This window comes from Diceros bicornis, chromosome 28, assembly GCF_020826845.1.
Source record: "Diceros bicornis minor isolate mBicDic1 chromosome 28, mDicBic1.mat.cur, whole genome shotgun sequence".
NCBI lineage: Eukaryota > Metazoa > Chordata > Mammalia > Perissodactyla > Rhinocerotidae > Diceros > Diceros bicornis.
Genome location: NC_080767.1, coordinates 22,744,301 through 22,816,389, shown reverse-complemented (window position 1 = coordinate 22,816,389; position 72,089 = coordinate 22,744,301). Strand labels below are relative to the sequence as shown.

The window sequence follows — 72,089 nt, the reverse complement described above, 5'->3', positions numbered from 1 at the left end:
CAAGAGAAGTGACTTAATATGGATTACATTTTTCAAATAGATCCCACATGATTTACTACTGACTTGGATGTGGGAGGTGAGAGGAAGAAAGAAGTCAAGGTTAACACCTAGTTTTCTGGGCTTTAGCATCTGGGTGGCTGTTGTTGCCATTCAGATGGAGGGATGGTCATGGGTGTATGAACAATCCAGAGTTATACTTTGGCTATGTAAGTTTTGTGATGTCTTTTCAATAGCCGGGTGGAGATGTCAGACAAGCAACGGGCAATATGAATCTACAGTCCCAGGGAGATGTCAACACTAGTCAATATGTTTGGAAGCCATCAGCACAAAGATATTTTTTAAGCCATGGGGCTACATGAAGTCACCTAAAGAGATTGTATAGATATAGGTGGGGAAAGAAGCCCAAGACCATTCTGAGACATCCCAAGATTTAGAGGTTGAGTAAAAGAGAAGGCAAAGGAAATAGAAACGTCAGCCAGTGAGGTAGGGAAAAAGCCAGAAGAGTGGGAAGTCATAGAAGTCAAAAGAAAAGAGTGTTTCAGAAAGAATGCTGCTGGGACATCAGACAAAGTAAGACTCAAGAAGTGCCTACAGGTTTTGACAGTATGAACACCATTGGCACACTTGATAAGCAGAGTCTTAATGTGTTAGTGGGGATCTCTTTCAGTTATCTGTTAGGGAGTAACAAATTACCAAGTGTTAAATGCTTGAGAAGAGCAATTTATTATTTCTCACAATTCTGTGGGTTGACTGGCAGTTCCTCTGCTGCACGTGGTGTTGCATAGTGCATTGGGATGGTTACGGTCATCTGGAATCAATCAGGCTGGAATATCCAGCATGCCTCACTCAATGGCTAGAATTTAATGTTGGCTGTTGGCTGGGAGCTCCATTTGGGCTATGGACCAGCGTGGCTACACGTGGCCTCTTCGTGTAACTTGGGCTTCTTACGACATCTCAGTTCCGAGAAGGAGTGTCCCAAGAGGGAACAATCTGTGAGACCCACCCAGGCAGAAGCTGCAGGGATTCTTATGAGCTAGCCTCAGAAGTCATAGAGCCCTGCTTCTACCATTTCTATTCTATTGATCAAAACCCAGAATCAAGAGGAGGGGAAATAGACTTCCCCTATCAATAGGAGATTAGCAAAGAATGTGTAGCCATCTTTAATCTTCCACAAGACCACAGCCCACTGAAAGTGAGTTGAGAGGAGAAGTTAGGGTGGGGAAGAAACCTCAAACAACTGACAATTGCATGCACTCAAGCACACAAACTTGGGTAAAAAATATCAAACCAAAACAAAACAAAGCTCTCAGTCTGATCCTACTAGTAATTCTTCTAAGCTCAACTTCCAATTTACAACCTACCAAAACTGAAAAATAGGAAATTAGGGAGGAATAAAAAATAAAACAGTAAAAGTACTAGAAGAAAATATGGATAAAATAGTTATGAATATAAAGGAGATCTTCCTAAGAACTCTGACAGCAGAAGCCATACAGTAAAAGATATTTGGACTAGATGAATATTTTAAATTTCTATGAATCAAAAACTAAGATTTAAAAAGTAAACCAAAAACTAGGAAACATTAATCAAATTACTATTTAAAGAATTCTCACAAATCAAGAGGAAAAACAACACTCCAATGGAAGATGGGCAAAGGATATATAGACAAAAGAATAAAACAAAACAGCCAAGAAACAGATAATAAAACATTTAAACTTCACTGGCAATCAAAGAATTCAAAAGAAACTCCTCCCCTTCTCACTGGTAAAGGCCATCAAGTTTGCTCAGCCTCTTGAGCCTGGGGACACATGAGAAAATCTTTCTCCAAGAATTAGACCTTCTTTAAACTAGATCTGGAGGAATCTAATATCTTAACACGGTGCTAGCTCTACTGCAAACCCAGTACTACCTGGTTATCTCCAATGACATGAAAATATGCTGTTTCAGACCAATCTGTTTTATTCAGAGAGAGAAAACAAGTGCCGAGCACAGTGTTAGTGCATGCAGCTAACACCAGTAGTTATTGTCTTTGTCTTGGCCGGGACTCTTACAGAAAACATGCTATGTGTTGTTAAATTCACTTCAATTCAATCTAACAATTAGCAGTAAAGACCTTATATGCCCCCAGATACAGGGCTAGCTATTATCTCAAGGAGCTTATTCCTAATGCAGGAGATAACAGGGAACCAGATGGTTACAGGAAAGGAAGGAATGAAGGGGGCATCACAGGCAAGTTCCCCAGCAGAAGGGACAGCTGAGCTACTCCTCCCAGGCTGAATAAGAGTTAGCCTGGTGACCAGATTTAAGTAGAGGAGAGTCCAGGCAAAGGCCTGGAGGGACAAGGCAGGCTGGTGTGTTTGGGGAACTAGAGAGCATGCAGTAATGACTGAAAGAAGAGGGTAGGGGTGAGAGGGGAGATGGAGGGGCACAAGGAGAGACGAGGCTGAAGAGGTAGATGGAGCCTGTAGGCCATGTTAATGATTTGGGGCTTTCTCTAGAGGGTCTTGGGGAGCCATGAAACAAGGGAAGAACCTGATACCATTTCCAACTTGGAAAGATTATTCTGGCCACACTCAGGAGAAAGAATTGGAGACAGTGAGATCTGTTGAGAGGCTGTTGCTGTCATCAAAGGAAGAGGTGACAGTGGCCTGGACTAAAGTATTGTCAGAGAGGAGGAGAGGTGAATGAAGAGCAGAGATATTAAGAAGGCGTATTCATCTGTATATCTTCTTTGGAAAAATGTCTGTTCATATCCTCTGCCCATTTTTTGATTGAGTTATTCTTTTTGTATTGTTGAGTAGTATGAGTTCTTTATATACTTTGGAAATTAATCCCTTATCAGATATATGATTTGCAAATATTTTCTCACAGTTGATAGACAATGAAAACCACTCAGCCATAACAAAAGACGAAATCGTGCCATCTGCGACAACACGGATGGACCTTGAGTGTATTATGCTAAGCAAAATAAGTCAGACAGGGAAAAACAAATACTGCATAATTTCACTCCTACGTGGAAGATAAACAAACACATGGATAAGGAGAACAGATTGGTGGTTACCAGAGGGGAAAGGGGTGGAGGGAGGGCGTAAGGGGTAAAGGGGCACATGTGTGTGGTGACTGATGGTAACTAGACCTTGGTGGTGAACACGATGCAGTCTATACAGAAGCCAAAATATAATGACGTACACCTGAAATTTACATAATGTTATAAACCGATGTGACCTCAATAAAATAAAAAAATTTTAAACAGAATGAAACAAAAGAAGGCATATTTAGCAGCCCTTGACAGTTGACAGAATGTAGTGGTTGAAAGAGGAGGAAGTGTAAGTATGATGCCCAGGTTTCTGGTTTGAGCAACTAAATGCATGCTAGTGCTGCTCTTGAAGCTAGATGACCCTGGGGGAACAGATTAGGCTCAGGGGATAGGAAGGTGGTGTATTTAATATTGTGCGTTATTTACACACCGTTCGCAACAATCCTGTACGATTGATAATGCTCTTCCCATCTCATAAATGGGGACACTAACAGTCTACGAGATGAAAGATCTTTAAAGTCAGGAAGAAGTGGAGCTGGGACAGGACTCCTCTTGACTACAGGGGCCCCTAGGAACAAGGGAACCCCAACGGGCCAAATTCTAGAGACCAGCTTGGAGCTGATCGTCGTTAACATCACCCTGGAAGCCCGCACTTCCTGTTGAGGGGGACAAAGGAAGAAAATCCAAGAGATAACACCCATAGTCATTTCTGTCTATCTCATATTCCCCACCAGACAGGGTTGGGACCTAGACTTCCTTTATCTCCACCCCACAATTTGCCAGCCCTTCACCCAGGCTTAAAATGGTCCCTGTACGTAGGGAGGTAACATCAGGCAAAAGGCAGCATTTCCTCTTGTGGTAGAATTGTCCCCACCTACTCCCTAGCCTCACCTCGCACACCCATGGTTCCCTGGCCACTGTGGTCTTGGTGTCACAGCAATGTCCACTCCCCTCGCTTCTTTAAGCAATCAGGCAAAAAGGAAGTAACATGCCACCAACAGTAACTAAACCACTTCTCTCTGCTCAGAGCTGGGCTAGGTCAGTCCATGTTCACTGACGTCTTTTGAAGTATGCAGTCCTTAACCTTCTCCTCTTCTCAGCGAACGCCAACAATCAACCACCAGATTTATACCAAACACCTACCATCTGCCAGTCGTCATGCCTGACATCGCACTCTCCATCAATGGAACGTTCCGTGATGAGGAAGACTCATTACAAGCCAGGGTGGTTTTGTGTATAAGACCCAAATGAAAGTCCTCAATTCAAAAGATGGGGAAACTAAATATTTTTGAGCATCGACTATATGCCAGGTACCATATTAGTGCTTTCCACATGGCATTTCATTAAATCCTCACAACAAGCCATGAGATGGAAATGATTTTCCACATTTTATAGACAGTGGGAGAAAAAACTCAATGTAGCAAAGACTGGTAAACCTTGAATAAACTCATTTCTCTTCATCCTGTTCAAATGCATAGACTACATTTCTCAAACTCCCTTGTTATGAGTATGAGTCCTGACTGATAGAAGTTACGTGTGCTCCTTCCAGAGCTGGCCCATAAAAATTCAGTGTGATATGTCATTTTCTTTTTTCTCTATGTCATACCTAGGAGAGTCCCGGAAGTCACATGTTGAAGATGACAGAGACTATTTTTGTCTGATTCTTTGAATCATTGTATGGAGCAGAGTGACCCCTCATTAGACTTTAAGTGAGTGAGAAATAAAATTTTATTGGGATAAACCACCAGAGTTTAGGGATTTATTCATCATTGTAGCTAACATTCATTAATGAATACAACAGGCTTCAAAGACATCAAATTACCTGCACAAAGTCAATGAACTATTTAGTGGCAGAGAACAGATCTGAATTTAGGTTTACCTTATTCCAAAGCCACTATACCACATTTTGCCTATAGGTTTGGGTGGTCTGGAGAGGTTTCCTGAAATATAACTTCATCACGGCTATATAGCAAATAAAGAAGATTTAAAAAGACAGAAAGAAGGTGGCAGTGTAAAGGGTCAGAGAAAGGAAGATATAAAGTAATCTTAAGGAATCTGAATGGAGTAAGGGTTCTATGCTGGAGAATTACAGGAGAGAAAATTGGAAATGTAGACTGAGCTGTAACAGTCAGGACAAGTTAGGTTACACTGCGCTAACACACAGAATCAAAATCTCAATGGCTTAACACAACCAGAGTTTATTTCTGGCTCACACTATGTGTTCGGTGTGGATCCCCAAGAGTCTGACACACAACACTTCTGGCCATATTTCTTTGGTCAAAGTAAGGAATGTCACCACACTTAAACTCAAAGGTAGTACAATTCTACCATACACCCAGAAAGCAAAGATCTGGAAATATTTGATAAGCAGCACTAATGGCTCCTATAGGGTCAAAATGGGAGGGTCCTAGGTATCAAAGTGAAGAAATATATGTTCCTTTGGGAAATATTTTTATTAGAGGATTAACCCTCTAATTCTTATCAAAAGCAGGAATTCTTGGGGCTGGCCCTGTGGCATAGTGGTTAAGTCCGGCATGCTCCACTTTGGCAGCCCAGGTTCACAGGTTCAGATCCCGGGTGCAGACCTACACCACTCGTCAGCCATGCTGTGGTGGCAACCCACATGCAAAATACAGGGATATCGGCATGGATTTTAGCTCAGGGCTAATCCTCCTCAAGCGAAAAAAGAGGAAGATTGTCAACAGATGTTAGCTCAGGGCCAGTCTTCCTTAGCAAAGAAAAAAAAAACAGGAATTCTTACTTTTGCCAGATATGGAGCAGATTTACAGATTGAAAGACCATCTAGAACTTTTGGAAAGGCAGTTTGGATACATATCAGGAATTTTAGGAACATGCATATCTTTTGCTCCTCAAATTCCTTTTTTTTTTAAGGGGAAGATTGGCCCTGAGCTAACATCTGTTGCCAATATTCCCCCTTTTTTCCTTTTTCTCCCCAAAGCCCCAATAGATAGTTGCATGTCATAGTTGTACATCCTTCTAGTTGCTCTAGATGGGATGCCGCCTCAACATGGCTTGATGAGCAGTGGCTAGGTCCACGCCCACGATCTGAACTGGCAAACCCTGGGCCGTGGAAGTGAAGCGTGCAAACTTAACCACTATGCCACTGGGCCGGCCCCTCAAATTCCTTTTATATACAACAATTGCATAATATTTACGCTCTTTGGTCACGGAGTCAGGCATGTCTGAAATTCAAATCCAGACTCTGCCACCCACCAAGTGTGTGATATTGAACAAGCTGTCTAGCCTATCTTAGACTTTTTCATCTGTATAGTGAGAATGACAGCAGCAGCTACCTCATAAATTTGTTTAAGGGTTATACGATTTAACATATGTAGAAGCCCTTAGTAAATTCTTTAAAAAATATTAGCTGCGGCTAAACACCCAAGAATTCACAAAGGTACACACATTTTTATGGCACTGTTTGTAACAGTAGAAAATTTGAAACTCTCTAAAGTTCAATCAATGTAAAAATTATTACGTGTGTGTGCAGAGAGACAGAGAGAGAGAAAGAATACCAAATAGTTATTTTTGAAAACAAGAGAGAATCATATATATTGAGCTGGAAAGATATCCTTAATCTATGGTGGAGTTACAGAATTGTGAACAGCAAGCTGCACAACACAATGCATAGGTTGATTTCAAATATGTTGTATGTAGATACATCATGAGAAGTATACTAAGTTGTGATAAGCCCTATAAAAATATTTTAAAGGGTATGTCATAGAGAGCGATTGGTTGGGGGAGGGGCTGCTATTTTAAATTGGGTGATCAGAAATGACCTCTCAGAGCTGAGCTGTGAATGACAAAACGTTATGTATAAAAAAGAAATTCCGGGGCTGGCCCCACGGCACGGTGGTTGAGTTTGGCATGCTTTGCCTCAGCGGCTCAGTTCCCGGGTTTGGATCCCGGGCGCAGACCTACACCACTCATCTCAGCCATGCTGTGGTGGCAGCTCACATACAAAATGGAGGAAGATCGGCATGGATGTTAGCTCAGGGCTAACCTTCCTCAAGCAAAAAAAAAAAAAAAAAAAGAATATTTGGCAGCGGATGTTAGCTCAGGGCCAATATTCCTCAGGGGGAAAAAAAAATTCATGACCCAGCACCCAGATGTTGGTTTGTAATACCATTCCCCAATAAAAAGAAACAGAATCCTTGGAGAAATGGCTGATCCTAGGGCTGGGGCAGGAAATATAAAAGATGAGCCTGGAGCACCTTGGAGTGCCAGAAAGTGAGAAAATGCTCAAAAAACAAAAAGACGGAGGCATGTCCGAGGGATGGGAGCTGATTCAAAGAGCTCCCAACGTTCAAAGTTGGAACAATTTGAGCAACAAAATAAATAAGGTAGTATTGGATTATACCCCAAAGCATAAAATAAATATTTGTGAGTCCATACTGATATAAATAAATGAGTGAGTAAATAAACTAATGCAGGACAATAGACAAATCTCCTATGACGAAGAATTCTAAACAATTTATGTAGATATTCTGCCCTCAAGGAAGTGGAACATAATTCCATAACTCTTTAAGTGTGGGCTGAGCAAAATGACTTCCTTCCAGAGAGGAGAGTATGGAAAAGGGGAGAAAAGGATAATTTTCTAAGAGAAAATCTGACAAACAGTATCTCAGCCAAGTGATCAAGCTTAACATCATCAGTCTTATCATCAAAGTCATGTTGATAGCATGTAGCCTTGCTATGATGTGATGAGACTGGTGTCACCTCTGTGGTCTTCCTCCCCAAAACCCATAACCCCACTCAAACCAAGAGAAAAACTTCAGACAAACCCAACTGAAGGACATTCTACAAAATGCCTGATGAGTCGTCCTCAAAGGAGGTCATCAAAAGTTAAGGTCATCAAAAACAAGGCAAGTCTGAGAAATTGTCACAGCTCAGAAGAGTCTCCCCCAAAAAAAACACAGAACCAAAAAAAAACACTAAATGCAATGTGGTGTCCTGAATGGGATCCTGGATCAACAACAGCAACAAAAAGACATGAGGGAAAATTTGAATACACATGAGGAATTTGAATACACTGTAGACTTTACACATCCATGAATGGGAGAAGAAATAAACTGTCATACAATGGAATACTATGCAACAATAAAAAGGAACAGATGGCTAATGAATGCTACAACACGGTTGTAGCTTAAGGATATTACACTGAGTGAAAGAAGCCAAACACAAAAAAGTACATACTGCATGGTTCCATTTACAGGGCGTTCTAGAATGGGCAAAAATAACCTATGGCAATAGATGTTATATCACTGGGGACTACCAATAAGGGGAGAATTGACTGGGAAGGAATGTAAGGGAATTTTCTAGGTTGGTGGAAATGTTTGGTGTCTTGATGTGCATTCATCAAAATTGATGGAATGGTACATTTAAGATCTGAATTAAAAATGTATATGAAATAACATAAAACTTAAAATATATAAAAATCAATTTAAAATATATATTAAATGGTGGAAGGAAGGAAGGAAGAGGGAGGGAGGGAGGGAGCAAAGGAGAGGTAGTCGCATGTTTTTGAGGGCTAGGACATACGGATTATAAGAAAAATTAAAGTTGTGTCTAACTCCTTCACCTGGAGAAAAGTATTCGTTTTCAACCTTCCAGACACATATATAACAAAAATGAGATTATACTACTCATGTCAGTTTTTGTCATTTTCTAAATTAACGATATATCTTGTAATTTGTCCTTCAATAACATGGCGCCTACTGGGATACAATGGCATTGTACAACACAATGGTATTTTATAACCTTGTATAGACATGGCAGAAACTGCCAGGTGTCTCACCAGCAGCCCTCAAACCAGGGATTATTCCAGGGGGTACTTGGGCAGGGACAGCTTTAAGGAAATCCATGACTAGATCATCTACGTTCATTTGGATAATTTCCCCAAACTGACCCGCCTGAGAATGCATCCTTGGTCAAGGCAAGGCTTTGGACTCACCTCTTGCCCACTTTCCCTTTCAAAGTCACTTTTTTCCCACTGTACAAAAGAAAGACACACTTTTCATTCCTCCTGAATATTATTGTTATTATCATCTTTATGTGCAGGTTGTCAAAGGGACGGTTCAAACCATTGGTGTCAATGTTGAGATCATCAGCGAAGCTAACGACTGCATACCAAATCCCTTTGTGAGTCGGGTGGCTTCCAATTCTTGTCGTCAACAAAAGGGAAGGAGTGAGTTGTCAGCTGATAGATAATTAAGAACAATATTTGATGGTGGGCCACTGTGTGATTTTTGACATGCACCTCAAAAGAGTTCAAGGAATTGAGTGTCACTGCTCTAAAATGATTCCTTCCATTTCCACTTACTTATTTATAGAACAAGCTTCCTCAGTGCTTGAATCTACAAAATAAAATCATCAATATGATTGATGGTTATGCCTATCCTTCCTAGCATTAATAGTCATCCACAGACACATAAATTAGTTTTTAAAAGCCTCATTCCTCTCATTAAGAGATACATTTTATGTTACATATTGGCAAAAAGGTATACTATGTTTATATTATTTTCATTAGTTGCATAGTATCAATAATTGTAATGACAATGCAAAGAAAATCTTTAGTACTTTAGAATCGTATAGCCACAGGAAATTAAAATTAAAAGTTCCATTTCTGTACATATTATTGTGGCTGAGAGTTATGATAAAGGGATTAACAAAAAAAGTTCAAGCAGAAAAATATATATTAGAAAAAGCTGTAGAGGATGTGGAATGAATTTCCGGCTGTTTCAGAGCTTGTTTGTTTATTTTTTTAGATGGAAGATGGTGGCTATCATATCACAATGGTATTTACATTCCACTGGGTGTATCTTAAAGGTGATACAATAGTTTTCTTTTTCGTGTCAATATTTACAATGAGCCAGAAACTGTATCCTTCACATCCACTTACACTTGTGATAAAAAATAAATAAATAAATTTCAGAGATAATCTAAAAATTACGAGGTGGTTGATAATTATTCAAAATTCTTTTAAGGGATATGTGAGCAGAAATGTTTGAAGACCATAGGCCTATCCAATACACATTCCCTCTTTCTTCCTTTTATTCTTTATACCAGAACTGCAGGCAATGTGCCCAGCTGAAAATCCCCTCTTCCTAGTCGCTTTGAAGATAGTATAGCCAAGTGACTAAGTTCTAGCTCTCTTTTGCCATTTCTCCCTTCCACATGGGGTGTGAATACAATGGCCGGAGCTCCAGCAGCCACTTTTGACCCTACACTAAGAACAGCAGTACTAAAGTAGAAGGAACCTGGGTTTCAGTTGACTTTGTCACTACTCTGTACGAGCCTCTACCTACCTACCTCCAGATTTCTTTTAGGTAGAAAGAAAAATAAACCCACATATGTTTAAATCACTATTATTTTGGGTTTTCTGTTATACATGGCCAAATCTAATCCTAACTGGTAGAGTGGCTATAGCATAGTTCGTACAATCAATCGGTTGGTTGAACATTTTTTTTTCTAGATTTTGCTATTTATTATAAACCATACTGTGATCCTTATGAAATGTATCTTCAGACACACTCATAGTCATTTTTCTACAAGACAGTCTAAGAAGTAAATTCTGGGTCAAGAAGGTTTGGATACATATTGCAAAGTGTTTTCCTTCACAATCAATGGTGGATGAGACAACAAGAATTCCACATACCTTCACCACCACTGGGCAGCCTTTTTTCTTAAATATTGCAATTTGATATAAAGGAAAAAAGAAGGCTTATTTGTACATTTTGATAACTAATAAAGTTAAACTTTTTTCCTGTTTATCTGCCATTCAGTATTCTTTATTTTTAAAAATTAAGAAAAAGAGCTCAAAATATTTTTGCTCCAGATTAAGTTAAGGTTGGAGAACTAGAGGCGGGGATACCTCTGGGGTCTCTGTTTACATAAAGTTCCATGGCAACAGTGAAGTTGTCTGTCTTACACTGTGTGCAGTGCCTGGCACATAGTAGGCACTCATGAAATGATTGTTGAATGCATGAAAGCCACTATTTTATTATATGACTTCGAGCAGTTAATTTCCTGCTCTGGGCCTCAGTTTCCCCATTAATAAACTGTCAGGATTGGGTGAGTCTAGGTCATGTTCTTTTCCAAGTACAACAACGTTTTATGCCAATGGAGCCAGATCTGAGAAATGCACATAGAGCATCAGATAGGAAATATTCCCTGCCATCGGGACTATTTCTACTTGTCAGAGGGACCAGAGGCACAAGAGGATAAAATAGAAAAGGAGAATTTAACATTTATTTTTGTCCCTCTTCTTCCACGTTACTAGGAAACAAAAACATCACAAAGGCAGTAAGAAACACCAAGAAAGTCCCTTCCTCCCGAAACTGCCCTCTGAGGACTGAGGTAGACCCTACCTCCATCCCAAAGTCCATATCCTCTTGTTCTGTTGGAGCCCAGACTTTGAAGTCGGAGAGGCCTGGGTTTAATTGAGCGAGTATCGGTAAATGAAGGATAATGATACCAATCCAGCAGGATCAATTGAGATAAGATATACGCTCAGCACATAGGAGGGGCTCAATCAACAGTAGTTCTCGTGGTGGTACCCAGTCCCAAGCATTCTAAGTGCCAGTGGTGGCAGTGTTTTTTCCTAGAAAAGCCCCCACAGTGGGATTGGCCATGGTTTCTGGCTACCTAATTTCAGATTCTCACTTTCTGGCCCTCCTGGAGATTTTGCGAGTTTCCTACCCTTTCAAAAATTCCTTTGCTACTTAAATGAGCCAGAGTGGATCCTGCTGGCTGCAACTTAGAACTCGAACCATCAGAGCTCCCATCAGCCACCACGTTTTACAGATCATTTAATTTAAATTCCAAAAGAGGAGGTTCATTGGAAAGAAGTTTTAGTCTACTTCATGCAGCTCAGCTCCTACCCTTGACTATCTAATAGGGATTCAAATTTTGCTCTAAACAACTTGTGTGTAAATTGTCTTCTCAGCCCAAAAGAAGCCCCTTAGAAACAGAGGCAGCCTGTTGAAGTCCAGTGGAAAATGGCCAGAGGAATGAGTAAGGATGAAGAAATACGGTCCTGAGTCCAACACTGGACACTGCATGGCCTGAAGCAAGTCTTTTCCATATCTTGGGCCTTGCTTCCCTGGCCTGTGAAATGGGAAGCTATCATCTGGATAGCAAGGAATTGATGTGAGATCCAAAAGACAATAGATCTGAAGACCCCTCGTCAACTGTAGACCTAAGAGACAACTTAAATAGTGTGTTTTTCATCTCCCTCTCCTGGAAGGCAGGGACTGGGTCCTGTCTTTCCTCTTCCAAGGCACTTAGCATAATGATCAGGTCTCTCAGACCAGGGGCAGGGCCAAAACACAGCGCCTATCGCCCTCTGGTGGATTTAAGTAGAAAGGGTATGGTTTTCAAATGGGTTACAAAGCTACAAAAACAGAACTCACGGCATCCTGGAATTCCAGAAGAGAAAGGGATCTTTGACACCATGAAATCTAGCATCCTCGTTTATAGATGGGACAACAATGAAAGGCCCTAGAGGGAGAACGACTTGCCTGAGGTCATACCAAGAACAAATGTCAGAGTCAGGGCCAGACCCTAGTCCCTAATGCCCAACCAGGACCGAGGTCATTCTCTCTGGCGTGAAACACAGAAACCTTCTTGGCTTGCAGTCAGTGTCCCCATGTCCCTGAACCCTTGGCACAGCTCAGCCATGCTGGCAGCAAGTAGCACTTTAGCTGAATGTTGCCCAAGATTGGGTAATTTCCCCACCCAGATATATTGTCAAAAATTTATGTTACTTCTCTTTAAAACCTACCATGTTAATGTTTTGATTTTGGTACACACAAACCCAGCTATAGCTATGGCAACTTCCTGGAAATTTAGAAAGAAAAGACTCTCACGCATGACTGGATAGTTCTAAGAGAATAGAACAACAGAATGCCTGATTTCTCCATGAGCTAGAGAAACCCTTTATTGCAGACACCAGTCATTCCCACAGGTGGTTGTCCAAGAAGATAGAACAATCCAGAGGAGGTAAAAACAACTCGCTTTCACATCAAGACAGCTGCCAACTGAGTATGATTTATGTAAGACCTCACATTCTAATGGTGCCCAATTAGCCATCTTAATAAATGTCATTAAAAGTAGGTCGTGTTGGGTCTTTGCAAAGGAGAAGAAATATTCTCTTCAAGGGAATGCCTAGAAGTCTTTGTTTTAGTTCCTAAATCTCTTTGGAACCTGAAAAGGCTACAGAGAAGATTTCATCCAAGGTAGGGCTCAAGTAAGCCACCTGAATTCTGTTCCCAGAGAATGCAGGGACCTTGAGTGACTGACTCACTTGCTCCCGCCCACCCCCCGCTTTTTCTCATAGGTAGCAAGGGGTCATGCAGGGTTCCTGAGAAGATCTAGTGGACTTTATCCCAGCATCACAGACATCACAAATGTGCAGAATTTAATCACTCACGATGGAATAATCTGGATATTCCTCTCATTTCTTGACTGAACCCTGAAGCTTAGCCTGATTCAACGCTCTATTTCTTTGTTGTTATTCCTCAACAATAACAATATCTGATTTGAGTGTTTACAGTAGCACTATTCTAAGAGGTTTGCATGGATTAACTCAATCCATACCAGAACTCTATAAAGAAGGCACTATTAATTATCCTCATTTTACAGATGGAAAAACTGATGCTCAGAGAGGTTAAGTAACATCCACGATCAAACAGCTCATAAGTGGAAAATTCAGAATTTGAAGCCAAGTCCACCTGACTTCAGAGTTCATACTCTGAAATCCAGCCCCTTTCTGAAGATTATATGTACAGATGCAGACCAACTTCTGTACTACCCCCTAGCTAAATCCCAGTGGGGGATGGGATGTCAATCAAGGATTGAAGGTCAAATTCACAAAAGGTTTTGTCTGGGTTTAAGCCCAGTGTCCTCCCAAAGGCACCTTTAAATTGAATTTTCATGCTCATTCTAAGCATTTTTGTCATCACTCTGCTTCCTTCTAGCAACCTAGGTGTATATGTGCAATCAAAGTCAGAGAGGAAGTGACACCACGTTGGGAGCACACTTGGTGCTTCCTCTCTCTGAAGGCAATATGATATTTTTAGAAAGAATAAAGGCTTTGGAGTAAGACGGACCCGGATCTGAGACCCAACTCTGCCATCTCTGCTACCTGTTTGACCTTGAATATTTATTGGCTCTGGGCCTCATTCTCCTCATCTTGGAAAATGTGGATAATAATATCAATATTATACTGTTGTTATGAGAATTGATTCAGACCCAACTATAAGCATCTGGAAGTGGCTGGCAGGCCCACTGTGAGCATTCAAGAAATGGTAGCAATTAGTAGACAATCAGCCTACCAAATGCAGAGACTTACTTTTCTCCTACGCCAATCCCAGGAGCAAGAGGCAACAGTGGACATAGAGGAGTAGGTGACAAATGCCTGTGACCCATCGCACCATGTAGTGAGATATGCATGGGCTTTGGAATGATTCCCAGTTCTGTCGTGTAATTTGGGGCAAATTGCTTAATTTTGCTGAGTCTCAGTTTCTTTTTCCATAAATGGAGGCCATATATGCTCATTATATATTATAGTTCCTCATGTTACTTACCATCCAGTCAAGAAACCAGGATAAAGACATAAAAATAAAAGAAAGATGAGAGCGTCTCAAATAAGAATTTTTAAAGATACTTCAATGATGTAAGCTACTGAGTTAAAGATTCTGAACTACCTTTATTTATTTTAAGAAATGAGATAATTACAGGAAAGGCACAAAAAAATACCAGCCTTCTGGGATGTCCCAAGACTGGGGTGCTATGGTTAAGACTTCTAGATTGTTTCAAACAAAAAAAAAAAAATCCATTTGTTTAATTCTAATCAAATAGAATAAAATTACTTTCAAGTGTATTTTACATTTCTCCACGTTCTTTAAATTTTTTTAATTATAAAAGCATCACAAGTACTTACCCAAAAGAGACCCTTGCAATGTACAATAGGAGACTTATACAAGAAAGTTTAAAACAACAGTGCTTATAACACAAAAAACTGTAAAGAAGCCAAATGTCTACCAACAAAGAAGAATAAATTACAGGACATTTATACAACGGAATATCATATAGCAGAAAAAAATGAACTTATAGCTATAAGCAATATAGATGAATCCTAGAAGCATAGCACTGAATGAAAAGAACCAACTCATGGAACATTCCACATAAGCATGATACTATTTTTATAAAATTCAAAGACAAGCAACCCGAAGTTAGATCATGTTTAGGGGTCCATGGAGAAGCAGTGAAGCCATATTTTTTAGAAACAAATGATTTCTTTTTTAATTTCAGGGTAGTGATTACTGCTGAGAGAGAGTAGAGGAATAGGATTAGGGAGCAGCACACGGATCACTTCAATAGTACTGGAAAAGTTCCCCGCTGGGTGGTGGGCTCACCTACTTCAACATGATTCTTCATGATTTACTGTATCTATGTCTATACTTATAGATACACACATGCGTATGTATATCTATTACATGAAAACACTTTTGAAACCCATGCTATTCAATGTTGGACCAGAAATCTGACTCCCTTGCTCCTGATCCTCTACTGTTAATGTCTTAAGAAGTTTTTTCTTATGCCTACTTCGTGAGTAGATTTTATAACTCAGTTACTGATTAAAAAAGATATTCACTAAGGACGTAAGACTAAGGCTATAAACTTAATTACAGGAAGAAAGCAACTCACAAAGGAAGTCTGTACCCATTCTTCCAAGGTCAAGAGATAAGAGGAGGAGATTGTCACAGCTTTGGACTCCAGGGATGACATATCAACACTCAGAGGGAGGGTTGGAGTTAACATCCTTGCCAGGGCTATCAAGACTAGTTTATCTCCACAGGCCGAGACTGGACTGAATTGGATTCCCAAAGACTTCAATGCACTCTCCTGTATTATAAGCAGATCAAAGAAGAGTCATCAAATCAGTTTGCCTAGCATGCCATAAAAAAAAAAAAATGTAGCACAAAAGTACCACAGACGGGATGGCTTAAACGACAGATATTTATTTTCTCAAAATTCTGGAGACTAGAAGTCCAAGATCAAGGTGTTGGCAGAGTTGTTTCTTCTGAAGGCCTCTCTTCTTGGCTTGCAGATGGCTGTCTTCACCATGTATCTTTACATGGTCTTCCCTTTGGGCTTATCTGTGTCCTAATCTCCTCTTCTTACAAGGACACCAGTCATATTGGATTAGGGCCCATTTCAATGTCCTAATTTAACCTTAATTACCTCTTTAAAGACCCTCTCTCCAAATACAATCGCATTTTGAGGTAGTGAGAGTCAGGACTCCAATATATGAATTTTGGGGAGACACGGTTCAACCCATAACAGTCACTAAAGGCTTCTTGGAAAATGATTGGCCTGATTAGATTTCAAATTAGGCCAGTGTTGCCCAAGAGATCATAATGATAGAAATGTTTTCTATCTGCACTGTCCAAAAAAGGGAACCTCCAGCCACATCCTCCATCCATGTTGTCCCATATGGCAAGATTTCCTCCTTTTTTAAGGTTGAATTATATTCCATTGTATGTATATACTGTATTTTCTTTATCTGTTCATCCGTTGGTGGACATTTAGATTGTTTCCATACCTTGGCTATTGTGAATAATGCTGCAATGAACATGGGGTGCAGATATCTCTTCGAGATCCTGATTTCAATTCCTTTGGATAGCTACCCAGAAGTGGGATTGCTGGATCATATGGTAGTTCTATTTTTAATTTTTTGAGGAACTTCCATACTGTTTTCCATAATACCATTTTACATTCCCTCCAACATCCTTTGTTTTTTTGATAATAGCCATCCTAACAGGTGTGAGGTGATATCTCATTGTGGTGTTGATTTGCATTTCCCTGATGACTAGTGATGTTGAGGGCCTTTTCATATACCCATTGGTCATTTGTATATCTTCTTTGGAGAAATGTCTATTCAAGTCTTTTCCCCATTTCTAATTGTTTTAATTTTTTTTTTGCTATTGAGTCACAGGAGTTCGTTATATATTGTGGATATTAACCCCTTATCTGATATAGGGTTTGCAAATATTTTCTCCCATTCTACAGTTTTCTTTTAGTTTTACAGTTTAAAGACTTACATTTAAGTCTTTAATCCATTTTGAATTGCTATTTGTGCATGGTTTAAGATAAGGGTCCAATTTTATTCTTTTGCATACAGACATCCAGTTTTCCCAACACCATTTGTTGAAGAGTCTACCCTTTCTCCATCGTGTATTCTTGGCACTCTTGTCAAAGATCAGCTCCATTGATCTATATGTCTGTCTTTACACAAATAAATGAATGGCATCCCATGTTCATGGATTGGAAGACAACATTGTTAAAAAAAAAAAAAAGCGATCTGCAGATTCAATGCTATTCTCATCAAAATCCCAATGGCATTTTTTACAGAAATAGAAGAAAAAATCCTAAAATTCATATGGGACCAAAAAAAGACTCTGAATAGCCCAAGCAATCTTGAGAAAGAAGAACAAAGCTGAAGGCGTCATACTTCCTGATTTCAAAATATATTCCAAAGTTATAGTAATTAAAACAGTATGGTACTGGCACAAGCTCTCTTGTTAGAAATTATCCTGCTAATAGCCAGGAATTGAACAACAAGGTTATCCTTATCAAGGAAGGGAGATTTGGGGCTTGGCCAACATCATCTGGATACTACTTCCTGCTGCATCTTTCCCCAATGTCCCTTGGTAACCCACGAAGATGCTTCAAAGATTCCTAGGATTGAGAAGGTGCTGGGGCTCACCTGCTGAAGATGTAACTGATCTGCAAATGCCTCCTTGGACACAGAAGCAGAGAGAAATGATAGCTCTGTGATTACATGCAGGAGCACTGGAGCCAGGATGCAAATTCTGGCTCCTCCTCAGTAGCTGTGTGACCTTTAGCAAGCTGCTTAGCCTATCTGTGCCTTAGTTCCATCAGGAGAAGGGAAAATGATAGCATCTACATCACAGAGTTGTATGATGAGCACAGAGCTTAGCACGTAGTAAGGGTCCGAGGGAAGCCAGCTTTCATTGGCAGTGTGCCGGCGTGTGAAGACTGACTCTGCTGCCATCTGAATTCATGCTTATGCTCAGTTCTTACCAGCGAGGCCCCTCTCTTTGACTTCAAGTTTCTCAAACACGGTCACAACAACCCTTGGATTTGAGGATCCTTAGCACAACTTGTAGGGGAGGAAACTGACGTTCATACAAAGGGAGTGACTGGCCCCAAATCCCACAGGCTTTCATGCAAGGCAAGGATTTGAACCAAGTTTTCTTCCTCCGACGTGCAGAGCTCTTTTCAAAGCATAGTTATCTCATAGAAAAATCTTTTTATGGGGAATGGATATCTGTGAAATGAAAAGTTTGGTTTTTTTAGAAATACACGATAGACATTTGAAGTCAAGATTGGTGAGTGAGCTAGATTTGGGAGCAGACCACGTAGAAATTTGACTTTGACAGAAAAACAGACTTTGGGATCTTGGGTAAGATTTGTTGCCAAACTGGGCCTCAGCTTCCTCTCTGTAAAATGAGTTTGTTGGACAACATGACCTTGAAGGGACCTTCAGGAAAGGTTTGAACAATAGCAACCCCAGTGACATTATGCTTGTTGCTGGAAATATGAGTTTAGCTAAATTTTGTTTAAATTATTGTTAACTTTACTGCACAGGTGTTTCTGAAACAACCAGGACACTCACTTTATTTTACAGAGAAAAAGAACAGGACCTAGAAAGGTATTAAATCTTATTGAGAAAAAAACAACCCTCGACCCTCTCCTGCCTCGTCCCCAGAGATGCTCTCCCAATTCATTTGTTCAGTGACATAATCAGTAACATCTAGAATTAGCACCCAAGCTTGTTCCCTCTCCCACTTCATCATCTCTGAGAGGTCCTATAGATTGGAGAGTTGCTTATAATGATGATGGAATGATTCATATAAAAAATCACAAACTGATAAAACAAGTTTACAGCCTTATCTTTGAATAGTTGGAGCCTAAAAGGAAAATTCTGCCTTCCACCAAAGCGAAAAAAAGCAATTATCTGAAGTGAAAATCCCCAGCCCATTACTATGCCTCTGGAAGATGAAATTCATTGATCAGAGTCAAAGTTCCAGGTCTAGGAGGAAAAAAAAAATAAGGTCTCTGCATCATTAATTTCAATAGAATCTAAAATAATGGGCTGCAGCCAGGCAAAAATACAATGAAATCTAATCTTCCATGTTCTCTGAGTCATCTGCTCACAGAGTGCAAGGGGGTAGAAGACACGCTCACATTCCCAGCTACCCAGAAACAGTTTTCAAAGCCACCGGGCTTTCTTCTCTTCTAATTATGATGTGTTTCAAACATCCAGAAAAATGCAGAGAACCATACAATAAATATACTCACACACTAACCCCGGTTAATAAATATAGACATTTGCCATATACAATTTAGGACATTTTAAGGCAGTAAAATGTCACAGATACAATTGACTCTCCTTCACCATCCATCCACCCTCCAGTTCCCTTTCCTCCCTTCCCGGAGATAACCACTCTCCTGATGGTGGTATACACGGTTCCACGCAGGCTTTTATATACACTACATATTCGTTGTTCTGTTTGTTTTTTCTTATTGTAGTAAAACACTCATAATAAAATTGACCATTTCAATCATTTTAAAGCACAGTAGTCCCCCCCTTATCTGCAGTTTCACTTTTCAAGGTTTCAGGTACCCACAGTCAACCACGGTCTGAAAATATTAAATAGAAAATTCCAGAAATAAACCATTCATAAGTTCTAAATTGCATATCGTTCTGAGTGGCGTCACAAAATCTCATGCCCCTCTCCCTCCCCCCCAGGACGTGAAACATCGCTTTCTCTCATGTAGCTACCGCCCATTAGTCACTTAGTAGCTGTCTCAGTTATCAGATCGACTGTCTCAGTATCACAGTGCTTATGTTCAAGTAACCCTTACATCACTTAATGACGGTCCCAAAGTGCAAGAGAAGTGATGCTGGGAATTCAGATATGCCAAAGAGAAGCCATAAGGTGAAAAGGCGAAAGTTCTCGACTTAATAACGAAAGAAAAAAAATCATATGCTGAGCTTGCTAAGATCTACAGTAACTTTTATTACAGTAAATTGTTACAATTGTTCTATTTTATTATTGGTTACTGTTGTTAACCTCTTACTATGCCTAATTTATAAAATGAAACTTTATCACAGGTATATATGTGTAGGAAAAAAACATAGTATATATAGGGTTTGGTACTATCCACAGTTTCTGGCATCCACTGGGGGCCTTGGAACATATCCTCCGTGGATAAGGGGGGACTACTGTATAAAACCCAGTGTCATTTAGTACATTCACGATGTTATGCAACCATCACCGCTATCCAGGTCCAGAACATCTTCATCACTGCAAAAGGAAACTCTGTACCCTTTAAGCAGTCACTCCCTCCTCTCCCCAGCCCCTAGCACTAATCTTATCTATACCTCTACAGATCGGCCTATTCTAAACCTTTCCCATAAATGGAATCATACAATGTATGGTCTTTTGAGTCTAGCTTCTTCTATTTTGCATAGCGTTTTCAAGGTTTATCCATATTGTACCATGTATCAGTACTTCATTCTTTTATATGGCTGAATAGCATTCCATTTTGTGGATATACTACATTTTTTATCCATCCAACTATTGGTGAGCATTTAGATTGTTTCCACTTTTTTGCTATTAGGAATAATGCTGCTAGAATATTCACATGCAAGTTTTTGTGTGAATAAATGTTTTCAGTTCTCTTGGGTATATACCTAGGAGTGGAATTGCTGGGTCATATGGTAACTCCATGTTTACCATTTTGAGGAATTGCCTAACTGTTTCCAAGACTTTACATGTTTTTATATTGATATCATCCTACATCTGCTTTCTCCACTCACCATTACGTTTTGGAAAGTCTTCCAATTTAATATTTAACTGTAGTTCGGTTATTTCAACGGCAGTAGAGATGCCGTTGAATGAACAAACCACTGTTCATTTGTCATTCCCCTATTGCTGGATATTTAGGTTGTTCCCAGTTTTCCACTATCATAAATAACACTGCCAAGAAGGGAGTTTCAAAGATTTCTAGTCTATGGACCAAATCTGCAGGGCAAGAGACCCTCACAGACCACTCATTGTACCTATTGTTAGTTGACAGCCCCACAAATCTCTAGGGTGATGGCTCTGGGTTGTGGGTGGAGATTTGGAGTAAACTGAGGGGATATATCAGACCATGCCCCCGAAATAACTAAAGCTCTCAGACCACAGAGTGGCCAGTGTATTATTATTCCAATTATTGGCTACCCTGCCTGGAAGAGGATTATCCATCCCCACTCATTGCTCGGCAACCTGCCATGCATCCTTGGAGGAGGGTGGTACCATCCCGGCCCTGACCCCACCCCAGACATCAGGCCTGGCCATGCAGTTGGTGCAGCCTCCATAAGTGAGCAGTAATAATGTAAGCCAGCCCCTGCCTCTTCCCACTGCCACAGGAGTGGCACACCCCAGGTGAGGGCTGCTTCCTCAGCCTGGACCCTGGAATGAAGAAAGCCCCTGGAGCAGAGCCACAATTGGCCCACAGGGACCTACAGTGTGAGCAAAGCAAACTTTTGTTGCTGTAAGCCTCTGCGATGTTGGCATTGTTCATCACGGCAGAATAACTTAGCAAAAGCTAATGCGAGGGGTCTCTTTCTTATCTTCACCTCAACTGAGCTATCTGCAGTATTGACCTGAATGTCCACTTCACTAATTTTTAAACCCTCTTAGGCATCATTCTAACTAAAACGCATTTACTGAGTTTGGACTCTGCTCATTACCCATCCCTGAGCATGAGATTGAAACACACTGCGAAAATAATAATAATAATAGCTCATGTTCATGAGTTTCTGCCTGGGCCAGGCACTGGTGCCAGCAGCGTGTCATTTGTCTTTATGTCACCCGAAGGAGGCAAACGTTGCCATCATCCACTTTTTATTGATGAAGAAATTGACTTTTCAAGGTGTTAAGTAACTGTCCTCAGGTAACACCTGATCTAGCAAGAGGCAGCTGGAGGAGCTGAGCCCGAGCACGTGCACTCCACTGGTCCCATGAGACACGCAGCCCGCCTCCAATGAGCTCACAGACGTGTGATGGAGAAAACATCCCCCTGTCACTCCACAGCTGTGTGTCTGTGCCAGGGACTTGGCAAAGGTGAGCCAGGCAGACAGACACGATACCTACCCTGGAGGAGATGATGACATAGAAAAAATATTTTTAGATACTAATTTCATTCCATGAATATAAAACATCCAGAATAGGCAAATCCATAGAGACAGAAAGCCAGGGAGTGGAGGAAGGGAGCATGGGGAGGGACTGCATAAAGTGCGTGGGGTTTCCTTTTGAGATGATGAAAATGTCTGGAACTAGACAGCAGGGATGGCTGAGCAGTATTGTGAATGCACTAAATGTCACTAACGGTAAAATGTATGTTATGGGGTTTTTACCACCAAAAAAAATAGAACTAACTGTACACTTGTGCATAATTGCAAGTAGTGCTGTAAAGAAAGACTTCAGGGAGCTATCAAGCCACAGGACAGGGAGGCCTGCCTTGGTCTGGGGGAGCAGGGATGCTTCTCAGAGGAACCTCGTTACTACACCAAGGTGTCATGATGCCTCAGCGGAGACTCAGCAGAGGTCAGGTCCCTGCACATTGTGCCCCCATGAGTGCTGTAAACCCCCCTCCCAGCAGTTCCCACAATTCGTAATTATTTACTCGTGTGCGGGACGCCTTGTTGATGACTCTTCTGCCCACCGGAAAGCAGACTTATTCATTCATTCAGTCACCAGGTATATTTCAAACGCAGAGCCCATGCAGACAAGGTGGTAAAAACAACGACAGGGTCCCTGCCCTTGGGGGGCTCAGAGCCTAGAGGGGGTACGGATGATGAGCAAGAAATCAGCTCAAGCCGATTGTGGTGTGGGAGCCAGCGAAGGAAGCAAAATGAGGCCACGAGAGAAAGAAGAGGCAGGCACTGTGGATACGGCAAGGTGCTGGCAGGGAAGATGTAAGGAAAAGGAGTCAGCCGTGCACGGAGCAGGAGAAGGGGCTCCAGCAGAGGGAACAGCAGGGACAGAGGTCCGGAGGCTGAAAAAAGTTTGGCACATTGGGGCGATGGACAGTAGGCTCCAGAGGAAGGACTGGCAGGAGCGGAAATCCATCGAGGTGGGGGGTGTCTTTTCTGCTGGAAATGGAGCATCTGGCACAGTGCCTCTCATGCAATATGTTTGTGCTGGGAGGGATGAGGGGTGGAGAAGCTGTTCCTGGGACCTGTGAGATCTAGATTCTAGTCCCTGATCTCTTCCCACTTGCATTACGACCTCAGGAAAATCCTGGCACCTCTCTGGGCCTCAGTTTTCTCATCTGTAAAATGAAGGGTGAGGGCCCAAAGATCTAGCAGGGCTGCCGTTTGTGTCATTCTGCTTCTACATTGGCGAACTCCGTGGCCTCTGCCAACAACTCGTCTACAGGGCTGTGGTTTCCTGAGAAACGGGGGACCAGCGCAGTGAACCAGAAGCCAAGCATTTCTCACAGAAGCCCACACCACCCCACTGTACAGGGAGCCCCCTGGACCCCCTCAGCCCCATTCCTGCAGCAGGAGCTCAGGAAGCTAGCAAAATACATCCTGAAGACCTCTATCCCTTACTGGGCCCCCAACCCGGCTCCTCTGTCAGACTCAAAGACTCCAGAGTTAGAAGACAGGACCATGGTGGGGTCTCTGTGCCTCTCCTAGGGAAGGAGGCTTGCCTTTTCCAGCCAACTGGCCTAGTAGAAAGTTCTTTCATCAAGCTGAAATCTGCTTAGAGTGTCCACCTTCAGCCTCAGTTCTTCCCTGAGGAGCGGCACGGAACCCTTCGCCTCTCCTGAAGAAAGCACAGACCTTGGAGTCACAGGCCTGTGTCTACAACAGACCTTGCAACCGTGAATGGCCGATTACATCTCTTCATGTAAGATGAAGATGATGCTATCGTTGCTGTTGTTATTATTATTATTTTAGATAATGCCTATTAGTGCTTACTATATGCCAGACAACATTCTAAGCTCTTGGCTGGCTTTGTTTCACTTAATTATCACAAACAACACTATAAGTTTGGTACTTTATCTTCCATTATACAGAGAAGGAAACTGAGATTCAGAAATGCTAAGTAAATGACCCAAGGTCACACAGCAAGAACATGACATAAACTGGGCCACGGCGTAATAGTGTCTGCCTCTCCGAGTCGTTGTTGGAACTAGATGAGATCAACATAGCTAACCTTTACCGAGCCCTCACTTGGCTAAGCACTTGTGGTAAGCAGAATGCTGGCCCGTCAAAGACATCCACCTCCTAATCCCTAGAACCTGTGAAAAATATTACCTTACTTGGCAAAAGGGACTGTGCAGATGTGATTCAAGTTAAGGGCTTTGAGATGGTGAGATTGTCTTGGATTCTCTGTGTCTAATGTGGATTATCAATCTAAATCACGTGTGTCGTTGAAAGCTGAGAACCTTTCCCAGCTGTGGTCAGAGGGAATGTGACGGTGGAAGAAGAGGTGCTCCATAAATGGACCCTCCCCTCCCCCTTTCCTTATAACTGCTCTTGGATTTTATGTTTAATGCTTTATCGTGTCAATCGGAAGTCATTTCTTCAGGAGGAGGCCTCACCAGCAGCCTAGGCCCCATCCACGGAGACTCTGAAGTCATTGGTCAGGGGTGCAGCTGGGACACCGAAATTGTTTAAAGCTGCCCAGGGTTCTAACAGGCAGCCAAGTTTGTGAACCACAGGTCTGCAGCAACATGCCAGGACACCGCTGTCGACTGTCATTCCAGTACTGAATAAACGCACCAAAATCAGACCCAGACAAAGGCTTCCTCCAGGATGCACTTACGAGCAAGAAGGCTGCCGGTGTCTGCTCACTTGCTCTCTCTCTCTGCCTCTGTCTCTCGCTCTGTCTCTATCTCGCTCCGTCTCTCTGTCTCTCTCTGTCTCCATCTCTCTCTCTGTCTCCATCTCTGTCTCTCTCTGTCTCTGTCTCTCTGTTTCTTTCTCTGTGTCTCTGTCTCTGTCTCTGTCTCTCTCTGTCTCTGTCTCTCTCTGTTTCTCTCTCTGTCTCTCTGTCTCTGTCTCTCTGCCTCTGTCTCTATGTTTCTGTCTCTATGTCTCTCTCTGTTTCTCTCTCTGTCTCTCTGTCTCTGTCTCTCTGCCTCTGTCTCTATGTTTCTGTCTCTATGTCTCTCTCTGTTTCTCTCTTCCTCTCTGTCTCACTCTCTGTCTCTGTCTCTCTCTGTGTCTCTATCTCTGTCTCTTTGTCTCTGTCTTTGTCTCTCTGTCTCTCTGTTTTTCTGTCTCTTTCTCTCTCTCTGTCTCTGTCTCTCTATCTCTCTCTGAGTCTCTCTCTGTCTCTCTGTCTCTCTGTCTCTCTCTGTCTCTCTAGCAGAACTACTGCAGCAACTCTGGCAGGCTCCTGGTCCTGACAGTACCCCCCGGAGCTGGCAATTCCCAAATCATTAGAAGTGTCAAATTAGTGACACCATGTCCCTAGTAAGCACCTCTGGTATCAGGACAGTGCACTTCTCCTGTCCCAGCGCCCTCCACACGAGGCTCTTTACACTCTCCTTCCCCCCTTACCCCACTGCTGGCTCAAAGCCCCCGTGTACTTTACAGACAATAAAGTCTGGACTCAGAGTGACAAAACGCCTTAGAAAAGCACACAGTGAGGTTAGAAATCAGGCCCCAACCCCACTCTGCTGACTCGTTCACTCTGCTGATCTCCCTTGAGCCAGCTTCTTACCTCTCTGAGCCTCGGTTTCCCTGTCAAACAGAGGTCTTACCGAGCGGGGAAAGCCGAGGCACAGCCAGAACTTGTGAGTAAGTGAGAACAGAGCTTGGCCTTCCTGCTCCACCCTGAAACCTAACACTTCTCAGGTGGCTTTCCCCAAAACAAACACAACAGCAGCTCCAAAGAGCAGCAAAAGATATGTACGTTTTTTACTGCAGTTGGTTCTCAGATTTGAACAGGGTCAGAATCCCCCAGAGAGCTTGCTAAAGCCCACATTGCCAGGTCCCACCCACAGAGCTTCTGATTCAGTAGGTCCAGGGTGGGGCCAGAGAATCTGCATTTCTGACAATCCCAGGGGATGCTGCTGGTCCAGGGACCACACGTTACTGAAGTCCTTTGGGGACATTGAGGAAGGAGTTTGATGGCTCCTCACACAAAAAATCCTCCTTCGACATCTCTCCCACTCTGCAGAGTTCTCTTCCCTGTGGCACCTGCTCATATCTCTGCCCTCTTTCCCACTCGTTCTCACTTTGTTCAGATTCCAGAACATTCGTCCACAGAACCTGAGAGTCACAGTCTTTTCCCTCCCCCAGCACTGGAAGCTTCTGCCCTGCTCCTCTCCACACTCCAACGAGCAACGCCAACCAAGGGTGCTCCTTGCAAAACGAAGGAGGGATAACAGGGCCAGCAGCGTTACTTCCATCATTTTTGTCCTCTCGTAAACCATTACTTCCAGGTTTATTCAGCCAATAAAAATGTGTGAGGCACATATTGTGTGTCAGGCACTCACTGTGGATCCAATAGTGGACAGAGGGCCTGTTCCCGCCCTCAGTGAACTCACAGCCTAATGGGGTGGGGAGAGGAGGGGCCAGAGATCACTACAATGAAGGAGAGGTTGCAATGCTATGGGCATTTCTGTGGTAGAATCTCTGGGGGCCCAGAAAGCAGGATGAAGTCAGGGTTCTCAGGGAAGGTAGTATTTAAGCTGACACCTGAAGGATGAATATGAGTTGGCCATACAAAGACAGGAGAAGTTTCCGAGGGAAGGGAAATGCACTTTCAAAGTCCTCGAAGGAAGAGAGAGGGGTGCAATATTCAGGTTACCCACGACCACCCACAAAGGAAGAGACGAGCTGATTGTGTGGACCAGGAGAACGTTTGTGTGAAGAGCCTGGCTTCCAAAACCCCAGGGAAGATGATCTGCAGTCATTGGACTGGGTTCTGTTGGAAGGAAGACAGTAAAAAAAACCAGGGTTGGGAGGGTGTGGTGTCTAGAAAAGGAAGGGCAAGGGAGAGTCACCCAAGACTGCCCAGAGGTGTCTGGGTCCCCTGCTCTCAGCACAGTGGGCCCCTCGATGGAGGTGCACTCTCCTCCTCCCCCCGCCTGGCACTAGAGCTGTAGACGGCTCTAGGCACACCACCCACCAGTCCCGCCAACAGCCCCAGGAGGGGGCTCTGTGAGTACCCCCTCCCGTGCTTCCCGGATGAGGAGACTGAGGCGTCAAGAGGTTACGCAACTTGCCCTAGGTCCCACAGCTGGCAAGTAAGGGAGCTGAGATTTCAGTCTATGAGGGTGGCTCCAAGGGGTGTGTTCTCTTAGCCACTGTACCTTATTGGCTCAAGAGAAGAAAACACTCGCCCACGTTTTCTCACTGTCCCTGCTCCAATTCCAGCATTACCAATCAACGTGCAGACAAGCATGGCTGCTGGGAACAAAATACAGCTCCCTGGCAGCCCTGCACAGTCCAGATCCTGGAGGGGGTGTGTCCTCATGGGAAACTGGTCCCTTGGCATCAGGTGTATAGATATAGATGATATAGATATAGATATATAGGTGTATATATGTATATACATAGACATATACATATAGGGGTGTGTGTGTGTATATATATACCTGTATACACACCTATACACCTGTATACACACCTATATATCTATATCTATATGTATTTGCCATTCTTTCTGTGTTGGTTGGTGTGACTGTGGAGCTGGGCAAAACGGGGTTCACATTCTACCGCTAGTCCCCATGAGCGGTATTATCCTGGGCAAGTCAGGGAAGCTTCCTGAGGCTCTGTGTCCCCATTTGTAAAGTGAAGAGATGGCACTGCTCCCCCTATGGGGCTACTCCGAGGTGGAAGCAAGATGGTATGTGTACAGCACCAAGTGCATTCCTGGCACGGGGCAGAGTCCAGTCAAGGGCGGCTGGGTGATTTTCATCCTCAGTGGGCTGACCCTGAGGGTTTGTGAGCTCACACAGCTGAGGGCTGAGAGCCGCCAGTCCCATCACGGCTCTCACCAGGATGAGTGCTGCTTTGTGGGCACGGGTCTGGGTGTCAGCAGTCTCTCAGGCAACCTCACGAGGTCATTGCCCTCTCTCTCCCGCCTTCTTTGGGCACCCCAAAGATTAGAATCCCAAATCCCTATAATGCCTGTGAGAACTAAACGAGATAGGGTGCATTAGTCTGCCAGGGCGTCATAACAAAGTACCACAGACTGGGTGGCTTAAACAACAGAAACGCATTTCCTTACAGTTCTGGAGGCCGGAAGCCCAAGATCAGGTGTCAGCAGGATTGGTTCCTTCTGAGGCCTCTCTCCTTGGTGTGCAGTTGGTCATCTTCTCCCTCTGTCTTCCCATGGTCCTCCGCCTGTATGTGTCTAGGTCCTAATTTCCTCTTCTTATGAGGACACCAGTCATATTGAATTAGGGCCCACCCTAATGACCTCATTTTACATGAATTACCTCTTTAAAGACCCTATCTTCAAATATAGTCATAATCTGAGGCACTGGGGGTTAGGACTTCAATACACGAATTTGGAGGGGACACAATTCAGCCCAGAGCATCAGTTATATAGTGTATCCGCTGCAGTGCTTGGCATATAGTAAGCACTCAGTAAGTGACACCAAAGGTGAGGGTGATGATGGAGATGATGACATTCTTCAGACTGGAAACCACTGGAATAGGGTGACAAGCCACAGCTCAGCGCCCATCGGGAAGTCCCTCTGGGTCAATGAGGAGACCTGGGATTTGGGAGGCCGTGCACCCTATTCCTTGCAGGACATTTGGTCCTGTCCAAAACATCCATAAGATATTTGGTCCAAGCCAAAATGTCCTTGATATTTGGTCCTGTCCAAAACATCCATGAGCATATTTGGTCCACTCCGAATGGTTTTGGACAGGACCAAACATCAAGGACCTTTGGGCGTGGACCTAATGTCTCCATGGACATTTTGGACAGGACCAAATACGACCAAACATCAAGGACCTTTTGGCATGGATCAAACGTCTTATGGACCAAAAGTCTTATGGACGTGTTGGACAGGACCAAACGGCTGCTAATCGCACCTAATAAATTCACGCATCCGTTGACTTTAGAGTCAGAACCACGTGGGTTTGGACCCTCAGGATGGCACTCACCAGCTGGATGGAGACCCTGAGCAAATCATCCCACTTAGCTGAGCCTCAACTTTCCTCATGTACCAAGGTAACAGCCAACAAGGGCCTGGCCATGAGAGGGGCCCAATCACGCTTTTCTCCATCTGTGAGCAGGAAGGCCAGGTCTTGGGTCACAGTTTGGCCATCTACCAGTGACGACAGTGGACAAGCCACCATCAGGGGCTCAGCCTCTTCAGCTCTTGACTGGGAATAATAATCCCAACCTCACGGGGCTGTCATAAGGTGGAAATGAGTCAAGGTGCGAGAAAGCGCTTTGTAAACTGCAGAGTGCTCTGTGCAGGTCAGCCGGTGCCCTCCTTTTAGGACGCAACGCTTCAGAGGTCTTTGCGAGAGGGCACTCACACCCACACACCCGATTCCAAGAAAAACACAAGAGGTGGGGGCCGTGTGGTTTCATCCTTCATGACTCACAGAGGCCACTCCTGCTGAGTAGTCAAATTCTGTGGCTGGAGGAGCTGTGCGTTTTGACTAGGCAATCGAGTTTGTAACCACTCCCTAGGGCTGCAACTCACACCCACTCTTCTCTGGTCCAGAGGGAGGGGGTGGAAGGCCCAGATGACTGTGGTGCAGAGGGATGCCAAGGATGTAAATAGAGAAATCAGGAGGGGGCATGAATTTTCTGGTTGGTAAGAGAGGAGAGGATGCCCACACAGCAGAAGATCACAGTAGATACAACCAGGAGGTGCCAGAAGATGCTAGCTAGGGGTCAGGAGAGAAATAATAAATGGAGACGTCACCTAAAGTGATGCTGGAATTCCAGATATGAGAGCCAGAGACTTGCAAAGTGAAGAAAGAAGAAGAAAGAGAGGGAACAGAAAGAAAGAAGGGGAAGGAGAGGGAGTGAAGGTCCAAACCTCAGAGGACGTGAACATTGAGGATCTTAGGAAGAAAAGGAGCTCAAAGATTAGACAGACGAAGCAGTCAGAGATAAAGAGAAGAGCAGACCCATGAAGGATGGGAGGTCTCTTTGTCTGCCTGGGCTGCCATGACAAAAGACCACAGACTGGGTGGCTTATACAACAGAAGTTTATTTTCTCACAGTTCTAGAAGCTGGAAGTCTGAGATCAGAGGGCCAGCATGGTGGCTTCTGGTGAGGGCTCCCTTCCCAGCTTGCAGACAGCCACCTTCTAGCTGTGTCCTCACATGGTGGAGAAAGAGAGCTAGCTCTCTAGTATCTCTTCTTATAAGGGCACTAAGCCTACTGGGTCAAGGCTCCCCCCTTATGACCTCATTTAATCTGAATTACTTCCCTAAAGGCCCCGTTTAAAAATACAGTCACATTGGGGGAGAGGGCTTTAATTTATGAATTTGGGGAGGACACCATTCAGCCCACAGCAGGAGAGGAGAGGTGGCATGAAAGAGGGAAGATAACAACGGCAGCCCAGTGGGGGAGGGGAGGGTCCTGGCATCACACTGGGCCTAGAACACACATACACACTCTGCCAAGAGTCTCCACCTCGTCCAAGAGCCCTGTGCCCAGACTGCCTCTGCCCCCACTGGAGGTGGGCTGGACAAGCCCCTTCTCCTCTCTTGTCTCAGTTTCCCTGTGTCTACAATGCAGGAGGGGAGGCTGTTCTCCAAGATCCACAGGATAGTCTCAGGCTCTCACACAAGGGCTGAATGTCCTTGGGGATAGAAGAAGAGTCGGATGTTTTTCAAACAGGCCCATCCAAGGCAAAAAGAAGGAAGGAGAGGTAATGCTAAGGTTAAAGACTTAAGACCCTCCCTTTAAGAGCCAGGGAGCCTGTCTCAGCCAGCCGAGGAGCAGCACTGGAAGAAGTTTCCTCTCGCAGGCTTTGTGCTTTAAGAGAAGACAGAGGAGGCTACACTTCCCCCACCCACCCAAGTTCAGCTCATATTGAAATAAGAACTCGGGTAGTGTTTAACTTTAGATTAACTTTGAGAGCCATCGTCTTCTCAAAAAAGGTTGGGCCTTCAAAGCAAAGGCTGGCTCCTTTTCTTCGCATGTTTAATTAGGGGAAGGCTGTTTCCAGGATGTGACTCTGTGGGTCTCAGATTGTCACTCATCCTGCAGAGTCTGTCTGGAGCCCATGACTATAGGCCTAGGTCATGGAAGGGCTCCTGGCAATGGGAGAGATGCGGTGGGAAGGGCTGAGGTTGGGGGAAGCATGAAGGTGGAAGGAGCACAGAAAAAGGGGATTTCATTGAGCCTGGGAGTGGGGCATGGGAGAGGTCTGGGAGGCTTCCTGGAGGAGGTGATATATGAGCTGGGAACTGAAGGAGCTCTACAGGTGAGAGTATGGGGGTGGAGAAGGGCAGCATTTTAAGCAAAAGCCTAGGAGTGAGATAAAAGCTACCACATTTGAACCTGCTCCAGGTTCAGGGAGGAAGACTGGAGGGGCTGGCAGAAAGTAGGCTCATAGTGCTGTTTATCACCTGCCTTTACAAGCATCCCCCTTCTGGCTTTTCCCTTTGATTTACTTTTTGTTGAGACAATGGAGTTTTAATGTGCAGTTTCACAAGCCTTCAGGGCACACATAAAATGAGGTTATAACAGGTTTCTGTAGAATCAAATAAAGAGCAAAAATTATCTATTTCATTTTATAAAGCCATTATAACCTTGATACTTAAACCTGGTAGGGATGGCACCATAAAATAAAATATAAGAGAAGTGTAAATATGGCCATAGAATTTTTTAAATCTTATATTAAATGCTAGCAATGTGTAAAATATCTTATGATCAAGTATTACCACAAAGATATTCCTTCAGATAATCCATGAATGTAATATATCTGTTATGGGCCGAATTGTGTCCCCCCCAAAATTCGTATGTTGAAGTCCTAACCAGCTGCACCTCAGAATGTGACTGTATTTAGAGTCTTTAAAGAGATAACCAAGTTAAAATGAGGTCATTAGGGTGGGCCTTAATCCAATAGGACTGGTGTCTTTTCAAGAAGAGGAAATTTGAACACAGACAAGAACAGAAGAGAGAAGATGTGAAGACAGGGAAAAGACAGCCATCTAGAAGCCAAAAAGAAAGGCCTCAGAAGAAACCAACCCTGTGGACACCTTGATCTTGGACCTCTGGCCTCCAGAACCACGAAAGAATAAATTTCTGTTGTTAAGCCACCGAATCTGTGGTATTTTGTTATGGGATCCCTAGCAAACTCGTACGATACTATACCACAGTAAAAGATCAAAGTAGAAAATCCATATAAACATATCAGTAAACACAGTAAAAGCAGTTACTAAAAGTCAATCTTTTTTTTTCTTTTCATGAGGGAGACTGGCCCTGGGCTAACATCCATGCCCATCTTCATCTACTTTATATGCGGGATGCCTGCCACAGCATGGCTTGATGAGCACTGCATAGGCCCATGCCCGAGATCCATACCTGCGAACCCCGGGCCTCCAAAGCGGAGAGCATGAACTTCACCACTATGCCACACCAGGCCGGCCCCGAGTCAACCCTTTTTTAAAACTTTCTTTGAAGGATAACATACCTACAGTGAAGTATCCGAATCATAAGTGTACAGTCAATGAATTTTCACCAGCTAAACACAACTGTGTAGCCAGCAGCTGGATCAGGAAACAGAATGTAACCAGCATTTCAGAGGCCTCCTCAGGCCCACTTTAAGACCGATAGGCCTATTACGGCCTGAGTTGTGTCCCCCAAAATTCATATGCTGAAGCCCTAACCTCCAATGTTATTGCATTGGAGACGGGGCCTTTAAGGAGGTCATTAAGGTTAAACGAGGTCATAAAGTGGGCCCCTATCCCAATAGGACAGGTGTCCTTAGAAGAGGAAGAGATACACAAAGAAAAGGCCGTGGGAGGACAGAGCAGGAAGGTGGCCATCTGCCAGCCCAGGGGAGAGGCCTCAGGAGAAACCATGCCTGCCGATATCTTGATCTTGAACTTCCACCTCTAGAACTGCGAGCAAATCAATTTCTGCTGTTTAATCCACTCAGTCCATGGTATTTTATTATGGCAGTCTGAGCAGACTAATACAATACCTCTCTCCTGTTTTATTTTTTTTTATTACTTTTTATTACCCCCTACATATGATATATACCAAACTCCTTAAAATAATTACCTGCAGGAGCATGAAGAGGAGGGTAATAAAGAGAATACTGCCTGGCACACAGTGAGCTCCAAATAAGTGCTAACTAATGTAGTAGGACCGAGTGAACAAAGCAAGGCATAGAATGAATTTAGGTAAATAAAAAGCACAGATGTGCACATTCTGGCAAAATCTGTGCCACGTGCGTTTTAAATTTATCTAAATGGCACGTGCAAAGACATCTTCAAAGCTAACTGTGTTCTAATTTATTTTTAATTTATTTCATTTAACTCTTACAATTGTTTAAGATCTATCCACATTGGAATATGTACATCTAGTTTCTGGATTCTGACTGATGCATAATATTTTAGCATGTGCCTACACCATGTTTTACTTTTCCATTCCCCCAGTGGTGCACCCCAGGATCTTCTTCATCCTGCTCCCTAAAGTAGCAAAGTGATGAACGTGTTTGAACATGTGCCCGTGTGGACCTGCATAGAGGACCTGGGAGGCTCACCATTGAGATCGCTGAATCCTTCAGTGTGCATACGTTAGCTTGACTAAATTCTGCCTGATGGCTCTCCAAAATCACTGCTACCAGGGGTGTGCAAGGGTCCCTGGTTCCCCACATCCCTGCACACGCCTGGCATTATTCAACTTCCTCGTTGCCAGTCTAGTGAGTGTAAAGTAACAGGTCACTGCTGCGTTAACTTGTGTCTCTCCAGTTATTAACAGGTTTGAGCAGCTCTACATATATTTATGAGCTATTTTGGTTTCCCCTTCTGTGAATTGCTTGTTTATACACTTTGCTCAGTTTTCTATTTGGTTTCATGTCTTTTTCTTAACAATTTATGGGACTTCTTGTCTATTCTAGGTTTTAGTCACATGTGGGTTTTAGATGAGGCATCTGTGTACATTTGTCTATAGCAGAGTTTCTCAATCTTGGCACTATTGACATTTTGGCCAGATAACTCTTCATTGTGGGGCTGTCCTATGTGTTGGAGGATGTTTAACAGCATCCCTGGCCTCTACCCACTAGAAGCCAGCAGCCCCTCCCACCCAGTTGTGACAACTCAAAATGTCTCCAGATACTGCCAAATGTCCTGGGGTAGGGGGCAAAATCGTCCCTACTTGAGAATGACTGGTCTATAGGTTATTCCTCCCCCTGGGGTATGGTTATCTAATCCCATTGATTAGAAATCCATAACTTTGATTAAAAATTAAACTCATTAAGTTTTCATCTTGTGCTTTGTATTTGGGGATCTTGTTTGAGAAGGCTTCCTCACTCCTAGGTTATAAAAATGTTCAATCAGCTTTATCATTTAAGCTTCAACATTTAAGTCTTCAATTCATTAGGAGTCTGCTTTTGTATTCTGGGTAAAGTAGGGATCCAGTTATATTCCAATATGTCTAGTCAGCCAGTTTTCCAAAGCCATCTACAAGTCAGCGGGACCCTTCTCATTGATCTATGGGGCTGTATTTATCTTATATCAATTCCCATATGTGCGTGGTCTGTCAGTGAGCTCTCTATCCTCTTCCTTGGGGCTATTGACCTGCCCTTCCATCAGAACCACACAGTTCTTCCATTACTATGACTTTTTGTTTTTTTCCTGCTGAAGGAGATTCGCCCTGAGCTAACATCCACTGCTGATCTTCCTCTTTTTGTATGTGAGCCACCACCACGGCATGGCCACTGACAGATGAGTGGTGCAGGTCCACGCCAGGGAACTGAACCTGGGCTGCCAAAGCAGAGCACACCAAACTTAACTAATAGGCCACTGGGGCTGGCACTACTATGACTTTTAATATATTTTAATATCTAGGAGATATGTCCCTCCTCTTTTTAAAAGTTGGCTCAGCTATTCGCAGACATTTGTACTTATTTATTTCAGAAGAAGTTTGTCAAGTTTCTCAACATATCTATCTGGAATTCTGATTGCAATTGCATCAAATTTACAAATTAATTTGAAGAGAACTGACATCTATACAATGTTATATTATTCTATCATGAACATGGAATATCTCTCCATTTATTCCAAACTTCCTTTTATGTCCTTTAATTGAATTTAAATTTTTATTCCATAGAGGACTTGTTTATTCCTTGATAAACTAATTTTGTCCAGGTAAAAATTACTACCTAGCAAAGGAGGAGGGCATGTAGGGGCTGGGGGCCAAGTAGATGAGGTTGCTTCCAGCTAAACCATCAATGACTATGATTTTCTTCATCACATGGGGTAACTCACTCTTTACAGATGAGAAAACTAAAGCATAGCAGCTAAGAGACTGAAGTTGAAAAGTGAAGACATGCCTCCTGTTAATGCAGGCCCAAAAGAAGCTGTGCTTCCAGAAGCTCAGCAACAGCATTCCAACCTCTCGAGGTGGCTATAGCCACAGTTATTGATGATTTATCTGGATCGATGTTCTCCAGGCTGGCGGAATGCTGGTCAGGGAGTCTTTGTCCCTATGCCCTGCCGCGGGGACAACATTGATGACTGGGTCCCTGCGTGGAATCAGCAGCGTCCCAGGCTCACACGCCAGGTCCCGGTTCCTTGCCTTATACTCACCAGCCCAGCCGTTCTTTCAGAGGTGCCACCATACCAGGGAATGAGGACACAGAGGACAACATGGACCAGTTTTGAGCAGCACACCATGTAACTATCAGAGAAGCAAGAGGCAGCCACGAACTGATTCAGCTCTTGAGCAGAACTCATCCCTGATGACTACGAAAGTCACTAAGATTCCTACCCATTTGGGGGGTTAGCATGGAGATGGGGAACTTCCTGCTAATCGAGGCAGAGAGAGCTCCTGCAATTACTTTGAAAGAAATTATAAGCAACGCAAGGATCCATCGACAAGAGAATGAATAAATAAATTATGGTGTATCCACACGGTGAAATACTATACAGCAGTGAAAAATGGATGAACACGGGTATTCATGCATAGAATATGTTGGGTGAAAGAAGCAAATTGCAAAAAAAACACACGCAGTATGACCTAATTTAATGTAGTTTCAAAGCCTGCAAAGCCATGCTATACATTGTTTGGGGATACATAAACAGTGGTGCAACAAAATATAAGAGAAATGATTGGGACCGATAAAGACCTCCTTCAAGGAATTGGTTACCAGTTACTTGAAGAGGTGGTGGGGAGGATGCAATAGGGGAGTGGCACCCAGGGGTTTCCACAGCATTAGAAATTAGTTTCTTAGGATAGTTTGGGTACACTCAACTCATATGATGCTTTTTAGGGCTTTTTGCTTTTAAAATACATTTCCTAATGATTTCTTGTGACCATGTTTATACCCAAAGCTGGTAACACAAATCATAGCTATCATATTTGTCAGCAAATCTCTCTCCCCTGCTGAGGTGCAAAGACACACCCTGTTAAGGGCAGAACCACCCAGCTCAGCTGCTCCCCAATTTCTGGCCCACTAGGTTTGGGGGTAGTTTTGTTACATACGAACAGAAAACTGCTACAAGGAATCACTGAGTATTCTTGTGCAAAGCAGGGACATTATGAAAGTGGTATTTTACCGGGCTATCTTGTGGCCTTCAAAGACTAAATAGCTAAATTAATTTTTGATTTGCAAAGTCACAGGTGGTTAGCACAAACAAACCCGGAAGAGCCTGCAGCCCCAGACTTCGTGGGCGGGGCAGGCAGCTGTTCGTAGTTTCAGTGCGGCCCCAGGAGACCATTCTTGGTCAGCTCTGCACTTTTTTCAATCAAATCTACTTGCCTCAAAGGGATAGCCCCCGAGGACAGAAAGTAGACCTTCCGGCTTCTCTGCAAACATCCAGAGCTCAGCTAAGCATAGGAAAGGGGCCGCTGACGTATGATACTTCAGAGATGAGGAAAACATCCCCATCCCGGCCTGGAGATGCTGTGCAGCCGTCAGGGACAGAGTGGCCAAGAACGGAACCAAAGACCCCTAACCTTGCAGCTCTCTTTGCAGCCTGGTAAGAACTATTTCAGGTTTGATGTCCCATTTGCCATCTTAGACCCCCGCTTCCAGTTAGCACAGAGGTGACGGTGGGGTAGTAATGGGTTAAAGGGACACTCAAGAGATAAGTAACCAAAAAAGGAAAATATTAAGCATTTGGCAAAGCAAAGGGAGCTATCTTTTTCCCTGGGCTGCAGTTTCCAAAGCTGATTTAAAAAGAAAGCTCTGTGTCAGGTGGAAAATGGGCTTTTCCCTTAAACCAGCTCTTGAAATTGTCCAAGAATTGAGCACTTGGTGACAGGGAGAGGGATGAGGTTGGCGACGGAAATAGATACAGTCCCCTGGGTGGAAAATGTGTGTCTTCATTAGATGTGCTGTTAGGACTCAGCTCGTGACCATGGAAAGGGAGACTGTGCCAGATTAGGAGCGCTCACCTCAAAGCTAAATTTTGCTTCCCTATCTTTGGGGAGTGGAATAGAGGAGAGTAATCAATTATATTTGGACACAAGTCACACTATAATAAGAAAAAAAATGCCCTCCAACAATGATAAAAATGCATTGAGAGAGTTGTTGTTTGTTTTGGGTGTTTATATAAGATTAAATAAAGTCTTTTAACAAAGATCAAAATTTTAAAGACAAAGTAAGACAGAATGTAACCAGAGGCCTCGGCTCCATCTCTTAGAAGCTCTCTGAGGATCTCCTTCACGTGCAGGTGGAAAAGCTGAGGTCCAGGAAAGGGAAGGCATGGAGCCAAGGTACTGCAAAGATTATTGGCAGAGCTTAGAACAAAACCCAGGAACCCACCAGGAAAGGGTGACCCCCATGGAGAGTCTGAGCCTTCCCATTTCAGGTGGACAATGAATGTGAGCATGGAGAGCCGAGCATCTGTTAGCTATTACTGCCATTAGTCCTCTTAGGGACAACCTGCTGGGTCACACAAGTTGCTGGTAACAGAATGAGGACTGGAAGATGGGAGCTAGCTGACCCCACAGAGCACGTACACAGGAGCAGCATCCCTGTGTATGGGTCCCAGGAACTGAGTTTTCTCAAGCCTGGACCCATCACGGACTTCCCCAGAAGCTGAGTCTGGGGACAAATCAGGTTAGAAATATGACAGTGAGTGCTTCTTGAAAAAGAAGGGGTCCTGGACTGAATGACAAGGCTGCAGTGGGTGGAGTGGCTCAATTCCGGAAACCGGGATATAAATCCCAGCTCTGCCCCTTCCAGCTGGGGGAATCTGGGGCACGTCACTGCATCTCTCAGCCTCCATCTCCTTCTCTTTAAAATGGAGAGCATTGAAGAAATAAATAAAAATAAAAATCAACAAAAATAAAATAAAATGGAGATCATAAATACGCATCTTGCAGTGAGCTCATTGTGTATAAGAAGGGCTTAATAAAAGTTATGAAATCCTGAATCCTGAGCTCAAAAAGAGAAAGGGAAAAGACACCCATGCCTACACACACCATCGCCTGCCTGAACTCACGAGACTGCTGCTGTTTTTAGAGCATCCCCTTAGCTGCCCTAATACAGACCCATTTCCTGATGATAGAGATTCAGGACACACCTTCAGTCTTGATCACCAAACCTGCCTTAAGGTCACCCACGAGACTGGCTCCCTCCAATGGGTCAATCTCTCCAATGGGCCAGATAAAATTCCAATAGGTTTTGGACCCAAGATGCCCTATTCCTTCCCTTCTGCCTCATTTAAATCTTCCCTAGTTGTGCCAATGACAGCATAGAAGATAGTGAAAGAGCGTGGGTTCTGGAGTTGGGCAGAACTGGGTTCAAATCCTGCCTCCGCTTCTAATTGGCTGCGTAAACTTGGGCAACGTGCCTACCTCACTAAGTCTTGGTTTCCTTATCTGTAAAACTACGATGATAATAAATACCTATTTTGCAGGGTTGTCATGAAATTTGAAAGAGGAGAAGTAATTAAAGCACAGTCAGCCAGTGTTTGTGGGGGTTGCTGCTGTTAATATCACAGACCCTGAAATCAGGGTAGGCTGTCTTCCCAGAGGAGGTGGCTAAACGTGGTGAGTCTTAGAAATTCTGCCTCTGCGGTGCAGTAGCTGTGTGATCCTAAGCCAGTCACTTAACTTCCCTGAGCCTCTGTTTCCTCTTATGGACGATAGATACAATGCTTTCCAGACCTCAGAAGGCTTCTATGAAATCCAACTAAGATAATGGAAATAAAAGTGGTTAGAAAACTCCATAGCGTGACTCCATAAAAGGATCATTATTATTCAGATGTGACTGGACACCTGTAATTCTAAAATGCTTTCATCCCATAACTACCCAGAATGCAGGCAGAAAAGATGAACATTAGCAGTGGGAAGGTAAGACAAAACCAAAGGATTTTCAAACCTCTAATGGCACAAAATTCACTCAAAGTCGAACATCGAAATTTCATCTTAACTGTTTTTTGTTGCTATTACTGTTATATTTTGGGTTGAGTTTTTTTGTGGTATTTCCTGAGCACATTTGTCTTTTTTCTTTTCTCTGATGTTACTGAACAAAATAAATACTCCAGTTAAGAGCTTTAAGAGGAACAATCATGCGTGTGGTTTGTCAGGAGCCAAAATCAAACGCTATGAGACAGTAAAGATGAGGTCGCTCTATAACAAAACTGGTCATTCCCATGAATGGAATGAGGACTCCTCAGAGCCACTGAAGAGCACCCATTCCAGAAGTTATTGTCTTTCTAGGTCTTGCACAGTGGCTGGGAGCAAGAAACTTTGCATCACACAGAACTGGGATTGAAGCCCAGCGACCCAGCGTTGCCTCATCCATAAGTAGGGATAATATGCATCTCAGAGGGTTGTGTGGATGAATAACCTATGCAATGGGCTGACCCGAGTGCCTGACACATAGCAAGTGTAGGACAAATAGTAGTTGAAAAGAAAAGCTCCGCCTGAACCTTTGAAGCCTTACAGTACTTTTCTGTTTGTGATTTTTTCATATAACTTCTCCTTTTGTCCTCTCAACAACCCAAGAAGGTCTATAGATGAGGATTCATTAGTGTCATTTTACTGCTGAGAAAACTGAGTCCCAGAGAAATGAAGTGGCTTGTCCAAGGTCTCACCAGGAATGAATAGAGGTGAAGACTTGAGTCCCTTCCAGGCCCTGCACTCAAGGGCTGGTTTCACAGGCTTCAGAGCGAGAGAGGCGCCAGTCCCCATAGAAAGTCCCCTCCCCAGGGTGGAATTCAAGACCTCAGTACCCTCACGGGGGAGCACATGTGACTCAGTTCCCCCAGCCTGACTCCTCTGCCTCCCACCTCCCCCCACCTTCTTCCCACATCTGTGCGGGGGCCTGGTGCCAGAGCTGCCCAGCTGACCGCAATCGGAGGTGCCGACACCTGTTCCTGGCAGGCCCGACTGTAGCTGGAAAGCCAGAATGTTCTGCCCCACAGTTTCCAGGTTCTGACGTGCATGCCCACTGCTCACCTGCTGAGGGAAATCTCTCTCACAGACTGCGTCAGCAGGTTTACCGTAAAGTCATCACCTCTTATGTAGCCTCCTGCCCCAGCCCCTCCCATGATTAGTCATGCCCCACCCCCCATATCCCTTTTGATACGGGAATGGAGAGATCCCAGAAATGAGGGAAACCACTGTCATTATTTGAGCCCCACAAGATCCTGTACATCTAGGCTACCAGCATCCCAGACTTCCAGATCCTGAGAGTTGGAAAAACTCTGAGACCTACTAACCCAGGGATGGGCAAACTTTTCCTGTAAAAGGCCAAATAGTAAATATGTTAGGCTTGGTGGGTCCCATCCAGTCTCTGTCGCATATTCTTTGTTTCCTTTTTTTTTAAAGCCCTTTATAATTGTAAAAATTATTCTTAGCACAGGGGCCATACACAATCAGGTCTGTGGCCGAATTTGGCCTGAAGGTCGTGGTCTGTGGATCTCTGATTCCTCCAGCCCTCCCACTGTGCAGAGGGGGAAAATGAGGTCCAAAGAGTTTAAGTACATTTGCCCAAGGTCACTCAGCGATCAGGGATGTCACTCAGACTCAGATCTGACTCCTGGGCCACTCCGCCTCCAGAATTAAGAATGCTTTACTTTATTCTATTTCTTCAAAAATCTGTCAACCCCTGGTTCTGAACCAAAATGATTGATTAATTGTATTTTCAATGTTCAATAAGGCAAATGCTGTATGTGAAGGCAATAGAAGAAAAAATGTTCTTTAAAATCAAAACTAGCTGTGGTTGTTTCTGCCTTCCAAGGACAGGTGAATTCATTTCCATCCGAGGGAAGATAAATCTGTGCAATGCCCTTTTGTCTGGCAGAGCTGGTGGGGGGAGAGAAAGGACTAGAGTGACATTTAAAGCCTTTCCCTGGTTCTCTTGCCCTGGTGAAAAGGCAGGGGGTGTTGAGGAAGACTGCCATCAGCTTTGCAGAGTCTTTGAGTGTGTAGAGGGTGACCCCCAGGCCACGTGGCCTGTAGTGTCAGCCTAAATTGCTGTACTTGGTAAAAGAAGGGGAATCGGGAGGCCTAAGGAGTGGGTACATAGAGGGGGTTAGAGGAGAAACAGGCTGGCAGAGCAACATGACAGCGTGGGACAGACAGAGTGGTAAGATCAAGAATGGCTGAGGTCAGCATTAAGTGATTTGCATTAATAGCCTCCTTCACGTCCCTCGAGTCTCTACTAGAGGGTGCGGAATGCAAAAGCGTTGTGTGAGCATTTTTATTGTTTTTTGAGCAAATTAAAGGCAAGGTGCTGGAGAAGGTGGGGTAGACTAGGTCGGCACAGAGACAACCCAAGGACTGATGAACCCATTGAGCAGAGAGAGGACCTCAGAGGAGAGGCGAGCAGGAACCTCTCTCTGCTACAGAATCGCCTTCCTGATATCCTTTCCCCCTTTTTCTTGCCATCAGAACCCCAATTCTCTTTGGGATCACAAAATGCCCAATCCTACTCAAGATCCTCATTTTCCTGGTTTCCCTTGCCACTAGGAAGAGTGATGAGACATCATTCTAGTCAGGAAGTAAGACACTGGCAGAAGTCTTATAGGAATTCTGCAAAAATGTTTCCTTCTTGATAAAAAGGAGCACACATGGCTAGCACCATCACCTTCTATCTTCCTTCTTTCTTTGAACATTTATGCTACACTAGACCACAGGAGCCATCTTGCTGTTGTCTGTCCAATAGAACTTTCTGCGATGATGTAAATGTTCTGTATCTGTACTGACTCAATACAGTGGCCACTAGCCACTTGAAATGCTGCTTGTGTGACTGAGGAACTGAATTCTTTTTAGTTTTTATTTGATTTTAATTAATCTAAGTTTAAATAGACACATGTGGCTACCTTACTGGACAGCTAAAAACTAGGAAATCATAGGCTCTCTGACCCTGATGGTGAGCCACCTATCTCTAAACTCCTTATTATGGAAGAAAAATAAATCCTTAATTTTTAGGTCACTGTAAATTGAGTTTTCTGGTATCCACAGCCAAATGCATTCTAACTGATACCACCAGGGAGAAGGACTGGGAGATCCCCAGGACTCCCACTGTCCGTGGGATAATATTCAAGGGATCAACCCCATTTTATCTCTATCTCAAAGGACGGGTAACATCAGCTAATGTCAAGGGTAAGAGAATATCCCAGCAAAAGGGAAGTGTGGAACAGAATCCTCCTCTCCCTCAATCAGATCCTCTCTTTGGCCAAAGACATGAACGTCTAAAACAGTCAAGGTTGCAGGAAGCTGGCAGCCTAGGACCAAAGTAGAGTATAGAGCTGGAGGTACGGGGACTGCCATGTCCTGGCTTGGGTCCTTTCCCTGCCACACTCACCTTGCGCAAGTCACTTCCTCTCTCTGAAGTTCATGTCCTTTGTGCGTAAAGTGGAGGATAATCAAACTCTACCTGCCTAGCTCAAGGAATTATCGTAGGGCTCAGCTCAGAAGGGAGGGAAATGCATTTGTAACAGGAAAGTGCTGGTGAGGAAATCCTGGGAAAGATCATTCCTGGAAAGACTGGAGGCCTCTGGAAGTCCCACCGCTGAGTATGAGAAGCAAAAGCACCTAACATCCTGGTCTGGTTGGCTTGTCGGGCCCAGATTCCATCTGTAAGTGGTAGAGAGTTCCACCAGCCTTGCTAAGGGCCAGATGCAGGGGAGAGGGGTGGCCTGGGGCTAGGGGAGCCCAATTCTCATAAACAAACATGAGGCAGACACAAGGCACCGACCCCTTGAGTGACCACCTCAGTTGGTAACTGGAATGACTATAGATCACTACCCTCAGATGTGTGCAACCCAACCGAACCCTCATCACTGCCCCAGGGGAGGTATCTATATCCCCCCACTCATGATGGGTCAAATCTGAACACAGAAGGAGGTGGTAGGTGAACAAGGCTTCGAGGGTAGCTTAGAAGTGGGGAGCTGGGAAAGATGGGTCCCCTTCCAGAAAACACAAAGAGAGAAACTCAGGGGACCAGAGTGTTCATGGGAAACAGTTTGGACCAGAAAAACAGCTTCTAGCCTGGAAGTACAGACAAAGGTCTGTATACCCCCACTTTCAACCCTTTTCTCACCAATAGAGCCAAACAGACTTGTGTTGTAGTTAGCCATATATTGTTAAGGGATAATTTCTAAAAACGGGTATGGACAGATTTTTGGGACCTCTCTCCCTGGTCTAACAGGCAAATCTAACAAGCAAACCACACAGGCTTTAAGTCGGTACAATAACATCCATGCTGTCCTGTGAAGCAGCCATGCAGGCCATCTTCAGCCTTTGTCAAAATGACCTTGCAACCCCACACCTCGTGACTGAAGATTCCAGGCGCACAGATCCACAACAGGAAGAGACAAAGTGGTGTCTCGCGCTCACATTTCCCAGCTGCGTGTCTTAGAGACTGAGGGACTAATTAAGGACCCTGGTCCTTGCCTCCCTCCACACATAGATAATGTCAGCATCTCTGAACTTGTTTGATGTAGAACCAAGGAGTTCTTTTTTACATTACCTTCAATGTACAATCGAGAGAAAAGCTCAGATGTACTCTATCCCTTTTTTCTGACGTATATGAAATCTAGCTGTTAGGGTTTTTTTTCTTTTCCTTTTCCCCGCATGTGCACTGTTTTATGAAAGAGACATAAGCTGTGCTTAAACTCACACCCCTCAGAGCAGTTCCATCAGAGTATTCTGTTGAATTGTATTCCTGGGGTCCAAACTCCTCACCTTGATTATTGAATAAACTCCTTCGCTCAGACCACCCCACCCAGACTCTTTATTCCAGTCGACACGGGTATAATCATGACCTTCACAGAAATATAAAATAAACATGTGTCAAGGATTTAACTCATTAATTAGTAAAAGAACCAGTAAGATGTCACAATTAGTTCCAAGAATCACATATACACAAACAACAAGAAATGCTAGAATGAGTTTACAAATAGATGCACAACCGGCTTATTCCACAAGGAGTGTGGTAAACTAATCATAGTTCCACCGGAAAAAAAATTATTTGTATGTCTGGCCAGGCTGGTGGTGTAGTGGTTAAGTTTGCACACTCCGCTTTGGCAGTCTGGGATTTGCAGGTTCGGATGCCGGGTGCGGATCTACACACCACTCATTAAGCCATGCTGTGGCAGTGTCCCACATACAAAATAGAGGAAGATTGGCACAGATGTTAGCTCACAGCCAATCTTCCTCAAGCAAAAAGAGGAAGATTAGCAACAGATGTTAGTTCAGGACCAGTCTTCCTCACCAAAAAAAAAAATATATATATATATATATATATATATCATTTGTATGTCTATGGACAAGAACATTCTGCATTGCTCTCAGTTAGCTACCACTTAGAGTTTTGAAATAGCTCAAAGGCAATGAAAGGCACAGAGTCCCCATAGATATACCTAGTTTTCCCTTGAAGACACCCCATAATCTTTTCAGTCTGTTTCAAAGTCATTCACCATCTTTCCTACAATATCTAGGCATACCTCTGTCGTCTTATCTACTAGATCCACAGTGGTCCACGGGATCACCCCTTGAAATGGATGCCAACATTCCAGGAAGTTAGGGCCGGGGCTAGGGACAACTGATGTAAGCAGTAAGAGGGCGTGGGATATAGGATTCCTGAGCTCAGAGAGACCTACTACCAAGGACTTTATTTTACAGAAGTCAAAACTGAGGCCCAGAGAGGAAAAGGGATTTTCCTAAAGACACACAGCAGAGTGGGAATGACACCTTATCCTCTACAGCACACACTTTTTAAGGCAGAGGGGCTGAAAAAGGAGGTGCCAAGGGGCTACTGGTTCCCCCTGGCTTGGAACCCTCCCTGCTTCCCTGTGTTCCTTCCCTCCCTGAGCCACATTTGCAAAACAAGGGCGGTAATAATACCTCCCTCCCTGTGCTGTGCCTTGTGAGGTTTAAATGGGACAATTTAGATAAAACACCTCATAGCAGGTGCTCCATAGAAATCATTTCCCTTCACCCTCCTGAGTGACCCTGTGACCCCAGGGCAATGACAGGGGTCATTCTGCTTTCACTCCCCCAAGGAGTTCCAACAAGATGTAAATGCGGCTGCTTCTTGCCCAAGATGAGTCACATGTGCTCCTTTCTGGCCCAGATTCGATTAGACTGGAATGGCCTCAGGCCATGGCCACATTTCCTGTGCCAAGTCAGCTCATTGTAACAAATTTTGAGGAAAACACACAAAGAAAAGGAGATTGCAAAAAGATTAAGTCTAGCAGTCACCTCCACCAGGAGGGGCCCTGGGGCAGGGTCAGAGGGCAGGTGGTGCCAGGCAGCAGTAGGAATAGGGGACCCAGAGCCCCAGAGATTTGTACCCTTGGCGCAGGGAACCCGCAAACAGAGACACTGAGTCGTTTCCCAGCAGGGCCATGTCAGTGTGACCTTCAAACAGCCCGCAGGGCAGGGCCCTGCGCATCTTCTAGGTCCTGATATGACTGAGCATCCGTCTCATAAATGTGTTGTGAGCTACTTGGTCTCAGTTCCCTGCCACAGTCTCAATTTCGGGGCATCCCTGATTTCTCTCTGCAGAGAGATTCAGAAGAGGCCCCAGGCTAGAGAGTGGTGGGGTTCTGTTTTGTTTTTTTCCAACGTGCACATTCACACCGACACACAAGGGGGTCTTTCCCCTTCTCTGGGAAGAAAGTGTGCAGAAGCATCCAAGTCAGACAGGAAGGGACCCCAAAGCTTCAGGATTCAGTCCTCTGCCTTCTGCCAGGTCGACTGGAAAACCCACTACGGGCAGAATCCTGGCTCTTCCAGGACTGATCAAAACATAGACCTTGGATGAAAGCCCTTCACATTTCTCTGACACTTTGGAGTTTAAACATCATTTTGGCCCAGTCATTTGAGAAAATTTGACTCTATTTTATCAGATGAGAAAAACGAGATTCTGAAAGCCCAGATGAGTTGACTGGGGACACGCAGCTGAGCCAAGACTAAAACCCACATCTTCCATCATAGATATCAGTTGCAACAATGGGGAAACTGAGGTCAGAGAAGGGAAAATACTCACCTAAGGTCACACAGGATGTAAGCAGCAGGGCTGGGATTGGAACCTGTGTCCCTCCCAGGTAAAGCTCTTCTCATTCTACCACCTTGCCTCTCTCCTTGGAGATCTCTCAGGACAGAAACTGCATCCATGGCCCCATGGACATTTCCTTTTAGGGCAAAGATGGCAAATCATTTCCCCCCCAGGTGGATGGATTGCCATGGCTGCATGGAGCTCTTTGTTGAGAAGACGGTGGGTGCCTGTGAGCTCAGCAGGAGAGAGGACTCTTGTTCAGCAGTGTCTGCCATGAGTATTGCAGGTGGACTGGTCACTCTCCATTTCCTGTCCTGGTCTGCATTCAATTTCACTCCCTCTTCTCCTGTATTGAGCAGCATTACTGCAGGCAGAACATGAAGGTGACAGACACAGTCCAATCTAGAGCTCAGCCTACTCCCCGAGAATGAAAATAAGACCAATGGACGTATACTCACGAGATATGCCATCATTAGAAGAATTCTGATCTTTTTTGGAAAAACCAAAGTTCCGAGCTTGAGGGTGGACTCAACTGGAACTTGCTGCTACCAGCCCTGGAGTATAGTCGACAGGGGTGCCATGTGGGAAACAGCTCACCTGGAAATCAGTACCTACCTTTCGGAGTGTTTGTCCTTGTGATTTTCAATTTCGAGCTCATATTTGAAACCACTGCTTGTTGTCGTACATGATATGACTCCGAGGAGGAGCAGAACACGGGCTCTCACTGTAACTCAATTCTCGCTTCTCTGGGAGGTGAATGGCTATCTCTTTGAGCTGCTTCCCAGTGCCTCCTGCTAAGTGAATATAATTGGATTAGTATTCCCTACCCTGTCATTATTATTAGGATTATGTATCCTTTTTGCCTTGTGACTTGACATGACCCCTGAGTAGAAGCCCATCAACACTGGACTTGGCCACAAGACTTGTTTGATGGGACATGGGGGGAAGTGACAGAGTGCCAGTTCCAAACAACAGCCTTAAGAGGCATCACGTTTTTGATCACATGTCTTGTACTCCTGCTATTTGCCATTGATAAGAGTTTCCCCCAAGTAGTTTCTGTCCCTTCAGCTCAGGTCCTAGAATGGAGACGTGTGAAGCAGTCCCCAACTGACCCTCATTCTAGATCCAAGCCCTGCTGATCCAAGCTAAGCCCAACAGAGCCACATGAACCAACCTACAAATCTGTAAGAAAAGTATGTTATCATAAGCCACTGATATGGGGAGGTGGGTGGTATTTGTTATGCAGCATTATCAAGCAAAAAAAAAAAAAAACTGACTAATACAGACACCGAGACTGTTATTTAGGTTATTTCCTCCAAAACATAATCTCTAAATTCCATCAATATTTTTATGTCATGAAATAACAGGTAAATGGACAATTTTTTTTATTTATATAGATGGTAAATTGACACCATGGCATCTAGTTTGTACATCAGTCTCTTATGAACTTGGACAAAATGAGTCTGCTCCCAAGACTAATCAATGCTCAGGGGATATTCAGGGGTTCAAATCAGGGCCAACAGCCAGAGATGTGAAGAAAGGATTCACATATAAGAGGATAAACAAAAGTATTGCAGAAATCCACTTGTTGATGAGATGTTACAGACAATGAAGGGTTTGGGGAATTATATTTCCTCATTACCCCTCCCTTGTCCCTGGAGTGTTTAAGAACAGAAGTTCACAGATATCAAGCTGGGTCACGTTTGTAAGAGGTGAGGGAGAGTTCAAGCTTCTTTTGTAATAGCAGAACCTTTGTTGGACACAATCTTACAAGTATATCCTCGATTTGTGAAATTGATGAGAATGGAGCTGCTCTGCTGGAAGCCTGTGCAAGAAGCCAGGGCCCTTTCTGCTCAGCCTTTCTCTACTCCCCTGGGGTGATAGCTACATGGATATCAGTTCTAGCAGTGGGGAAACTGAGGTCAGAGAAGGGAAAATGATTCTACAGACTCCAATGAGAAAGCCTTGGGATTTTAGGGTCTCTGAAGACTCACTCCAAACCCCGGCCCCCGATGCCTCCCAAGACAGCAATCTGGAGGTAGCCATTTTCATCCTGTTTGAAGAACACAACACATAAAGAAGTAGTTGTGAATCTGGGTACCAGGGGCGTGTCCAACCCTGGCCACTGCCAGCAAGTGAGGCAGAAACTGTTGCTTCTCTCTAAAGAAGTGAGACTCCAGCTGCAAGGTTTTGACTCAAGAAATCAGCAGATTAATCTCAAGATCATCTCCTGTATTAGAAGCCATCATTCTGCCCACAGGCATCACTGTCCCATGTGAATCAAAGTGACAGGACCAGACTCCTTGGGCCACACTCCTTCTGAGATTTATTTGGCCTCTGATCGAAGGAGATTCGAGGCATTCCCAGGAGCCCTTCCATCTCAGAGCTGTCAGTGCCTGGTGCCGACACCTTCAATCTCTTGCCCATCCTGAATTCATAATGAAGTGAAATCAGGAACCATGCACCAGCACAAAGAAGGCATCTGTTCGACATTTCAGTGCAAGCCATGGAGGAAGGGGATAAAAGGACTGAGAGCGAATGAGACAGGCCCTGGATCTATTTAACAAACTTATGAAGGTTAGGCTGAGTGTGTTCAAGTGATGAGGAAATAAAATAGCTAATGCTCCACTCTCCCCTGGGGCAACATTATATAACACCATTTTCTCTCTTCTGAAAGCAGATATAGAAAAATATATATATATATATATATATATATTTTTTTTTTTGTGAGGAGATCAGCCCTGAGCTAACATCCGCCAATCCTCCTCTTTTTTTGCTGAGGAAGACGGCCCCGGGCCAACATCGGCGCCCATCTTCCTCCACTTTACATGGGACGCCGCCACAGCATGGCTTACCAAGCAGTACCTCGGTGCGCGCCCGGGATCCGAACCAGCGAACCCCGGGCCGCCGCAGCGGAGCGCGCGCACTCAACCGCTTGCGCCACCGGGCCGGCCCCTAGAAATATATTTTGCATTCGTGCATCTAGAATCTGGCAAGTCACCATTTAAAGGGACATGAACTGTGTAGGATGGAAGGGTGTGATCTCATGCAATGTGCAGAGAACCAAGATGAGGATCCAGTGTTCCTGGCGGCCCCCTGAGACTCCCATAGGCAAACCTCTTTCCTCTTCCAGGGCTCAGTATTCCTTGGAATTTAAGGTGGGTGAAGGATCAGAAATAAGATCAGAAAGACCCATCTCAGGCCTCCAGAATTCAGCCAGTCAGAAATTGGCCTGCTTTGGTGCCCTCGACCTTGACCCTGAAAAATCAGCAGGATCTGCAGGTACTAAGGAATTGGATCTAATGTTGCTTTCATTTAAGCTGAGTAGCAAACAAAGCATTTACTTTGGGGTGAAGATTCAGGAAAGTTGCTAAAATCATTTTTATTTTACAACAGAAGGAAAAGGACAGAGTGAGTTGTTCATCCTAACACCATCAACACGAATGGAGTTTTTTTTCCCCATCTTTGAGGAAAACTTGGTTATACTTACTGCTAAATCTCTTGCATCAACTATTATGAAATTTATAATTATTATTAATTTTCACTTTAACAATGTTTTACTTTAATTTTCACACTAAACCTCATTTTTATGACTTACATATATATTTAAGAATTATTTAGAAAGTATTTAAAACAACTAATGATAAAAGATCTTCGATATACATAACAGAAAACTAAATTACCCACTTTCTTAGAGCTAGGGGAATCTTCATCTTCTTAAAAAATATATTATCAGGGGCTAAAACAACCATGAAGACTAGGAGAAAATGTACTCTTTAAATTTTTTTTTTTTTTCCCAGCCTTCTCTCTTGCTGACAAGTACTATAGTACTTAGAAATTGCCCAAGAGAAGCCCATATTTCTGGTGTATTTTTTTTCTGACTTGGCAGAGGCAGGACTGAAACCCAGGTCCCTTGCTTCCCAGTTCAGTTCTCAGGCCACAGCACAACTGTCTTCATGTTATGAATTAGTTACCTCTGAAAAGGCTTCTCGTCTCCAAAATAGACTCTTCCCAACCACTAGGTAAAGCTTGTGAAGCCTTTCATAATGACTCACGCAGAAGCAAAGATTCCCCAGCACAGAAGCAAGTCATAAAATAAACACCCCACAGTCTGTGTCTGTGCCAGAGCTCCAGGCTCCCATGTGCCATGGGCAGTCCCCAGGCCAAGATGGCCCCAGGGTTGCTAACCCCAGAGAGCATTAGAGACTTCAGGAACTCCCCTCTAGTGCCTTCTTTCCCCTTGTATTGGGCACAGTGAGTAGAACTTCCTTACCCGTCTACCTTTTCTCTCTCTCTTTCCATCTATCCCTCCATTCATTCAGTCATACATCCCTCCATCCCTTCAGTTATTCATCTGTAGTAGATTGGATCCATTAAGGCCCCAATTCTCATCCTGCACACCCATGCCTTCACCACGTAACAGTGAAGTGTCCTGCCTCTCTGTCTCTGGGACTTGCTCTGGCCAATGGGATGTTAGCAGACATGACACAAGCAGAGACAAGAAAAATTACCTGCATGTATCCCCTCATCACTTGTGACCTCTTCCATTGGCAGGGGCTAGCCTACTGGGATGTGAGAGACGTGTGAAGCAGAGCAAAGTCACCCTGGTTGTCCCAGCCATGACTACCCTAGATCATCCAGTAGCCAGCCAACTCCCCAGATGTGTGACCAGACCAGCCAATTTCAGCAGAGCTGCCCTAACTGACCACCCCAGACACATGAGCAATAAATAGGCATTGCCATAAGCCACTGAGGTTTTTTGTGGTTATTTGTTACCCAGCATTACTTTGGCAATAAATAACTGATACAAGATCTAACATTTACCTGGATCTTCTATGTCCTATGCTGAGTTCTGAACCACAGAGGGAAATCAGTCATGTTCCTCCCTCACAGGGATCCCAATCTGCTGGAAGAGACACACAGAACATCTCTTTATCTAGGAGGATCTTGCACCACCAACCCCCAGCAGAACTCCCAAGACCTAACTCCTCTCCTCTTAACAACAAGAAAACTGATATGGAGGTAGAATGAGGTAGTGGAGTATCAGCAAAGATAAGGTCCAGGTGCAACTGACTATTTTTCAAAAGAATAACAGCTGTTAAACACACAAGTTTTATTCTCTCATGTAAGAAGCCCAGAGAGGGGCATCCCAGGGCTGGTACCATGTCAGGCACCCCCATCCTCAACACATGGCTTCCTCCTCATAATCCAAGACAGCTGCTCAAGCTCCAGCTATCACCTCCACATTCCAGCCAGCAAGATAGAAGAAGGACTAAGGAATGTTTCCAGAAGTCACACAGGACACTACTGCTTATTTATCATTGGCCAGAACTTAGTCTCACAGCCAGTCTCTACTGCAATGTCTACTACAAAGATGACTGGAAAATAAATCTTCATTCCAGACAATGATATGCCCAGCCACAAACTGGAGGTTCTATTATTAAGGGAGAAGCGGAGGACAGAAATTGAGAAACAATTAGTAGTTTCTGCTGCAAGTACAAACAGGTATCACACCTCTGGGATCAAATAGACTTAGATCCACACCATAACTCAACCAGGGGCTCGACTTATAACCTTGGGAAGATCCTTTCTTTCTTTGGGCCTCAGGGTCCCTACCTATACAAGGGAGGCAAGGGAGAGAGTTGGTCTGCACGGTGTCTTAATCTCCTTCTGGCTCTTTCCTGTCGAGCATCGTAGAGGGAAGATTCTAAAGCGCGTGGCCTTCCATCAGATGGTGGCAGAGATATACCTGTTTACATACCCAGCTGACGTCCCCCCTCCAGTCTGACAGCATCTAGTGACCAAAAGGGCAAACGCCTAGCACAGCCTGTGTCGGAAAAGAGAGATCCACCTGAGCTCGCTCACTGCTACTCTTGAAGTGACATAGAAGTGGCCGTCCCGGGGACTAGAAGCTTCTAAGGCTCACCTTCGCTATCACCCTCAGGGACCTAGTTGTGGTCAGAGAACAAAGATCTAATCGTATTGCTCAGCTCCTGCCCTGGACCCAGTGCCAGGAAGCTGTGCCACCAAAAAAGACTTGAGAAAGGAGCAGTCAAATATTCAAAATCCAGGCAGGCGACATTTATGTGGCCCTGTTCAGAGTGGGAATAGAAAACCAAAACATTTTAATTTACTACCAGCCAATTCTATAGCCCATGTGTGCACTTTATAAAGAGGGAAGAAACCTTTGCTCAGAGTCTAATTAAGGCCTTCTACAAGTCTATTTTTTTTTTTAAGATTTTATTTATTTATTTATTTTTCCCCCAAAGCCCCAGTAGATAGTTGTCTGTCATAGCTGCACATCCTTCTAGTTGCTGTATGTGGGACGCGGCCTCAGCATGGCCGGACAAGCAGTGCGTCGGTGGGTGCCCAGGATCCGAACCCGGGCCGCCAGCAGCGGAGCGCACGCACTTAACCACTAAGCCACGGGGCCGGCCCCTACAAGTCTATTTAAAGCCTTCTAATTCTGTGATGAAGGAAACTACCCGCTCCCCTGTGGGTTAGGACAGTATCAAATCTTACAGAGTAAAAGCCCTTCCATCCAATACATCTGAGAACCTCTTCTTCCCAAATTAGCCTAGGTCTATGGCTTTGTCTTCATCTACTTTGAAATCACGGTTATTGGATTTGCAGTCAAGACATTATACTTTGATAAATCAGACTCATTTAATTTATAACTCAGAAATCCTCTTACTTTAAAATGCGAGTCTTTCTCTCTCTCCACGGGGGAGAGAAATTCAAAGCGGGGTGAAGCCCGGGGCCAGCAGAATACTCCATCTGCCGCAAAACTCACGGCTCCCCTGAATCTTGTATGAAATGTGTGAATAACAACAACCAAACAGCAACATTAGGTATTAAGTATTTACCCTGCGCTTATTGCTTTGAGTTCAAGGTCTCGATGAATCCTTAAAAAATCCTGAGAGTTAGGTGTTATGATCCCATTTAGAGGCGTGAACCCTGAAGCTCAGAGAAGCTGCATAACGTGTATAAGGTCACATAGCTGACGCCTGGCTGAGCTGGGATTTCTTCCTAGACAGATGTTCCAGAACAAAGCACTCATACAGCGCCTGAAGCATAGTTAACATTCATACATGTTACTTTACGCTGACTCCCCATGAAATGATTCTTGCCTATATTCGGGCAAGGTGGTCCCAGGCATCCGCTCACCTGCAGCTTCCGGCTGACTTCCACGAGAGAAGCCCATAAGCCCATCTGAAGAGTTCCAGAATCCTCGCCAAAGTCAGAGGACTTGTCTTCTTTTACCGGTTTCTGAAAATGTTGGATTTCGCTTTTTAGCGTTTCATCAAAAACAGTCTTAAGAAATAATCTCTTCCACATCCCTGGGGAGTTAGCAAACTGTCTTGAAATCAGTTACAAGGCTAGGTGGAGTATCACCATGAAAAGGGTGGGGCCTTAAATCGGTAGCCTGCCACCTCTCTGGACAAGGAGCCCCTTCTAATTCATCCAGTTGAAGAGACGACTGATGAAGCAAGTCCAGGGGGTCAGATGTTAGAAAGAAATGTTGCTGTACGTTTTTCCATCACTTCTCACTGTGCTGCTTTGTCCGTCAGCAGACAGAGAAAATACTGGAAGAAGGGATGTGGATACACCAGTAGATAAATCCACTGATTTGGAAATCTTGAATCTTTCTTTCTCAACTGCTTTTTTTTTTTTCCTGTAAGAATTTGTCCCTTGCCTGTAACACTCGTCTTTCTGTCCCCCTATAGCTTGGTGCTCTTTGAGGGTATGTTTTGCTACATCCCCTCTGCTGAAGCAGAGAGGCAACAATAGATACAGATTCTTACTCAAATCCAATCAAAGTGTATTTAAGCACCATCCTCCATGTATATAAGGCACTGTGGTGGGATCTGTAATATAAAGAGACATAATAAATAGTATTGCTGTTCAGAGGCAAAAAAAAAAGGATGGAACCTCAAGCTTGCTCCTTTATCTTTCAGTCAAGTTACCCCAGCTCCATCTGGGTCAGGTAATGCGATGGAGCTTTGTGAGCACAAAAACTTACAAAGAGGCAGCCTGGTGTGACGTTGCGGAAGGCGCATATGTCCTTCCAAAATGCACCGCAGGGTGCACTTCAACAAGCGATTTCATAGATGCCAGTTCTTCTCGGCCTGGGCAAGATGGGAATTGTGGGTCCCTTTTCAGAGATGAGGAAATGAGACTCAGAGAAGGGAAGTGACCTGCCTGAAGGGAAAAGGCAGAAGTCTGAATCCACCGAAGCGTGAGTAATCTTTTGGGCCATGGACCTAGCGGATGACTTGGTGGTAAGAGGAAAGCATCCTTGGAAGGAATGGGAGAAGCCCACATTTTGACCCTAGAAGACATGCTACCCTACACTGCCAGTCGCCCCTTCTTCCCTACCCACTCTCCCAAAAGAGGAGGGAGGAAGACGATTCAGCCCCAAGAGGGCTGTGCCCACCAGGTGTTCCTGAGAAATGACCAGCACTGTGACATTGTTCTCTGGACCCCTCTCAGGTGACAGGGACTTGTAAAGGGGCATGCATTGCTTCTTTGGAACCCAAGCTCTTTCAGCTGCTACCCAAGAAGGCCCAGAAGGAAGTTCTCTGGCTCTGCTCCACAGCAAATAATGTCCCTGTGAAGTTTCACTATAACAAAGAGATGATTCAGTAATTACTCAGAGAAACCATAGCATTTCAGAGATGTTCTCCTGGACCACAGCATGTACAGTGATGTGCTTTCTCTTCCTGCTGCAGCCCTTGAATTAGTGTCAGATCTGAGTAATAAGTGACATGTTAAATGACTGGTGACAGTATTTACCCTTCCTTCCTCCCCACCCCCACCACACTCAGATGTCAGTCAATGTGACAAAATTTCAATACCAAAACCTTCACCGAGAACAGTGAAACTTAGTCTCTCCATTTTCCCACAAGTCTCAAATTGATACTGGAAATTTTTTTCTTTGTCTCCAGTGTAATCGAAAAATATGTTTTTATTTAGAAGCAATCCAAAAAAAAAGTCAAGCCTATTTTTAGAATGTGAAATTACAGAGGATTTTTCCAAAAGGTTCTTCAGTATCCATTATGCGAGAGCCACAAAAAGGTTTTATTTGTGACAATCACCTTGGGGCTTTGAAGGGAGTCCGAGGGTTAGGATTCCCGGAAATTGAGAAAACTAAATCCTTTGAAAGAATACACTGAATTTCCAGCTCGAAAAGTACGAACAAGAGATGAGTTTACATTCAAAATGATGCCTTTCCACAAGCTTCTTAGAAAGGAAGCACAAATTCATCCTACAACATTTATTACATAGGTCATAGATATAATGTTGTACATTAAGTCAGTATTTCCTAAACACCGTTTATTTGCATATCATTGTGACTTTGTCTATTATCTTTACTATTCTTTGCTTAATATTTTTCTTTAAACCGTTTCATTTTTTTACACTAAAGCAAATGTACGTATCACTACCATAAATGCAAATGGCTAACATAAAAATAAATATAATAAAAACAAAAGAATGTGCTTAAATTCTAGTCTGATGTTCTCACCTGCCAAAAAACTCGGAGCCTGTGGGCTGTTTCCCTTTCATTATAGAGGGAGATGGGCAACTGTCTGTGGGCATTGCAGAGTGGGTAGCACCTAATTGAGACTCTATCCTTTATGTAATTGAAAGGATTAAAAAGAGAGGGGCTAGTCCGCTGGCGTAGCGGTTAAGTATGCACACTCCGCTTCGGCAGCCCGGGGTTTGCAGGTTCAGATCCTGGGCGCAGACCTACGTGTCACTCATCAAGCCACGCTGTGGCAGGCGTCCCACACATAAAGTGGAGGAAGATGGGCACGGATGTTAGCCCAGGGCCCATCTTCGTCAGCAAAAAGAGGAGGATTGGCAGCAGATGTTAGCTCAGGGCTAATCTTCCTCCCCCCCCCAAAAAAAATTAAAATTAAAAAAAAACTTACATACATATATTCATAGCAGAATTATTCATAGACCCAAAAAGTAGAGGCAAGCTAAATGCCCACCAACAGATGAACAGATAAACCAAATGTGGTATACCCATCCAGTGGAATCTGATTTGGCAATACAAAAGAATGAAGAACTAATACATCTTACAACATAGATGAACCTTGAAAAGATTATGATGTAAAAGAAACCATACACAAAAGACTACATATTGTATGATCCAATTTATATGAAATGTCCAGAATAGGTATATCCAGAGAGACAGAAAGTAGATTAGTGGTTGCCAGTGGCTAAAAGGAAGGGGGATGGACAATGATGCTAATGGGTATGGAGTTTCCTTTTGGGGTGATGAAAATATGCAGGAATTAGATAGTGGTGATGGTTGCACAACTCTATGAATCTACTAAAAACTATTGAACTGTACACTTTAAAAGTATAAGTTTTATGGTATATTAATTATATCTCAATAAATTTGTCATTTACAAAAACTGAATTTAGAAAACAATTCAATTAGGAGGCAAGAGTCAAGAAAAGAGACATTTCACCAAAGAGGATGTATGGGTGACTGACAAGCATGTGAAAAGATATTTAACATCATTAGCTATTAGGGAAATGCACATTAAAATCACACTGAGATACCGGAACATACCTATTAAAATAGCTAAAATAAAAGTGAAAAAAACACTGGAGAAGATGAGAGAAATAGGATGGGAATCTAAAATGGCACAGTCACTCTGGAAAATAATTTGGCACTTTCTTTTAAAACTAAAAATGGGGCCGGCCCCGTGGCTTAGCGGTTAGGTGCGCACGCTCCGCTGCTGGCGGCCCGGGTTCGGATCCTGGGCGCGCACCGACGCACCGCTTCTCTGGCTATGCTGGGGCCGCGTCCCACATACAGCAACTAGAAGCATGTGCAGCTATGACATACAACTATCTACTGGGGCTTTAAGGGGAAAAAAATAAATAAATAAAATCTTGAAAACTAAAAATGGATTTACCATACAATGCAGAAATTGCACTCTTGGGCGTTTACCCCACAGAAATGAAAACTTATTTTCCTACGGAAAATTGTACCTGAAAATTCATAGTCGTCGTCTTCGTAACGGCCAAAAACTGGAAACCGTTCGTATATTGCGCAATGAGTGACTGGTTAAACAAACTGTGGTACATTCATCCCAGGGATTATGAGCTAGCAATAAAAAGAAACAACTATTAACACACGCTATCACTTGGATGAACCTCAAGGAAATTACGCTGAGTGAAAAAAACCTCAAAAAGATACATACATACTGCATGTTTCCACTTATGTAACATTCATGAAATGACATCATTATAGAAATGGAGAGCAGTTAGTGGTTTCCAGGGGTTAGAGATGGTGGGGAGAGGGGGAAGGTGTGGCTGTAAAGGGGTGGCACAAAGGAACCTTGTGGGGATGGTAGTTAAGTGTCTTGATGGTGGTGACCATCATGAAGCCACACACGTGACAAAATAGCATGCGGCTACACACACACAGTGAGTACATGTATACCTGGTGAACTTTGAATAAGCCCTGTGGATTGTACCAGTGTTAATTTCCTGGTTTTGATATGGTTAGTGATGCAAGATGTTAACATCGGGGGAGTCTGGGTGAAGGGTTCGTGGAACAACTCTGTGATTTTTTTTTGCAACTTCCGGTGAATTTGTAATTATTTCAAAATAAAGTTTTTTCAAAACCTAAATTGATCCTGACCCAAAATTTACTCCTCTTTCTGAATTCTTTAATTTCACATCCATAGACATGAAAGCTAGACATCTAGGCATCAGCCCAGGCTCCTCCGTAGCATTTACCTGTCAACACCAAACCGTAATAATAATAATAAGTAACATTTATTGAACGCTTCTTCTCTACCAGGCACTACCCTGATGGCATTCTATGGCTGGTCTAATCTATTCCTCACATCAACTCTATTATTACTCCCATTGTAAAGGTAAGGAAACAAGATTAGAGGGGTTAACGGCTATGGCCAAGGTCATACAGCAGGTGGGGAGGGCAGGTTGCTCACCTAGGCAGTCTGACTTCAGAGCCCATACACTGTGAAATCACCAGATTCAAAATCCACGCACTCATCGTAGGCCAGTGCCTTAGTTCAAGACGTCAGTATTCTCTACCCGGACCAGAATTAGTACCGGAGCCTGGTGACCAGTCTCCCACCCCCGACCCAAGGGGAAGGAAGCAACCACACCTACCATATGCACTTGAATGATAAACCACCCCAAACAGAAGACAGTCCCCCAGTTTCCCCGTGCAAAGATTTTTTTAAGTATTTTGGCCAACTTGAATATATAAATGTTTAGTGCTATGGGTGAAATAACCAAGCATCTATTTACACGGTTTCAATACATTTTATGTGTTTACAATGGCATATTATATGAAATCCATTAATTTGGAAACCTTGCTGCCCTCACTCTCCCACTTTCTAAAATAATTTCATTCAAACGCTTCACACGCATCTTTAACTTCAGCGCCTTCAAAGTTTTCAACTAACACAGCTTTCCAGCATATATTATCTTCATTTCTAAGTTATTTGAAAAATAGTCCTTTTGAATCTATATATAACCCTCTCCCTGAAAAGCTAAAAGGTCCATTCATATAGCATCCAGGAAATGTAGGTTTTTTAATTTGCTCTGTCGCTCTGTGGCTCCAACATTGGCTACAAATTAAAATCATACTGCATTATAAACTTCAAAGTTGCTAAGAGACAGGATCTTAACTGTTCTCAACACAGAAAAGAAATGACAATTATGTGACGTGATAAAGGTGTTAGCTAACACTACTGCAGTAATCGTATCGCAGTATACAAATGTCTCAAATCAACACGTTGTACACCTCAAACGTACACAATGCTACATGCCAATTACATCTCAATTTTTTTTTTTAAATGGGAAAAATCACCTGGGGAGCTTTAAAAACTACCAATGCCCAGAAATAGTGATTTTACTGGTCAGGAGAGGACACTAGGTGTAGCCCTTTTTGAAGTTCCTCCCGTGAGTCTACGTACAGCCCAAGCTGAGAACCACTGTTCAGGTGTGTACCTAGAGAGCTCCACGTGTAATCTAGTGGTTCTCAGACTTGGTTATGTACAAGAACCTGGAAAGCTTTGTAAACATCCTGATGCCCAGGCTCTGCCCCTCCCCAAGGATTCTATTGTATCTGATCTGACCACTTAGGAGTATTGGTTGTGAGGTTTAAAAGACTGTCTTAACCACATTCAAATATTTACCATGGTTAAGTCACATCCCCCTCCCACCTCAACTCCTACCCCCCCTCCCATGACTTCCAAAACTGTGCTGAATCTTTGCTTTCTTCCATTTCTTTTGTATCAGGTGACCTCTATAAGCTTCCAAAGATAGCACTGATTGAGAACATTTTAACCTAATTTGGTTTCCCCAAATAGTACTTGGTTGTCCTAAACAAAGGAGTTGAAAGAGTGTCCCGTATGGTGAGAGATTTTGTGAGGTCTCAAATATAAAGCTTTCAGATACATTTCTGGAAGATCAATTGGGAAGAGAATGTCGCTTTATTTTTGTACATATCATTAATAACCATTTCTTGAATGTTTACAACAGCAAGGCACCATGTTAAATGTTTACCTGATCTCACTGAATCCTAAAAATATATACAGGATATTTAATTATTATTATTCCCATTTTAAAGAGGAAGAAACTCAGTCACGGAGTCCATTTGCCCAAGGTTAGCACCCAGCTGGTGTACAAAGACAGAATGTGGGCCCAGGTTTTCTGCGTCCCATGCTGTACTGCCCCCTTCTGTCCCAGCAGTCCTCAAGATGCTTTCAAAAGAGGCACCAGGACTTCTGTTCCAGTGCCCCAAAGGACAGTGTAGGGGAAGAGGGAGAATCCCCCTCTGCCCTTTCCCTTAAGGTTCTTATGGCTGGCCAAATAATTAACAGGACAGGTTAGCAGGAGAAAATAATACCAAGTTTAATAACATGTATACATGGGAGAAACCAGGGACACTGCGTTTCTCAACACAATAGCAGAAATTCTCTTCTTAAATACCATGTTCAGCCAAAGACAAAGGAGGATGTTGGGGGTTGGGGGAGTCAGTTACAGGAGTTACCACTAAAGCACTGTAAACAAGAGTAAGGTTATTATGCAGATTTAAGGCTTCACCTTCCACATTGATAAGTCTCTAGAAATGAGGCCATCCCCCCTCTTCCCAATACAGAGAGGGAGATACCTTTACAAATGGAGATTTCCCTTATAAATGTAAATGTTTGTCTGACAACTCCTCGCAGAGCCATCCAGAGAATGTGGCCAGAGAGACATAAGATGGGCTTGTTGATGCCTTTTCTACTGTAACATCTATTTTACATTATATTGCAGCCATCAGATAGAAGATCTGTTCCAGGAAGGAGTTACTATGTCAAATTCTTTAGGCAGGTAGTGGGGGAGGTCAAATGTCCATCAGAGAAAACAATCAAGGTAAAGAGATATATTTCAGGGTGGCCAAATCTTGATCTCCCACAACAGCATGGCATCATGAACGAGGGAAGGACCACTGGAGAGAGCATCAGTGACCTCCTCCCTCCTCCCTGCCTCTGTGGTCCGGTCAAACCCCTCTGCCCCAACATGCCCTGGTTCCCGGCTCTGTGACATCACAGACAGCCTCCTCTCCACTCTGACAGCTGCAGGTGAGTGAGGCTCAAAGGTTAGACCTGAGAACGGGAGGGGGATTTGGTCTGTGCTTAAAGGGACAATGTCTCCATCACTCCTAGACACATTTTCACTTTGCTCCAGGAAGCAGATGCCACCCCCAACTTACATTGACCCTGTTGTTTCTCTTTCTGGGCCCCAGTCTCTCCACCTATGGCTGAATGACCCCTAGTGGCTCCTCCAGCTCCAGAAGCCCTCCTGTTTGACCTCATTGATCTTTCTTGTTCTAGTTCTGGAAGTGCTGTGGGGTCACTGGAGACCTGAAGTTCACAGCTCACTGAGGATAACCCCAGGGCCCTTTTCTTTGGCTCCTGCTTCCATCTAGAGGAGGGCAGTGGTAGTGCAAGAAACCCCACACCCCACACCCCACACCCCAGGCAGCCCGAGCCAGTATCTCTCCTACTTCACCGCCATTCACGTTGTTAAGTCCTTACTGAGTGCCAGACACCATGCTAAGTACTTTCCAACATTATTTAGTCCTCGCAACCACATTCTAGGGTAGATACTATTATTATCATCCTCATTTCACAGATAGGAAAACGGAAGTTCAAGGAAATTAAATGCCTCTAAATTTCATAACTAATAAGTAGTCGATATTTAAGAATTATACCCAACAGAATGTGCTTGTCACTGCCACACTGTTCTCCCTAATGGATGGATGCCGTGCTTTCCATTTCTGAAGAGGGTTCTAAAATTCAAAACTCTTTGCTACCAACACTCGAAGGAGAAAGTGGTTCTACTCTCCTCTTTTTCTCATGAAACGGCTGGGTGGAGTAAAGCTAGGGAGAGCATTGGCACTAGATTCAGATAAACCTACATTTAAAATCTCTGTTGCATGCTAATACGGAATAATACTCAAGGTACTTGTATATACATAAGCTGCTTTAGAGAAAGAGACCTCCATTCAACATGTGAAACAAAAACAATTTCTCATTAAACAAGAAAACTATGCTTCTGTGACAAAGTCTCTGAACAAAGCTAATAGCTGATATTTAAGGAGTTGAGGGAGGTGTTGATTTCATGGACAAGTGGTATTTCCAGGGCAGGAGCGCTTAGGAATGGAAGACCATCAGCTGCGAAAGTGTAACACTGTCACGTATCTGTTACTTTTGGAAGACTGGTCACCAAGACAAAGTTTCATTAATAGATTATATGGGTTTCAAATAGGTTCTGGTGATTACCTGTTACCATGGTTACAGAGCAATGGTCTTTATTTAGGAATGTGGGAACTTCTTTTTTATTCCCAAGGTCTCCCTTTTCGTCTTCCTTCAACCAAAGCAGCAGAAGAGACCCACAGGTATTGTCCAGATCTTTACCACTGTCGTCGCCTTTCCTTGAAGACACAGTTCCATTTTTCCACTTACAGAGATCTGTTTAGCCAGCCTGATGTCTTCTTGTTTTCGTCTTTGAATCATCTGTGGGACCATGTGTCGAGCCAGTGGCTGCAATAAAGTATTTAACTCTCTGGACAACGGCCACTGAATGACTATGAGACAAATAATAATTAAAAGTATTTTAAGAAGAGTTCTGGAAGGCACTCTAGAATCATGACCCATGATTTCCCAGGTGTGACCAAGAAAAGAAATTTCAAATGATTCCCTGGGTCCACTTTAGATAGCCAGGTTGCCTTTTCTTTGGGTTTAGATGTAGATTAACCTCACCTGTGGTGTTAATCCAGGTACAACATGAAGTGCTAGCAATGGTGCATACTTCTCCTGGTTAGTCAAAATAAAATCCACAGGTATTCTAATATCCATAATCACTTAAGATAGGGATTTTCAGTCGGTTGGTTGTGCCCCAGGGCATGGGCTATATTATTTATTATGTCAGCCAAGGTGAGGGAAATGAGAAAGTTGTCCAGCTCCTATGGAGGGCTTCCTGTCCTCAGAAGTCTATTTTATCTGTGGGTATTGATAGCCCCAGGAAGAGTTTATTCCCTCCAATGCTGTGTTCCAAAAGATGTAGTCCATTCAGGGTGTTGGGGAGTCATACAATTAGAATGGTCCAAGTATTCAAAACACAGAACAATTAGTCTTAGTCCTAGTTGACATTGAAGAGTCTGATTTCCATATAATAAACAAACTATTTCAACAAGCAAACAGTATATCTGTCCACCTGTATTATCAACAATTCCCTTTGGGAATTCAGAGGAAGGACAGGAAAGTATTGAGTGCTAAGTTCTCCTCAGGGTGGCGTCACTGGGCAGATTTGGACAGCTGTCCTTCCGCCATTATGGAACATGAGTTCTTCCAATGCTCACAGCAAATCCAAGTGTCCTTATCCACAGGCTCCGGAGTCTTTAAGAACAGAGAAACTTTTAGTCTTGTTTTTATTTCAGGAGCCAATTGTTTTATCCAAGAGGCCTAAAGGTTATTTTGATTTCTAGTTAATTATTTAAAATTCTTTGAAAATGATTAGGAAATCTAAGTTGGCATTTCCCATTCCAATTTATTTTATCTAAGTCCTCTATTTCAGGTCTGAACCCATAGCAAAAAGAGAAGAAAAAGCTCCCTTTACTTAAGCTGTTGGTCTGCCCTAGAATGTTCCTCGAAAGCGCCCTGAAGTCTACTAAATCTCCTATTGATTCGTCTTGTTTTTGTTTGCAATTTTGAATCTTTGCCCAATCTACTCTTTTTTTTTTTTTTTTTCTGTGTGTGTGTGTGTGTGTGAGGAAGATCAGCCCTGAGCTAACATCCGTGCTAATCCTCCTCTCTTTTTGCTGAGGAAGACCGGCTCTGAGCTAACATCTATTGCCAATCCTCCTCCTTCCCCCCTGCCCCCAAAGCCCCAGAAGATAGTTGTATGTTGTAGTTGCACATCCTTCTAGTTGCTGTATGTGGGACGCGGCCTCAGCGTGGCCGGACAAGCGGTGCGTCGGTGGGTGCCCGGGATCCGAACCCGGGCCGCCAGTAGCGGAGCGCACGCACTTAACCACTAAGCCACGAGGCCGGCCCCCCAATCTACTCTTAAGAGAAAGGTTTTATGAAATAGTTTTACGTGATGTGTTTTCTATTTTTCTTACCTTCTCAAGCCCACTTTTTTGAATTATGCATAGGTGGGTTATTTAAATCTTCTGGTCTTTTCCATCTTGCTGCTTTTAAACATTTTGCCCCATTGTTGAAGGTCAACAATTAAGTAAACTAACTGGTACAAATATGATAATTCAGGGCAATAAATAACAGAATAACGAACAGAATCCTGAATTATGCAGCAACTTTCTGTCCTTCTGAAATTTGGGGTGATTCTAAACATGTGCCTTCCACTCAACTCTCACCCAGAATTTAAACTCAACCTCTCTGGATCCACCTTCTGGTATAGGAGTTTTAGGGGGATATTATGCAATGTTGATTATTCTTTTCTAAAAAAGTGCCCCCTGAAGAAAGCTTACTTAGGCAGATAGGGAAAGGAACAAGAGGAGAGTCAGTGGGTGGTTAAGAAAAAGCTAGGTGGAGAGAGAAAGAGAGATGCAAAGAAAGGAGGTTTCAGAAGGTTTGCGTAGGAGTGAGATCTTTTTTTTTTCTAACTTTCTTTTTGAGGCCGGAGCATACCAATCTTCTCTTTTCTAGGGCTCCTCTTAAATCTCTTATTTTGACATGGGAAGTTTGCCATCATGGCCATTGTAATTCTAAGTCATCTAGTGCAATTTTGCCATTTATTAAAATTAAGCACGAGACAGGGCATAGAGCGAGAGCGTATATAGGAAGCAGTTTTTCCAGGAAGAGGCAGCAACTTGAATGTAGATGAGAGTATGACAAACAGGAAAGAACACACTACAGTTTGTACTTATGATGTCTCGAATTCCTTGGCCAAGGAGAACCTAAAAGTGTCCATAGGATCAATGACCTGGAAATCACTGACTCCAGAATATAGGCTGAGTAAAGTGACCTTCTTTCTTTGATATAACAAGACAGAACAAGTGCTCATGAAGGTTTGGAGGGATGCGAGGCAAATCTTTAGCAATTACCTTTATACCAATTGATCACCAGCCCAACAGACTTCCAACCAGTGGTTCTCAGGGCTGACTTGTGGTGAGGGCTTGTCAAACCTATGCTTCCATTGCTTCCTTAGGAAACACTTCTTTCCACATTCAACATACGTGAGGCAATCTAGAACAAAGCAAAACTCTGTGAGGCGAGAGTCTGTATAAGTAGATGAAGAAAATTGAAACTGAAGCAAACAGCAGCAGCAGCATAAGCATCTCACTGGCAAGCGTATTTGCTAAATGGTGCATCCTGAAACAAAAGATCTAATTGCCTTCTATAAATTTCTATTTGTTTATAAATCCTAAGAAAATAAATTCATTACGGAGAGCTCAGTGAAATACGTCAGAACGCAAATCACATTGAAAACTCACTTGGCAGCAGATCCATAAGACAATTGGAGACTGGCTAAACGGACCCAGTGTGTACTCCTCTTGGTCCAAGGATCCCACACAATGGGGACGTCTGTGTTTGTCTAGTCTGCTGGATGTATTTAGCCGCAGTATATACATTGTGCTATATTGAATAGCTTATGTATAGGAAGTTAAAGATTGTGTATTAAGAAGTCAAAGGTAAAAGAAACAGGGAGATCAATTAGGAGGCTGTTGCCATAATTCAGGCAAGAGATGATGGTGGCTTGGACCAGGTATAACAGCAGAGAAACTGAGAAGCGAGTGCCCATGAATGAGATGATTCACAGAGTGAATTGGGTATTGTGAGCGACATTAGCCCCTACCATGATAAGAATTTCCTAAAAGGGGGTTTTGCCACAGAAAAGGGAGTGAGAACAGGAAGCATTCAGAGACAAAGAAGGGAGTTTGGGATTAAAACGAGGCTTTATAATTCTGGACCAGATCTGGATCCGAACTAGAAAGATCTTTGAAGAGATCATCTACCTTCATCTTATTACTGATGAGAAGCCTGAGACCCAGAGATGAGCATGGACTTCCCTAAAGCCATACAGCAAGGTAGTGGCAGAACCAGGACCTAAACCTACTAGACTGTGCTTCATTACCGTGTTCTCCATGTTCTCATGGGACCTGGACCAGCTGGAATAATTTGGAGCCAACGAACCACGCGAAGGGGACGGAAAGGGAAATGGAATGACCATTGACGGGGCACTTAGTGTGTACCTAGCACCACAGGGGTCACTGTTCATATATTTAACCCTTTACTTCTGCAAAGTAGGCACTGTGATTCTCATTTTCCCCATGATAAAAGTGAGGCTCAAGAAGGTCAAGGGGACCCGCCCCGTGGCTTAGCGGTTAAGTGCACGCGCTCCGCTACTGGTGGCCCGGGTTCAGATCCCAGGTGCGAACGGACGCACCGCTTGTCCAGCCATGCTGAGGCCGAGTCCCACATACAGCAACTAGAAGGATGTGCAGCTATGACATACAACTATCTACTGAGGCTTTGGGGAAAAGAAAAAGGAGGAGGATTGGCAATAGATGTTAGCTCAGAGCCGGTCTACCTCAGCAAAAAGAGGAGGATTAGCATGGATGTTAGCTCAGGGCTGATCTTCCTCACCAAAAAAAAAAAAAAAAAAGAAGGTTAAGGAATTTGCCCAAGAACATGCGCCTGGGAATAGGGGAAAACACAGATCTATCTAAAAGCTGAGCATGTTCATGTGCGTTTCTGCAAGAGCTGGGATTTCGCTGCAGTGGGATCCTATCTGGAGTGTGAACACAGGTCAAGAGGTGACATTTTTCAGCCACAGTCTTATGTTTATTTAGGAAACAGCCCTGCCCTGGGAACTGGCTTCAAATTCAAGATCAGCTGACTCAACAAGGCACCCCTGCAGGCAAAGCTGGCAGAGTAGAGGCTTCACCTTCTTTCCATGGGTAAGAAAATTTTGTATAGAATAGGGAAATGGCCAAAAGAGACAGTGACCTAGGCAGAAGGGCCTGGATCTGCTGGCCACAGGAGCTACAGAAGATTTAGGAGAGGGGAGGGCTATTAGACCTTGGGCGACACTGACCCCAAATGACCCCCATCACAGTAAATTTCCAATGGGTGTCTGGAATTCAGTCCCCAGGACCCATGGCCCTCATTCTTTTTCCTCCTACAGCTGCCCACCAAAACCTGGCCTCGAAGATCTTCTGTTTATGCTGCGGAGACTGTGAGAAGCCCCACGCCGTGGATGACTCCAAGATCCCCAGTCAAACCCAAGAGCAACAGCCATCGACCCGCAGTAGGTACCAGACAAGGACACCCTGCCTGGCTTCTCTAGACCTCATTTGCTCATCCCCCTCCTGCTGGAATACCCCCAGATTTCCTTCAGCTTTCAAGTGGTAATTCCAACCCATAATGAGGTGGGGATTGGGTGGCTAAGGACCCAAACCAACAAACAATAGAGCTTAAAATCTTGATACTTAAGGTGTGATCCAGGGACCAGCAATTTCAGCATCACCTGGGAGCTTGTTAGAACTGCACTTTCAGACCTCACTCCGGACCTACTGAGGCAGAACCTGCATTTTAACACGACCCCCAGGGGAATCTGAATGTACATCAGAGTTTGAGAAGCCCTTGCCTAAAGACTACAAAGACAGTGGTGAAGATCCCTGCCTTTGGGGCCAGGGTTGGTTCCAATCTGTTCTGCCACAGAATTGGGCAAGTCACTTAATCTCTCATTCCGAGCTTCAATGTCCTTACCTGTAAAATGGGGATATTCATAATATATCATTTCTTTCTAGGGTCATTGGGAGCATTAAATGAGATAATATATTTAAGCACTGAGCACAGGGCCTGAACAAAGTAGAGATTCAACAGATGCCAACAAATGGAATCAATTTATGGGTATTGGTCAGGATAGGATAGGTTCTCCTGTTAAAACAAATAAGTCTTGAAATCTCAATGGCTTACAAAATGAATGTGTATTTCTTGTTTATGCAAAGTCTAGTACACATCAGCCATCCCTTTTCATCCTTAGCCAGGGCATCTGGGACACACAGCTTTCAAGACAGCCAGGTCAAAGTCAGAGAGAGAGAGAGAGAGGCATCCTGGCCTTCAGTCTATAATTATATCCTTCCTGATGATCCAGGACAAAAGGTCATAGTGGAGAAGACTTGGGGGGACAAAAATCAGCAATTTCAGACAGGAAAGCAAAAAAGCAGCATTATTGTCAGAATCAGGCAAAGCCAGGACTGACAGGCACACGGTGGGGTGGTGACTGGTGGGGGCAGGGGGGCCGGTCAGGTGCCTGGCACAGTCTCACTCAGAGATGGGACAGTACAATGTCGGGAAAAAAATTCTCATGGCATATTTTGCCAGAAATCCATAGTGAGGGTCTTTAAAATACTTCCCCTGCAAGTAGTTTCACAATAAAAACCAAGAAGCTTAAAAATGGCAATCCCTTTTTCCAAGATAATAATAATTATTATGGAGCCCCTATTACATGCAAGGCACTGTCTGGGCACTTGGGGCCCAGCTGTGATCAGATAAATCCCCTACTGTTTCAGAGCTTACACACTAGAGAAATGTTATGATTTAATCCTTATAATCAAGGATTTAAGAAGTGGACGTGGTTATCCAAAATGGATGTATTACTTTGTAGGTCTGAAAACAGAGAGAGGTGAAGCAATGAACTCAAGGGATGCAGCTGGTCAAAGCCAGAGCTGTTTCCTCTATCACAGAACACAGCTCAGCCTGTTGACAAAATCGTACACTTCTAGGAATCTAGAAGTGTATAAAAACAGCCTTAAATACGACAACATTCATCACAACCGTATTTATAGTAGTGAAATTTGAAAACAGTTTAAATTTGAAAACATCAAAAGATAGAACGTTGGTTATATAAATCTTGAATTATTAATAAAATAGAATATTATACAACCATTATTTCTTAAAATTTAGTGACATGAGAAAAATGTTTGTAATATAACATACAAAGTAAAATGCATACGTAACATCTAGGATGTGATGGACTCTGTAAAAATGTGCATAGGAAAAGACTAGAACTGTGATAATATCTGAGGGGAGGGGTCTTTGGGGCATTTTTTTCTACTTCATATTCTTTAATATTTCCTAGATTTTCTATAATGGTTATGTATTATATTTATAAACAAGGAAAAAGTAAACTTTGTATTTTAAAAAGAATACATATTTTGAATCCAGTACCTGCCTATGAGTGGGAGAACTCAGAAGTCTAGAGGAGGGAGATTCAGGGACTCCCCACCCCTTAATAACCACCACCGGCCCGTGTGCACGCCTTTGGAGTGGGCAAAACGCCTTGGCTGCCGTCATCTCCTCTGAGCCTCCCCACGTGACTGTGTGGAATTATCATTGCCAGGTCTGCAGAAGGATGAACTTGACAGACAAAATACCAAGCGTGCTAATGCAGCCTCCTGCTTGCCTCTGGGACAACCCCTGATTCATCCAGAAAAGAGAGCCTCCTCTACCAGCAGCAGTGAGTTTGAGGGTGAGTCCCAAACTGAGGTCCTAACCCTAAGCAGGAACACCCAGGGCAGGGGGCCTTGTCCTGATGACCAAACCCCATTGATATTTGAGCTAAGCTGGGGGAGGTGACAGGAGAGATGGATGGGACCACTCCCATCAGGAAGCTGCAGTCATATTCTAGAACACATTGGAGAGAGTCCGGGGGCCTAAGACCTACCTGTGTGATCCTCCAAGCTGGGAATTACATGAGGGGTTCTGGGAGGAAAAAACACACATCCCTACTCTGCTTCTAAGCTCTTGGGGCATTGTCCTATATGTCTATTTTGTGCAACTGTTTGCTTAAGGTCTGCTTTGGCCACTAGTCAGTAAGTCCCGGGAGGGTAGGGGCCATATCAGTTTTGTTCCCCGAAACCCAGCCAGGCTCATGGCAAGTAAAGAATTCCAGAAAATGCTCGTGGATAGAGCGTGGTCCAGTGGAGGAGAAATGCCTCTGGGTCATGGAAGGACAGAAGCCCAGTGCTGGACAGTGGGCACTTCCAGGAAAAAGGAATGCACCCACATTGCTGGACACCAGGTACCCCAGTGACCTCACAACACTGTGCCCAGGTGACCTCACATAACCCACAATCACTCCATGAGGCCAGCTGTTGAGAGCTAAGGATCACCCAGCCCATCCATTTCAGAATTCCCGTAACAGCTAAACCCTCCTTGCAACCAAAATCTCACACATTGTCCAAGTTCTGTAAAAGATCAAAAGGATCCTGCTGTAACTGAATTGAGAGTGGGGGGCCAAGACCCCCACTAGGTCGCCCTCCCACTATCTTTCCCCACCCTACCCCCCACAGGACTCCATGGATCCTAGTTTTAAAACTTTTAAAACCCGCCTCTCATTGTGTAGAGAAGGCTGAGGCCCACAGCGGGAAGGACTTTCCAAAACCACGGACTGGTATTAGTGTCAGAACCAGGATGGACCCAATTCTTTTACTTTCCAAGCCACTTTGCACAACAACCTACCATCACTGAATGCACCAGTGGAGTACAACGCAGAACCTACTGCAGAAACTTGTTCCTCTTACAAAGGACTTCCACCTCCCAGGCTGGGGTCCACGTAGCTCACGCAGTAATCGACAATCTGACAGTGACCAGGGATGGAGGCGACCAGGACAATCCAGCCAGGCCCAAGGCAAGGGTTTCACTCAGCATAATTTTTTCCTTTCTTCTTTCAGATCTGAATACATATGTTTCCCAAAGAGGTTTTTACAAGAGGAACCTAAACCGCTACTCCCAGGATCACTGGCCATTCCAGCCATGCCTCATTGGGAGACCCTGAGCATTCTAGTCGGCAGCCCCCACGAGGGTCTCCGAGGGTGCACGGTGGCTGGAGTGTCTCCAGGAGGAAGAGGGCGGTGAACGGGGGCCATGAAGACTGATTCGGAAACTCCCCAGGAGGAGGAGAAGACGTCTGAGCCAACCCTGTGCCACGAGCAAGAGTCACTTCAGTTCCTGAAAAAGCCACTGTGGGAGGAGCTGCCTCCAATTAAAGTCCTTGATCATGTCACAATCTTTGATCGCCTTCCTCTTTTCCCCTCCCCCTTATTAAGGAATATCTCTTCCAAATAGTATCTTATTTTTAAAAATACTGTCACATCTAATTAACGTAAAACAAATTTTTTAACTTTTTGGATAGCTTTCTGTTAATTTTGAAATAATTTCAAACTTACAGAAAAGTTGCGAGAATAGTACAAAGAACTCCTGTATACCCTTTATGCAGATTCACCAATTATTTACATTTCCTCCATTTGCTTCATCATTTCTTTTGTCTCTATCCCTATAACATTTTTCTGAACTATTTGAGAGTGAATTGTGCATGTCATGTCCCTTTACTGCTAAATACTCCAGCGTGTATTTCTTAAGAACAAGGATATTCTCATACGTAACTACAGCATTGTTATCAAAAGCAAGAAATTCAACGTTGATACAATACTATACAAATTTCATCAATTGTCCCAAAAATGTCTTAAAGCTACTTTCTTGCCTAGTCCAGGTTTTAATCCAAGATTGGGAATCACATATAGTTGTCATGTCTCTTTAGTCTCCTTTAATCTGGAACAGGTCGTCTTTATTTTCATGAGCTACACATTTCTGGAGAGTACAGGCACAACTGTCTTATAGAATGTCCCTCAATTTGTGTTTATCTTTTGATTAGATTCTATTTTTGCATTTTTGGCAGGAATACCACAACCACAATATTGCATCCTCCTCAGTGCATCGTA

At 43.8% G+C, this 72,089-nt stretch overlaps 1 protein-coding gene across 3 annotated transcripts; it reads left to right on the top strand.

Moving 5' to 3' along the window:
* The first annotated feature begins 37,040 nt into the window (after positions 1-37,040).
* Positions 37,041-71,560, top strand: TEX48 (testis expressed 48). 3 transcript variants are annotated; one of them, XM_058523872.1, is made up of 5 exons: positions 37,221-37,304; positions 67,155-67,262; positions 67,490-67,612; positions 69,710-69,838; positions 71,043-71,560. In XM_058523872.1, the coding sequence occupies exons 2-5, from the start codon at positions 67,259-67,261 to the stop codon at positions 71,144-71,146; spliced, it is 360 nt and encodes a 119-aa protein (XP_058379855.1). In that variant the 5' UTR covers positions 37,221-37,304; positions 67,155-67,258; the 3' UTR covers positions 71,147-71,560. The 3 variants fall into 3 exon arrangements, with proteins under 3 accessions (XP_058379854.1, XP_058379855.1, XP_058379856.1); XM_058523873.1 differs by lacking the exon at positions 37,221-37,304 and adding an exon at positions 61,042-61,419; XM_058523871.1 differs by lacking the exon at positions 67,155-67,262 and having other exon boundaries at positions 37,041-37,304.
* The last annotated feature ends 529 nt before the right edge of the window (positions 71,561-72,089 follow it).

What these genes read in the sequence shown, in the direction of transcription:
- TEX48 (XM_058523871.1), top strand. Translation starts at nt 37,226, where the DNA reads ATGCTGTGCAGCCGTCAGGGACAGAGTGGCCAAGAACGGAACCAAAGA. An exon ending in GCAACAGCCATCGACCCGCA is followed by an intron (nt 67,613 to 69,709) that starts GTAGGTACCAGA and finishes TATCATTGCCAG; the next exon opens with GTCTGCAGAAGGATGAACTT. An exon ending in CAGCAGCAGTGAGTTTGAGG is followed by an intron (nt 69,839 to 71,042) that starts GTGAGTCCCAAA and finishes TTCTTCTTTCAG; the next exon opens with ATCTGAATACATATGTTTCC.